The sequence below is a fragment of the Primulina tabacum genome, chromosome 7 (assembly GCF_025594145.1).
Source record: "Primulina tabacum isolate GXHZ01 chromosome 7, ASM2559414v2, whole genome shotgun sequence".
In the NCBI taxonomy this organism is placed as follows: domain Eukaryota; kingdom Viridiplantae; phylum Streptophyta; class Magnoliopsida; order Lamiales; family Gesneriaceae; genus Primulina; species Primulina tabacum.
In genome coordinates, this window is record NC_134556.1 from 26726319 (window position 1) to 26798407 (window position 72089).

Sequence of the window (72089 nt, forward strand, 5' to 3'; positions counted from 1 at the left end):
GCTTTACTAAATCTAAGGATTCCTTGCATTGATGAGACCTTTATATAAGCATTTTCACTCAATGTGAATTACATTGGTCTTTTTTTAAGACCAGACTAACTCTTTTGTTGGTCTTATGCAGCCTTGAGTCTGTCTCTGATGATGGCCACTTTTCCATTGTCTCTTGGATTAGTTCTAGCCCGGTTATGAATGTCTTCTCTATTTTGTCCTAGTACAATGGTGATCGATACTTTCATCCGTAAAAGGCTTCAAATGGAGTCATTCCAATATTGTTGTGATAACTGTTATTGTAAGCGAACTCTATCAGTGGTATATGTTCACTTCAATTACTACTGAAGTCTATGACACATGCCCTTATCAAACCCTCTAGGATTTGAATCATTCTCTCTGTTTGACCATCATTTTAAGGGCGATAAGCCGTATTAAGAGTGACTTTTGTTCTCATGGCTTCTTGAAAGCTCTACCACAAACGTGACACAAATCTTGGATATCTATCCGACATTATGATTGTTGGCACTCCATGTAGCCGCATAATGCTATCCAAGTATAGAGTAGTCAACTTGTCAATATTATAATTCCTTCGGACGAGTAGATAGTATGCTAATTTTATGAGTCTATCTACGATTATACGTACCATGTCGTGACTCTGTATTAACTTTGACAATTCTACAACGAAATCCATGGAAATATGTTCTCATTTCCATTCTAGGATTTTAACGGTTGCAGTAGTCCTTCCAGTCGTTGATGCTCGACTTTCACTGGTTGGCATACTTATCATTTAGATATAAACTCGGCGACATCTATTTCCTTTTGCTTCGCCAGAAACTTTCTTTCAAGTCCCTATACATCTTTGTACTTATGAGTCTCTTACATCACTTCTTATCGAAGATTGTTGATGTCTGGCACACATAATCGTCCTCTCATTCCAAGGATTCTGTCTGGGTCAAAATGAAAATCTGACAACTTTATTTCCATGACTTGTTCTTTGAACTTTTCTAGTGTCGTGTCTCTATTCTATTTTAACTTGACTGCTTTCTAAAGGCATGGTTGCACGGACAATGAGCGGCTCCTGGCAGGCTTCTAGGTGGAGGGAACATGAATGAACCGATCCCACACCGGAATGAGAGGGATTCCGAGACTGTTCAATGTAATGGACTGTACAGTTGAAGAGGGCTTAAAAGATTTGATATGTACTACTCATATCATGAAGGTGCATCTTCTTTTCGGTAGCTCGCCACATAAGAACTCTAAAGTTAAGCGTGCTTGACTTGGGGCAATTTTGGGATGGGTGACCCCCTGAGAAGTTTCCTAGGGTGCGTGTGAGTGAGGACATAAGCACGCTGGAAAGACTCGTCTTGATACAGTGAGGACAGTCGTCAAATCTGGGGCGTTACAATTGGTATCAGAGCCGACCTCTCTTAGTACGGTATGGTTCGGGGACGAACCAAGCGGAAGTTGGTGGGCATGTGAGGCCCGGGGCCGAAGAGGACGGGGGGTGATCGCCGGTGCCATGAGGTTGCACGGACAATGAGCGGCTCCTGGCAGGCTTCGAGGTGGAGGGAACATGAATGAACCGATCCCACACCGGAATGAGAGGGATTCCGAGACTGTTCAATGTAATGGACTGTACAGTTGAAGAGGGCTTAAAATATTTGATATGTACTACTCATATCATGAAGGTGCATCTTCTTTTCGGTAGCTCGTCACATAAGAACTCTAAAGTTAAGCGTGCTTGACTTGGGGCAATTTTTGGATGGATGACCCCCTGGGAAGTTTCCTAGGGTGCGTGTGAATGAAGGACATAAGCACGCTGGAAAGACTCGTCTTGATACAGTGAGGACAGTCGTCAAATCTGGGGCGTTACACTAGTTACCTAAACAACTTGGACTCTAAACTAGGAAACTAGGATTTTTCTCGCAGGTCTTCGCGCTGGGGCGGTAAGATGTTACCGCTCGAGCTCCGAGTGTTTTGGAGTTTTGGTGCTCGGGCAATAAGGTTTGGCCGCTCGAGCGCGGGGTGTTCTGGAAATCTTCTTCTTGGACTGTAGCTGTGGCGCTCGGGCGCCGAGGCTTCTGGACTCCTCATCATTTAACACTTGAATATCACTAGTAGAAAATTGGATTTTACTTCGGCATGCTTTACTTCGGCAATAATAAATTACGAAGTAATACATTACCAATAACTTCAGTAATAACACAATGCGAAGTAAAATAATATATTTTACTTCGGATGTTTAAAAACACGGGCTTCACTATATTTTTTTTATTATATTTTACTTAGGTATATCAATGTTGACGAAGTAAAAAAATAAGAAAAATAAGTTCATTTTCAAGAAGGGGAGGATAATTTATGAGTTGAATTATATTAGTGCATTAAGTCATATATTGCGAAGTCTTTTTTTAACAATTACTTCATCAAAATAAAAAAAAATGAAGTGTAATAGGTAAATTACTTCGTTGTTATTTGCAAATTGTGAAGTTACATAATATTAAATACTTCGTCAATAAGAAATCAGACGAAGTGATAGAATTAATTTACTTCAACATTGTTCTGTTAAAGCGAAGTTGTTTTGCGCAATTGCTTCATCAAAATACAAATTACTGAAGTCTTTCGAACCACTTACTTCGTCACTAAATGTAAATTGTGAAGTAACATAATATAAAATACTTCAACAAATAGGATAAATGCTGAAGTTATAGATTATATTTACTTCCACAAATAGGATAAATTGTGAAGTTGTTTGTGTCTATTACCTCATCAAAATACATAACTACGAGGTCTTTCAGATGAATTACTTCGTCGATTATTGTAAATAATGAAGTAAAATATTATAAACTACTTCGCTAAATAATAATTAAGACGAAGTTATATATAATATATTACTTCATTATTTACAATAATCGATGAAGTAAAACACATTTCTTACTTCGGCACCGGTCCAATTCTGGACCGGTTTTCCTTCGAAAACCGGCCAAAGACTTCAGTATTTTCAATCATACAACTTCGGTTATTATGCGAAGTAAAAGGTACATCTATTACTTCACGTCCATGTACTTTGGCAATTAACTACCTTATTACTTCATTGAATACGCGAAGTAAAAAACGATTTTTCTACTAGTGTATCTTTCATATTTCTCCCAAACTTACTACCATACATCACGAACCCTTCGTCACTTTGCACCTTGCTTGTAAGCCCATTATTGCTCATAAATCGATGTAGTTCTTCCTTGAATCTCTTCAATCGTCCCCTCGTGATTGGTCCCTCCGACAGCTCTAAAGGATCCCATGCCTTCCTTGGAGCTCGGCCTATCATGGTCACATCATCCTCCCCTTCTTGAAAATGATTTATCCTTAAATCTTGTTCGTCACCTACATCAAACAACGAAAGATCAGTAACATTAAAAGTAGAACTGACGTTATACTCACATGGCAGATCGAGTTTGTAGGCGTTGTCATTGATCCTTTCAAGGACTTGAAATGGTCCATCACCCCTAGGTAATAGCTTTGAACATCGCTTCTCGGGGAACCTTTCCTTACACAAGTGTAGCCACACCCAATCACCCTTCTCGAACACCACATTTTTACCTCTTGTTGGCTTGCTTTGTGTATTGTTCATTCTTCTTTTCAATATTAGCTTTGTCCTTCTCATGCAAACAAACTCCTAACAAACTAAGCCTTCTTTTTGTCATCCATGTTTAACCTTTCACTCACAGGTAAATACATCAAATCCAATGGAGCTAAAACATTAAACTATACACAATTTCAAATGGCGAATAACTTTTAGTAGAATGCACGCTACGATTATAAATAAACTCAACAAATAGTGAACATTCTTCCCAATTTCTCAAGTTTTTTTAAGTATAGCACGCAATAGTGTTCCTAGAGTTCTGTTAACTACCTAGTTTGTCCATCCATTTAAGGATGAAACGTAGTAGAAACAACAATTTTGTGCCAAGTTTAGCCCACAATGTTTTTCAAAAGTAACTAAAAAATTTAACATCACGATCAGACACAATAGTCTTAGGCATACCATGCGACCTAACAACTTCTCTAAAGAACAAATCTGCAATGTTACATGCATCATCAGTTTTGTGACAAGCAATAAAGTGCGCAATTTTCGAAAATCTATCCACAACAACAAATATGGAATCCCCCCTTCCTAGTTTTAGGTAACCCCAAAACAAAATCCATAGAAATATCTACCCAATGTTCACTAGGGATGGGAAGTGGTGTATACAATCCATGTGGTTGTGATATAGACTTAACTTATCTACAAGTTATGCACTTATCACACACTCGTTCAACATTAGGCTTCATATGTGGCCAATAGAAATTTTCATGTAAATCATTCAAAGGTTTAGCCACACCAAAATGTCCCATCAAACCACCCACATGTGCCTCCCTAACAAGCAACTCACGAATGAATGATTTAAGACTTCACAACCTATCTCCTCTAAACAAGAAACCATTATGAAAATAGAACTTTTCATGTGGACCATGCATACATGTTTAAAACACATCCTTAAAATCCTCATCTAACACATATAACTCCTTGACATACTCAAACCCCAAGATTTTAGATTCCAAGGTAGAGAATATTGTGTACCTTCGTGATAGTGCGTCGGCAACTACGTTTTCCTTACCTGGCTTATATTTGATCATGTAAGGGAATGTCTCCACAAATGCCACCCACTTGGCATGTCTCTTGTTCAACTTCTGCTGCCCCTTAAGATGCTTTAGGGATTCATGATCCATATGAATCACAAACTCTCTAGGCCTCAAGTAGTGTTGCCATGTCTCTAGAGTCCTCACAAGTGCGTACAACTCCTTGTCATATGTCGGATAGTTCAGCGCTGCTCCATTGAGCTTCTCACTAATGTACGCCACCGATCGTCATCCTTGCATCAAAACTCCGCCAATACTGACACCTGAAGCATCACATTCAATTTCAAACGTATTAGCAAAGTCAGGCAAAAAAAGTAAAGGAGCATTAATTAATATTTGCTTAGTAATATTAAAGGACTTCTCTTGCTCCTCGCCCCAATGAAATGGAACGTTCTTATTTATAACCGCAGTCATCGGTAATACCAATGCTAAAATCCTTTACAAACCTCCTATAGAAGCTTGCAAGGCCATGAAAGCTTCGGACTTGACCAACAGTAGTAGGCGTTGGCCAATCTCGAATAACACTTACCTTATCTTCATCCACTTGTATGCCCTGTGAACTTACAACAAAACCAAGGAAAACAATTTTGCTAGTACAAAAATCACATTTCTTTAAGTTAGCATACAAACATGGTACAATAACCTCATAAAGATGTTAGGAGCATTAGTTAAGCCAAAAGGCATTACCATCTACTCATATAACTCGTATTTGGTTTTAAATGGAGTTTTCCACTCATCACCTTCACTCATCCTAATTTTGTGATACCCACTCTTCAAATCAATTTTGTTAAAGATACAAGCACCATGCAATTCATCTAACATATCATCTAGCCTAGGTATGGGATGCCTATACTTGATGGTTATATTATTGATTCCCTTAAAATCTACACACATGCGCCATGAGCCAACTTTCTTAGGAACTAATAAGACAAGTACAACACAAGGAGACATGGGTTCACACAAAAAACCTGTTAGAGTAGGTGCCCGTCGAGCCAAGTGTTGGCCGAGGGTTCAAGTTGAAACTCTATGTATAAACAATCTTTATTTTAATAATATTTGAAATTATTGTTATGGCACATCTTTATATGTATATCCATGTTTGTTGCATAGATAAAGTCCTTGAATATACATATAGTAGAAAGAATATGAGATGCTCATATGATAAGCATCATGAAACTCATATTTGCAATACTGTATATTATAAACAGTTCCTAGTCGATTCAGCCACCGTTAAGAAGGATATAGGCCGCTCGAGTTTGAGACTAGTATCTGTGATGTGAGTACCATGTTTCATTGGTAGGAGACATTATGATGTCTGAGCATGCAGATAGGTGCTCATTGTAGAGTGCACTGAACAACCCTCCATAAAGGACTTTCCATGTGGTTTTCACTTATCGAGTGGAAACGTCCTAGTTTATGGTTGTACACCATTAGTCCTTATGACCCGGGACAACATTGAGACTCTATATGCTAGCATTGCACTTTGACTTGTTTACCGACTCTCATGGGGTCATCAGGTGGCAAGATTGGGTGTTCTGTCGAAACATATATGAGTTGATGCATTGTAGTCGGGGATTCACCGCTTACCTTCAGGTATGGATATCCTATGTGTATGTAGTTTGAAATCTCTGATTAGAGTGTTGATGGTAATTATGAAAGGGGTTTCATAGATTACACCATCGATGCAACTACGACATGACACATAGTATCGATTCTTTAACAGCTCTCGATATACCAATAGTTGTCGAATCGGTCGGGATATATGAGACGAAAGGACCGTACTGTACGCTAACCATAATAGATTGGTTCTTTCATGCACTATCATATTGATACCTAGGGAATCATGTAAGCGATGCTGCTAGGCATTTAACATGATTGGTTGGGTACTATTAGACTTGAGTTCCGACGTTCTTATTATCAAGTAGTTGATAAGTAAGAATGGAGCAACTGGGGTATGCTTATATAAGGACATGTTTAGTCTCGAATCACATTGAGATGTGAACCCACGGCTAGTTGTATTATTAAACCATTGAAAGTCACACAAGTGCTAACTTTTTAGATCTCGTTGAGAAGTAAAATTAGTTCAATGTGTTGAACGGCTTATAAAAGAGTTTATAGGCACAAAAAAAATTATAAGTATGACTTCTATTAGGGGAACGTGTCTTTTAATTTGTGTAAATGTTCCTAAATTAAAAGTTGACCAAATAAATGATGTATTCGAAAATTGTGATTTTCATAAACATTATTATGGACTAAATTAAATTAATTCAAGTGTTGAATTGATTAAACACTAGTTGGCCTAGTAGAGTCCAGATAATTAAATTAATTCAAGTATTGAATTAATTAAATAACATTGGGTCTTGTAGAGCCCAATAAGAAATAATTATTCAACTAATGGGCTTGAGTAAAATCAAGTAAAGTTTAAATGATCTCAAATGTGTTTAAGATATTTAAATAAAAGTTCATGGATCTTGTAATTGCTACAAGCCCAAACAAATTGCATGCTTGGAAGGTGAATGGTTGGAGACAACTTTTGAGTTAATGACATGACATACACATGCAACTTTACACTTTAACTTTTTACACAACCAAGAAAAGTTTTTCTCCTTCTCTCCTCCACATACAATGGCCGAAATTCTTGTCCTCATTTTCTATCCATTTTTTGCTTCTTCAATTGTTGAAGATTGCATACTCTTCTCAAAGAAAAATGCTCTAATTTTTCTAATGCAAAATTAGAGTTGATATACCTTGTTAGTGGTAGATCTAATTTGAAGGAAAGAAAGAACTTGAGCAAGGAGTGCTCAAGGAAGCTTGTAGATTGGGTCAATCATTAAAGAGCTTAGTTGTTTGACAACTAAGTTGGAGCCATCATCAATCCTTTTTGATTGATAGGTAAAAATTTCTAAAACACCCTATGAATGTCATTTTAGTATTTTATGTTATTTGCTACACATTATAGTGAGGTGATCGAATTTTCGCTTGTAAAATTTGATTTTTAAAACTTCCGCTGCGCATCCGGGCACCGTAACCAATCTCCTTTCAAAACCCCTATCTAACAACTCACTTACATGTCTTTGAAGCTCCTTAGTCTCCTCCGGATTGCTCCTTTAAGCCGGACTATTTGGCAATGCACTCACATGCACGAAATTGATTTGGTGCTTGATTCTCGTCAATGGTGGTAATCCATGAGGTAACTCATCCAGAAATATATCTTCAAATTCCCGCAAAAATGAAACAACAATACTCGTAAGAGACTCGGCTATATCACTTGTGTTAAGGAGAATCTGCTTGTAAAGAATTAACACAAGTGGATCATGTGTGTGCAACAATTACTTCAATTCACTCTTTTGGGTCATATATATTTTCTTTTTGGCATCTTTTCTCTCATTTTTTTCCTCTCCTTTTTCTTTCGTATGGCCGTCTCACTCTTTTGATCACTCTTTTTTTCAGAAATTTCATTTTTGCTCTCGAAAGCGATCTCACTTTTTTGTTCACACTTTTTTTCGGCCTCATCTCTCCTTTTTTTTCAATTGGTCCTCCAACACTTGTTTTGGGACAATGGAAGTAAAACAACAGATTCTTTCTTGAGAACAAAAAATACATATTCTTAAACCCATCATGCGTCACTCACCTATCATATTGAGACGGCCTCCTCAACAAGATATGACAAGCATACATTGGCACCACATCACAGAAGACCTCATCAATATACTTCCCAATCGAAAAAGAAACCAACAATTGTTTGTTCACCTTCACTTCCGCACAATCATTCAACCATTGAAGCCTATATGGTTGAGGGTGCTTTAACGGAGGCAAACCTAATTTTTCTACCATATTACTACTAGCTACATTAGTGCAACTCCCCCCATCTATGATAAGATTGAAAACCTTTTCATTTGCAAAACACCTAGTGTGGAATAAATTCTATCTTTGGTTCGTCTCCTCCTCCTTAATTAAGTTGAGACAAATTGAACTTGGAGATTTAGAATTCCATGTTTCGAACTTTATACTGTGTAGGAAGGGGATTTCGAACTTGATAGTTATGGGTTGAATTTTTAGGAATCGTGAACTTGGGGACTGAATTAGAATAAGTCGAGGGACTTAATTGCAAGTTTTCGGAAATGATGATGGCGAATTTTGCTATAATTCAAAAATCTAGAGGTCATAGAGTATGAATCCGAAAACTTGGAGGGATAAAATGCGAAAATTTTGGGGCTAAATTGGAGAATTCGAGAATTTTTGGGTCTTGATTGCAAACTTTAGGAGAATTATGGGGTTATTTTAGTAATTTTTGAAATCTATGGGAGTTGTTTTTCATTAAAATCGATAGTTTGAGGAGCTAAGAAGGTGATAATTTAGGCTTAATCAAATAATTCGAGAGCTTTGGGATTTAGGTTGCAACTTTCTGAAAAATAAAAATGGTATATTTGAATGTAGTCAGCAAGTAAATTTCCAATTAAAGGTTACATAAGGAATTGCGATTGATGAAATTAGACATATATGTAAATATGAGGATGTCCTAGGAGGAATGAAAAATATTGGTATTATCAATTTTGATAAGAAAGTAAGATTCGTCAAATTAATAATTTTTGGGCATCATTGTGGATTACAGAGAATTACAACTGTATTATATGTGTTATAAGTGTTTGTCGTGAAATAGAAAAGATATAAATATTAAAAATAAGATTTAATCAACAATGGTTATTGTAACCTACCGCACTTTTAAAATTCTTCAAATTTGCGGAAAATAAAATTGTTTCTTAAACTAAGAAATTCTCATTCAAAATGCCAATAATTAAAATGCTTGAACAAATATTTGAAATTGTAAACAACTTGCAACAAGTACCTGTTTAAAACATCATAAAGTAATTCGTTAAAAAAATCAGAGTAAACAATTTTATCATGCATAAAAATAAAATCCTTGAAAACTAAGGCGGTCCTCGTGTTAGTCCACTGCACAGTCCGAGTCAGCTCACTGATCCCCTCTTCTCGTCTCCTCATACTCGTCCTCACTTACATCGATCAAGTTTAGTGAGTCTAAAAACTCAACATGTATAAACTAGGAATAGCAAGTAACATATGATAAAACCACATGCATTTTAAAGTAGCACATACGTAACTTAACTTTGAACATACTTGCATAACATAGACGTGCCATCATTTCATAAATATTTTCATAAACGTACTTGCATCATATATACTTAAACATGTATATCATCATCATTTTACGTAGATATATGTTTCAACGCAAGTGACCCATAACATAATGCGTCTGATCAGACTAAAGCACAGTACTGGGCTGACAGAGATGTCCACTACCACATACATAAGATCCTCGGTCATACTTTACCGGGTGGATTGGTCCCTGGTCATACATTACCGCTTTCCAATTCTGATCACAACCTGATCATACTTTACCGAGGTGGAGAGGTCCCAGGACATGTTCTCTGGCTTTCAAACCCGTTCATATTTGGTCACAAGACAATTAGCTTACCTCAAAAAAATAAAATATTTTCTTTTGCACGTCGAACACACTTACATAGCGTTGAGGGATTTGTTAGATCTCGCTTGAGCTATTGTCGAACATGCTAACACGTATTTCAAGCAACTCAAATTTCATAACTTAATCACACCCATCAACTCACCACCGAAGTAAATAAATAACTTATGAATTTCTAGATCACTCGGGACTTGACCATGTTAAACATCATATTAAACCATGACATCGAACCCCGAACCAAATCCGGATGTGAAGTATGAACATTTCCCAATCAATGAAAAACCCGAACCCGTTTAAACCGCGACTCAAAGATTCCCATTCATGACTTGTAACACCTAGTCTAACGATGAAACTTAAAATTAATAATTTATTATATGTTAAAACCTATATTTTAAAATTTAAACTTCATAAAAATTATAAAATTATGTTATGTTAGTATTGTTTGTTTATATTTAATTGTCTTATTAAATATGTTTTATTTTCAGATTTTCTATGTGTTGATAAAATAATGATAACTCAAGCTATAAAATTCAAATGGAGGTGATTCAAACATGTTTGGAATCTTTGAGAAATTATCTACAACTTTGCACAAGACATGAATGCCTAAAAAGTTCATTAAGATGATCAAATTGTGCAATATCAAAAGAAAGACATATTTAGTTTACTATGACCAGGTATAGTAAAAAAATCATAATTATTCCAATATATAACCAAATGAGGTGAACCAAAAGGCCAAATTCATCTACAGACAATTCCCCACATGTTTGTTGTTTTGAGCAAAGTCCAATTCGGAGATTAAAGTCGTGGAATATAGCATTCAAAGAAGGGCCAAGGAATTGATCGGGACGACTTGTGGCCTGATTTTTGCTCGAAAAAACAACGAAATCTTCAGATATTTTGCAAGGGGAAAGGGGTGGCAAGTGCTGAGAATTTAGAACCTAGCTCTCCTCCAAAATTTTGAAACGTGAGTGTGTGTGTAGTGTGTGCTGAAACGTGTGTGTGTGTGCGCGTGAGTGTGTGTGTGGAGAAATAATCAGGGCTAAGCATACTTAGGTAAATAATTAGTAATAAAAATAATACTAATCTAAGTACTTAACCCCACTAAAAGATTTAATAAACTAAGTTACAAGGTTTAAAACCTCCATTACTCAACTTAGCAATTTTTTTGGAAAAGCTTAAAAATCTCAAAATCACCTAATAAATTAAAGTAGGTTTTAAAATGCTTATATTCCAAAAATCATTTAAAAATAACAATTTTCTTGACTTGAAATAAAATACCACATTTTCATAAATCGCTTAAATCGTCACCGGTCTCTTTTCCCGATCTCGCATCGAATATTCATCTGAAACACAAAACTCATAAAAAAATTTTAACGTGCATCACAATAAACATGTAACGATTTAAAATAATGCGAATCTTAAATCATGCATGGTTAAAAAGTAATTTAAAAAATTAAATAAATAATTTTAACCATTTAATAAATGCAAGGGTTTACATTTACTGATTTTGGGCTCTACAATTCCTCTCCACTAAAATAAATTTCGTCCTCGAAATTAAATCTTACCAAAAAAATCCGAGTAGCGACTTCAGCCTCCCAAGTGGCCTCCTCCACTGATTGATTCAGCCACTGAACTTTGACCACTTGGTCACTTTGTTCCCAAGTCTCGCTCCTGTCTGTCTAGAACTCAGACAGGTCTTTCTTCATATGCCAGATCTGGAGCAAGTTGCAATGGCTCAAATCTCAGAACGTACGAAAGATTTGTCATATCTTCCTCAGCATCGAAACGTGGAACACATTGTGCACTCCGGTAAGATTCGGCGGTAGAGCTACACGATAAGCAAGTGTCCCAACCTTGTCAAGAATTTTGAATGGTCCGATAAATCTCGAACTCAGCTTGCCTCTCTTCCCAAACCTCATAACACCCTTCATAGGTTATATCTTCACGAAAACATGATCTCCTACAGCGAATTCGAGATCCCTTCTCCTTTTGTCAGCATAAATTTTTTGGCGACTTTGAACGATCTTCATCCTGTCTCGGATCTTGATCACCACGTCTGCAGTCTGCTGAACAATCTCTGGGCCAAGTTCTGATCTCTCACCGACTTCATCCCAATGAATCGGCGATCAGCACTTCCTTCCATACAGTGCTTCGTAGGGAGCCATACCTATGAATATTTGAAAACAGTTGTTGTAGATAAAATCCACTAGAGGTAGTTTCGATTCCCGATTCCCATGGAAATCGATCACAAAAGCTCGCAACAAATCTTCCAATAGCTTAATAACCCTCTTAGACTGGCCATCTGTCTGAGGATGAAATGCCGTACTGAATAGCAACTTCGTCCCCATAGCTAAATGCAAACTCTTCCAAAAGGACGATGTGAACCTTGGGTCTCTGTCGGACACAATAGAAATTGGGATCCTGTGCAATCGGAGTATCTCCCGGATATAGAGCTCTGCATACTAAGTCATAGAGAAAGTCGTCTTCATCGGTAAGAAGTGTGCCGATTTAGTAAGTCGATCAACTATACCCAAATAGCATTAGATCCCTTGACTGATCTCGGCAAAACCCACAACGAAATCCATGGCGATATTCTCCCATTTCCAATCGGGAATAGAGAGCGGCTTAAGAATTCTTTCTGGCCTCTGATTCTCTGCTTTCACTTGCTGACAAGTGAAAGACTCAGATACGAATCGACGAATGTCCCGCTTCATCCCTGGCCACCAATACAGCACCTGTAAATCCTTGTACATCTTGGTACCTCCTAGATGGATGAAATACGGAGATGTATGTGCCTCTATCAAAATATCCTCTCTGATCGAATCAACACTAGGCACCCACATCATTCCTCTGTACTTCACAATGCCATCAGACGCTGTGTAGAGTACATTGCCCTTGGCTTCATCATTTAGTCTCCATTTCTGTAACTCTTCATCTGAAGGTTGACCTCACTGATTCGATCTAGCAATGAAGACTGGACTGTCAAATTAGAAAACTTGGGAGCTCTGCCCTTAGGATAAAATTCTAAGCCAAACCCCTGAATCTCTTACCGAAGAGATATGTGTGCTGACAGCTGTGCTACGACTTCTACTTTCCTACTCAAAGCATCTGCCACAACATTAGCTTTCCCCGGATGGTAGCTAATTTCACTATCATAGTCTTTTACTAACTCCAACCACCGTCTTTGTCTCATATTCAGTTCTTTCTACGTGATGAAATACTTGAGACTCTTGTGATTAGTTAATATTTGGCATTTTTCGCCGTATAAATAGCGTCTCCATATCTTCAACGCGATAACGGTAGCTAACTCGTGATCATGAGTCGGGTAGTTCTTCTCATGCACCTTCAAGTGTCTGGAGGCATATGCTATAACCCGACCATGCTGCATCAATATTGCGCATAAACCGAGCTTAAAATCATCGGTGTATAACAAAAATTGCCTTGCCCTGATGGGATGGCCAAAACTGGTGCTATAACTAGATCTTGTTTCAAAGTATCGAAACTCTTTTGACAATCTTAACTCCTTAAAATTTAGCATTTTTATTCGTCACTCCACTGCAATCGAGGAAAACCCCTGAATAAATTTCCTGTAGTAGCCTGCCAAGTCTAGGAAACTACGGATCTCTGATGCGTTCTTCGGCTCAACCCATTCTTTTACTGCTGCCACTTTAGCTGGATCCACCTCAATGCCACTGCTTGAAATGATATGGCCCAAAAATGCTACCTTCTCCAACCAGAATTCACACTTACTGAATTTTGCATACAACTTGCGGCTCTGCAAGACTTGCAAAACTGTACCCAAATGCTGACTGTACTCTTCATGGCTCTTTGGGTATATAAGAATGTCTTCAATGAATACTACGACGAAATGATCTAGGTAGGGCTGAAATACTCTATTCATTAGGTCCATAAAAATTACTGGAGCATTCGTTAGTCCAAAAGGCATCACTAAGAACTCATAATGCCTATATCTAATTCTGAAGGCTGTTTTATGAACATCTGCATCCTTTAGCTTCAGTTGATGATACCCATAACGCAGATCTATCTTAAAGAACACTGTAGCTCCCTGCAACTGATCAAATAAGTCCTCGATCCTTGGTAAAGGGTATTTGTTTTTGATCGTTATTTTGTTCAATTCTCAGTAATAAATATACAACATCATGCTCCCATCTTTATTCTTTACGAAGAGAACTGGTGCGCCCCATGGTGAGAAACTAGGGCGGATGAATTCTTTGTCTAGGAGCTCCTAAATTTGCTGCTTGAGCTCTAACATCTATGCTAGATCCAAATGGTACGGTGCATTATAGATTGGCATAGTTCCTGGCACAAATTCAATGGCGAACTCCACTTCTCTCTCTGGTGGAAGGCCTGTGACATCGTCTGGGAAAACATCAAGAAAATCTCTGACAATTGGTACCTCAGATATCGATGGGGTGGGTGTGTCAGGTGTTCAAATAATACTGGACAAGAATGTCTGACACCCCTTATGTATAAGTTTTCGTGCCTGCGTGCAAGAGACCATGCGAGGGAAACTTCTCCACCTCTTTGCCTCGAAAAGAAAATTCTCAATGCCCAACGGTCTTACCAACACTGATATTTTCTGAAAATCAATTAGGACTCTATTCTTCTCAGCCAATCCATACCCAAAATGACATCAAATTCTGGCATGAGCAACACAATCAGGTCAGAATATACTAGGTGGGCCTGTAGTTCAAGATCGATATCTCTGACCACGCTAGTAGCTGGTAACTCTTCCCCTGAAGGGACTGTTACGGAGTAGTTTACGTCGAGTTCAATGGATTTGACACTCAATAAATTAGCGAACGTCTCCAAGATAAAAGAGTGAGTGGCCCTGAAATCTAACAAAGTCTTTGTGGCCACTTTCTTTATGAAAATGTTTCCTGAAGGACGTTAGCCCAACACATAACTTATACCTCAAAATACTATCTTAACCTCATGCATAGTTGAAAATTTCTATCCAAAGTTTCCAAAATACAAAAAAAAAATACTAATATCCCAGGCAAAAATTTGCCTTCTCGGCATGCATGGCGAACACTCTTCCCTGGGTTGGCTGCCTCCACTGCGGGCAGTCCCTCAACATATGATCACTGGCTCCGCACTTGAAGCATTTTCCAGAACCCCATAAACACTGGCCCATGTGCTGACAGTCGCACTTCGGGCACACTGGGTACTCCGGATTCTAAAGAGCTTTCTTTTGAGGAATAGGACCTTTGCCTTTTGCCGGTCCTTGAAACGGCCCCTGGAAAGGCCTCTTAAACTGTTGCTGTTGTGAGGGTTGCTGCTGGGGCGCCTGATAGGGCCTCTTGCCCTGCGTGTCATTCTCAATATCCATCTGGTCCTCCTCTGCTGCCAAGGCTCTTGACACGGCAACATCATAAGTGGTAGGACCAGCAACTCTAACGTCACGGTGTAAGATTGGCCGTAAACCATCAATGAAATGCCTCAGCTTCTCCTGGGCATCATTCGCAATTAGGGGCACGAAGTAACACCCCTCTCAAACTCCCTTACAAACTCCGCTACGCTGCTATCTCCCAATCGCAACGTCATAAATTCCCTGGTCAAACGGGAGCGTAATTCCTCAATGAAGTACTTGGAGTAAAAGACCTCCTTAAAACCATCCCGAGACAGAGTCTGCAAGTTCACTGACACAGACTTGCTCTCCCACCATAATCTAGCATCCCCTGTCAACAGAAAGGTGACACATCTAACTCTGTCTACATCATGCAGCTCTATAAAAGCGAAAATTACATCGATTTACTTAATCTATCTCTCAGCTATCATCGGGTTAGTAGTCCCCCAGAACTCTTTTGGGTCCATCCTCCTGAACCTCTCATACACTGCCTCTGGCCTGAGCCTCATCCCTGTATCTGCTCCAGCATTGTTCCCCGAAAATTGTGCGAAGAACTGAGTCATCCCTACAAGAATCTGTGCCTGCATATCTGGCGGTGGACGAGGAGGAGTGACCCTCTCCTCATCCTGAGCCTCTCTATTCTCTTCACCTTTTCCTCGAGCAATCATACGTCTAGGTGGCATACTGTTCCAAAATTTACCCAACACGTAAACCAACATGCATGAACATAGTATCTATATCATAAGATGCACATAAATCAAATTTACACATGTACATACTGAAATCATGACTTTGATGCTTACTACATGAAAGAATTTTAAAACTTTAAAACTTACAGACTTGAGGCGCGAGTTCGTGATCTTCTCGCAACCGGCAGTAGGCATAACCCTTTAAAAGAATACCGCTCTTATACGAACTGCAACATACCGTACTTTTAAAATGCTTAAAATTTGCGGAAAATAAAAAATTTTGCTTAAATAAGAAATTTTGATTCAAAATGCCAAATAATTAAAATGCTTGAAAAAATATTTGAAATTGTAGACAACTTGCAATAAGTACTTGTTTAAAACATCATAAAGTAATTCGTTAAAAAAAATCAGAGTAAACAATTTTATCATGCATAAAAATAAAATCCTTGAAAACTAAGGCGGTCCTCGGGTTAGTCCACCACACAGTCCGAGCCAGCTCACTGATTCCCACCTCTCGTCTCCTCATACTCGTTCTCACCTGCATCGATCAAGTCTAGTGAGTCTAAAGACTCAACATGTATAAACTGAGAATAGCAAGTAACATATAATAAAATCACATGCATTTTAAAGTAGCACATACGAAACTTAACTTTGAACATACTTGCATAACATAGATGTTCCCTCATTTCATAAACTTACTTGCATCATACATATTTAAACATTCATATCATCATCATTTAACGTAGAGATATGTTTCAAAGCAAGTGACTCATAACAGTGCGCCTGATCATACTAAACCACAGTACTGGGCTGACAGGGATGTCCACTACCACATACATAAGATCCTCAGTCATACTTTACCCAGTGGATTGGTTCACTGGTAATACTTTACCGCTTTCCAATCCTGATCAAAACTGCGATCAGACTTTATCGAGGTGAGAGGTCCCCGGACACGTTCTCCGGCTTCCAAACCTATTCATATTTGGTCACAAGACAATTAGCATACCTTAAAAACATAAAAATATTTTCTTTTGCACGTTGAACATACTTACATAGCGTTGAGGGATTTGTTGGATCTCGTTTGGCCTACTGTTGCACATGCTAACATGTATTTCAAGCAACTCAAATTTCAGAACTTAATCATATCCATCAACTCACCACCGAAGTTAATAAATAACTTATGAATTTCTGGACCACTCGGGACTTGACCATGTTAAACATCATACTAAACCATGACATCGAACCCTGAACCAAATCCTGATGTGAAGTATGAACATTTCCCAAGCAATGGAAAACCCAAACCCCGTTTAAACTGCGACTCAAAGATTCTCATTCAAGATTCATAACACTTAGGCTAACCCTCATCAAGCTTGGACATAACGACATATTAATACCCAAATGAATCAATAGCACTTGAAGCTCGAAGGCCCCTGAACCAGTGCTTAGGCGCTGAGGAGTAGCGCTGCAGTGTCTATCAAGCACCTAGGCACGCCGCTGCACAATGCGAAGCTGCAGCGCTTCAGCGCTCGTAGTGCTGCACTGCGGCGCTAACCCTGCGCGAACCAACCTCAAAATGTCATCTTCTACCCATTCACTTCCCTATGCCTTCTAATGCAACCAAACCCATCCCGACTTGAAACAAAACATCGAAAGATGACTCATTCCAGCACATGACACAACCTATGCAACAATGACCACTCGACGATTCCAACAAAGCATGCAACTAGACAAACTCAAGGAACATGAAGAACATATTTTTAGAACGTCACAGTTTGAGCAGTCACACGATAATGATCATAACTCACTCGTTTCTTGTCCAAAAATTACGAATTTATTATCAAATCAAATGTATCAAAAATTACTATGTTTTATATGTTGAAAGTTTTTCCAGAAAGTCGACCGAAAATTCAGAGTACTCGAAGAGACATCAGACTCATTTTTGAGACCTAAAATTTTGATCCAAAATCGTTTCAAAACATTTTTGCTCAAACTTTTGCACAATAAACATGGATTTTTCATAAAATACGCATCAAAATACTTACTACGACAAGATCGATGTAAAAATAAAAGAATATACACGCCTTTGATGATTAAACTCACGAAACGACGGATAACGACGCGAAGGAATGCGAGGCTTGATCTGGGATGACTTGTGGCACGATTTTTGCTCGAAAACCAATGAAATCTTCAAAAATTTTGCAAAGGGAGAGGTGTGGCTGCTGCTGAGAATTTAGAACCCTAGCTCAACTCCAAAATTTTGAAACGTGAGCGTGTGTGTAGTGTGTGCTGAAACGTTTGCGTGTGTATATGTGTGTGTGCGCGAGTGTGTGTGGAAATAATTAGGGGATAAACATACTTAGGTAAATAACTAGCTGTAATAAAAATAATTGTAACGCCCCGAAAATTTAAAGGGCCACACGAACCATATGTATTTGAATTATTAAATTCTCTTGTGTTTTAATTAAATGTTTTAATTACATTAATTAATTATGTTGTGCATAATTGCATGTTTAAAATATATTTTTCTACATGATTGCATTAAAATATATTTTTAAAGGTTATTCGAGTCGCGATCGAGGAACGGAGACCGATGGCTGAAAAATAGAAAATGTTTTTATTAAATAATTATTTTTAATTATATAAAATAAGGGTGATGCTTTTTTATATTTTTGAAAATAAGGGGTTTTAAAGTGATTTTATACGCCGGGACGTAAATTTTATCGGTGTTGGTATTTTATTAAAAATGCGAGCTTTTTGGCAACCCGGCTAATAAATTCAGAAACGCATTTAAACAAAATTATTTTATTAAGTTAATTAAGCACTAATGGGCCTAATTTACCTACTTGGTGGGCTTAAGCCTAATTAGTAAATATGCAAAGGCACGCGATCGAGAAATCATATTATAGTTTTAAAAATAGTTTGTATGAAAACATGAAGCCTAGAACTTGCTGTTTTTGTTTTCTGTCATGCATTCGATTTTTACGCAAATTGTTGAGGCCATGTTTCATGTTTTTTTCTGAAGGGGCTGCCATGACGTCTAGTTATGGTTAAGTAAAGCTTTTGTATGATTTGAAGTCCCACACACCACACAATACTCGGCTGAATCAAAGAAAGAAGGAAACAAGAACAACCAGAACCGTAACCTTGCTGTCAAGGGTATAGGGGATCGGGTTCCTTATTCCAGGGGTTGGCTTGGTCTTGGCTTGGGCCAGGGCTCGGCTAGAGTCTGTCATGGGTCAGGGGGAGAGTCCTAGCCAAGCTAGGACTCACGGTAAAGGCTGGGGAAGAGTCTTAGCCATGCTAGGACTCTACCCGAGGAGCACCAGCAGGACGTGCAGGGTGCGCGGCTTGCAGGGGAGGGAAGGCAGGTTCCAGGGCTCGTGGGTTAGGCTAGGGTGACTCATTAGGGTCCTAGGAAGGTGCACTGGGGGTTAGGGTCAGGTGGGCTGGGTGGTGGCTCAGCTGGAAGTGTCCTAGTTGGGTTAGGAGTCCTAGAAGTGCAAGGAATCTCACCCACACACACTCACAGATTTGGGGTCGGTTTCCAGCAGGGTTTGGGCGAGCCTGGGCTAGGTTTAGGGGCTTGGGCTTGGTCAATAGAGTCCCTAGGCGGGTTGGCTAGGGTTTGGCTCGAGGTGGCTCGGGCATGGCTCGAGTAAATTGGGAGTTGGCTCGGGTGGTTCGTTAGGGTGTCAATTTCGAAAATTAAAGAACAAAAATTGAATCCATGGGTCCATGGGTGTGGCTCATGACTTGGAAGGGTAGAATAAATATTAAAAATGCTATGTTTAAAATTTGGGATCAAAATATTGAGTTTTGTATTTATTCGTGATTTAATCGCCGCACGAAACGCTCATTAGCGAGTTAATTGAAAAGCCTAGTTTTAAGTTTCATAAAATTATGAAAAATTATATTTAAGCTTAAATAATTATTATAAGTCTAAGTTTTTAATTTGGGAATTTTATATTGAAGTTTGGTTTCATTCGGGATCAAAACGCAATAATACGTCTTATTTAAAGATTAATTTAAAAGTTCCTCGATTTAACCTAAATTAAAATATGAGAAAATTTATGTAAGCTTAAATAATTATTTGAGACATTTTAGATTCAATGAAATTAAGAAAAAGTCAAAAAAAGGGAAATTTTACGTCCATGGGTAAAACGGTATTTTTACACTAAAAATTAGTAAACGTCATGGCAGTGTCCTAAATGCTATTTTGTGATATTATGACTATTTTTAATGTTTATGAGATGTTCATGATTAAATTATGATTTTTAAATGTCCATGAGATTTTTATGAATTAAGGAAGACATTTAAAAGACATGTTGCATGGCTTGGTTTAAAAAAAAATGTTATGTTGTGCATGATTTTATAAAGTGATGAGAATGTAAACGTCGAAGGAAGTGAAGTAATTGTGACTAATTGATAATATTGGAGATATCGTGAGGGTGATTGTAAGGTCCAGAAATTTAATTCGCGTAACCTAAGTGCATGCAATCTAGGATTTTTATTTTTATTATGTGCTTAATTATTTTTATGCATTTTATGCATAATTCATGCATGATAGAATTTAATTCATGAAATTTTTTGAAGCTCATGCATTAGGGTTTCTAGGTGCATTTCACGTTCGAACGAAGACCGGAGACCGAAGAATTTTCAAGAAAATTATTTTATTACACGATTTATTTTTATAAATTAAGTTAAAGCAATTTTAAGAGTATTTTTCAAAAATGAGAATTTTTGGGTATTTCTACCCGCATGATTTTTATTTTTATCGGTACGCAAATTTTATCGAATCGGGTGACTTTTTAATGGTTCGGCTATTATTTTCAAAATCTTTCAACTCGAAATATTTTTCGTGAGTGAGTTTGGGCTTAATGGGCCTACTTTTGAGTTTATAGGGCTTAATTATTTTTTTAACTTTTAAATTAAACAATTTAGGCCCATTAACTAATAATTTATCTATATAATTAACCCTTAAACATATTTTAACCTAAACCTAAACTCTTGTACCAGCCGACACCCACCATCTCCCTCTCGTTTTCAGCAGTTACCACTATAGGCCCCATCGGTTTCTCTTGACTTGTAAAGAAGGAATTCTCCCGGGTCCATTGTCTCGTTGTAGCGCTCCCAAATCATTCAAGGCACGCATTGCACCCTCATTTCTGCATCATTCACGTGTCTTTATGCTGATATGTGTGCTGTACATGCATATTTTTGTTCGGTAATACTGGATCTAGCCTACCGGAGTCTTTTTGTTTGGTTTTTGCATGTATAACTTCCTAGCATCTCACGTTTTCCTTCGGTTTGTGCAAGGGGCTGCGGTTATGTTGGTTTAGGGACTGAACGTGGTGGACAGAGGCTGTCTTGAGGGGTAGGTCAGTGGCTTGGGCTGTAGGTGGATAAGCCGTGAGAAGCTGCTACGTCGGGTGAGTGGGTTGAAGGAGATCCTGTGGTTGGGGTTGGGATCAGCGGTGCAAGGGCGAACCAAGGCTTGAGCCAGGCCTGTGAGGGGTCTGTGTAAAAGCCGAGGGTGACTCGATCCTGCTGGAACCATCTCTGCACTCGATCGAGCGGGCCTAGGAGGATAGTCGCGTTTGGAGTCTGAAGGGCGAGCGGTCGATTGCCTTCTCCAGCGTGCATGGAGGCGGATTTGTGAGTCTGGTAGGTACCTTAGGGTCTGGTCTAGGTCCATGATAGGCTGGTTCAGGGCTGGTGCAGTCAAGGTAGGTAGAGACGCGAGTTTCTTTGAGAAGATAAGGAAATGGAGTGCAAATGAGAAGGGGCAAAATATTTTGTTAGGATCTGAAATTTTCTAGCCGTGGGTCAGGGGACTAAAGGCATTGATTTAGGAGCTTTATAGTGTTAAGATATGACCATAAGTTGGGAAAATTTTGGTTGAGTTTCGAGTCGATTCGGATTAAAACCGGGACCCCGATCCAAGTTTTAAAACGAATCAGTTAAGTTATGATTTTGGCTCGAGTTTACGTCTAGGAGCACTTTTAAAAATGTTTTGGGACATTTTAGGCAGTTTGGTAAGCTTCGGGTCAATTTTAGATGTCCAGGGGTGAAATGATAATTTTCGGGTTTTCAGGGGCAAAATGGTCATTTTGCACCCGGGGTGAGATTTTGGTCCTGGCAGCGCCCTGAGCACAAATTCATGTTATTTTAAATTTTTATGCATCATGTTTAAAATTTTTACGCAATTATGATAAATACGGTGCATGCTTGGTTTAAATGAAAAATTATGTATATGCATGCTTTTATTTAAGTGATGAATATGATGACACGTTTTGAAGGAAGTGATTTAGTTGTGACTAACACGATGACACGATGACATGTAAGGCCCGGGCTCAGTGGGCGGGTAATGCCGTCGCTGATGACCCTCGCCGCCGGGTACCGCAGTTACACGTAGATGGATCCATCGACTGACATGATGACATGATGATACGAAAGTTACAGCTAATGAACGGAATTCAAATTAAGATTTTAACATGTATATGCTGATACGATGATACATGCTATTACCATGTTTTGGACAGGTTACAGTTACGCATATGATATGATAACATGATGAGACATGTTTTGACACGTTACCATTTTACACGACACGCTTATGTTCATGTTTTTAAGCTCATGAAATGTATGTTGATTATGCTATTTTTCACTGCTGTGTGCTACGTATATGTACTTGTTATTACTGGTACAGGTGTGTTGAATCTTTAGACTCACTAGGCGTGTGTGATGTAGGTGAGCATTTTGAGCAGGAGACAGGAGGTGCTAAACTCTGAGTAGGCAGTCTTGGTGAGGTGACATAACCCGAGTACCGCGCGTTTTTCCGCATTTTGAGTGATGGTTTTTGGAGAGGAGTTAAACATTTTATTTACGTAAGGATTTTCATGATTTTTACTCATTTACATTTACGTCGATGTTGGTTATTTTTAACTGTGATATTTTCATTGATAAATAAATATGATCATTTTAAATGTTAATTTTTAAAATGAGAGCTCAAAAAAAAAAAAAAATAGTTCTGCATTTTAAAACGAGTAGACGTTTCAGTTGGTATCAGAGCAAAAGGTTCCTGTATAGGGTTATGCCACCGCCAGCTTCTGCCGCTCAGTCTTCAAAGCCTCAAGTCTGTGAGCTTTACGATTTTACTGTTTGAAATGATTTATTGTTATCACCTGCATGATTTCATGATTTATGCATTATGATGAGTTACTGCTTATGTTTAACTGTTTTACGATTTAAAGTTCTTTAATTTATAAACTAGATTATTTGCATGATGGGTTACGTGTTGATTGGACTGTATTCAGATATGCCTCCCAGACGTGAGCCTAGGATGGTGAGGGTGGACGATATTCCAGAGGGTGGCAGGGGTCCTCCACCACCACCGCCAGGGGACCCAGCTACCCGAGTCTTAGAGGGTATGGCTAGACTTTTGGAGCAGCTGCAACAGGCTCCTAGACAGCAGACTAACATCTTTGAGCAGTTCCGTAGGCTCAACCCGAAGGAGTTCGGGGGTACTACTGATCCGTTTGTTGCAGAGGGATGGATCATGTAATAGCCAAGCCTGGTGAACGGTATGGTTTAAGTTTTCGTATGTTTATGGATTATTTGGTTTAGATGTTAAGAGTTGTGATTATGGGTCATAGTATTGTTGGTTATTATTGTTTTGTGGCATTGTTGATATTAGTTGATGGTAGTTGTATTGTATCAACGTTGCGATTCGATTTTAGTTGCATAAGAGTTTGTTTTGGCCGAGACCAGACCGCACACGCGGTAATTTGAGCAGCGCCCCCGCTGTCTTTATTGCAGCATTTTTGGTGGATTGCCGAACAGACACCGCACCCGCGGTGTGATAGTTACCGCACCCGCGGTGGAGGCACCGTACCCGCGGTAAGTTTTGTACCGCACCCACGATCGTCAGTTTCAGAATTTTGGCTGTATTGCCGTAGGCACACCGCACCCGCGGTGCATGTTGGAGCGCACCTGCGGTCGATGAATAGTGAAAGCGTGTTTTCGAGATTTTAATGATATAAGGCATGATTTGGTTCATTTTTTCTCATTGTTTTCCCTTCATTCTCGATTTATGCTCTTGGGGAGACTAGGGTTTCTTCATTTCTTACTTCCCTTTCTTTGATTCAAGCTTGTTGTTGGTTATTTGTGTTGAGAGCAAGATTATTTTGGGTTCAAGGAGCTAAGGTAAGCTTTTGGTTTAGTTTATTCTTGGTTTTGGTGTTGGGAGAAATCATGGGTTTGGTGATTGTGTTGGTTTTATGGATTAATTGTTATGGATTTATGATTATTGAGATGTTGATGGTGTATTTCATGATTTATTGTTGTAGGTTGTGTACCAAGAGATATATTCTAGGTTCCAAGTGGTTGTAAGTGGAATTCATTTCCTTGTGCTCACATGATAATATATGTATTGTGTTACAATGTTTTAACATGTTATTCCCTTACATTTGATTCATATTATGTATAGATATACCTTGTTGTATATTAGAGGCAATTGAATGTCTCAATTGTGTAAAAAGGAATACAAGAGATAGAGTATGCAAAGTGTTTGTTAAAATGTCCTAAGAGAGAGTTCAAATGTTTTATAGATTGATTGATACATAGTCAGAGATTGCATGCAATTAGTTGATCAACGACCATAGGCTCATATCCCTCAGAGTTATCGATTTATGTCGATGGGATATAGGTACAGAGACAGAGATACTATATAGATATCAATCCAACAGAGAAAAGAGAAATACCATCTTATTGTTATATTATGCTATGTTATTCATGTTTCAAGAGTTGATGGTATTTAATGATTTCAAAGCCATGTTTTATAGAGTATGATATATGTATCCATTGCTATGTAAGAGTTCCACTTGCTGAGTTTTATACTCATTTTAGTTATTTCATGTGATGTAGATAAGAGCGACGGGCCGGGACGTTGATTGTGGGCCGGGGTCATATGCATATAGAGAAGGAAGGAAGAAAACTATTTTGATAGCATTTTTGACATGATCACAAAAATGATATTTTGTATTTTTGTTGTATCATTTGATTGATCATGTATATACTTTTGATTATACATTGACATGTATTTTAAATCCTTCTTTCTTTTTAGAAAATTTTAAATTCCGCTGTTATTTTATTAAAACCGGTCGAGGGTGTCACATTTAGTGGTATCAGAGCACCGTTCTTCGGACCAATGCATATGACTTCGTCTATTTTCAACAGTCCGGGTATGTCTTCTTCTACATCTATTCATTGTTATCTATTGATATGTATTGTGTGAGCACATTGTAGGAGTAGATGCCTCCTAAGAGGAAAGCTGCAGAGGGTGAGGATAGTTCTTCCTCTAGAGTTGTCGATTAGTTTGGCAAGTTATTGAAAGAGCAAGCCAAGGTCCATAGTGAGCAGATCCAACAGTTACTACGTTTGCAAGGTACAGGTCAAGGTAGAGGTCAAGTGAGAGGCCAAGTGCCACAATCAGTTGGTACTGATGGGATCTTTACTGCTTTCAAGAGGATGGATCCGCCTGAATTTGCAGGAAGCACTGATCCGTTAGTGGCCGTAGAGTGGATCAAGGCACTTGAAGCTATTTTTGATCATCTCAAGTATGAAGACAAGGACAGAATTGGATGTGCAGTGTTCATGTTAGTCAAAGCTGCACGCATTTGGTGGAATGCTACCAAGGTTAGTGTGGATGTTCCGGCATTGAAGTGGTCAGAGTTCACTGATCTTTTCTATGACAAGTACTTCCCAGACGCACTTCGAGCTAGGAAGGTGACTGAGTTCTTGGAGCTTCGACAGGGAGGTAGAAATGTTGATGAGTACATTCCGAAATTCGAGGAGGGCTGTCTGTTTGCCCCGTATATTGCTTCCAATGGCAAAGACAAAGGTGCTCATTTCATTAGAGGCCTTAGAGCAGAAATCAGAAGGGACATTAATATGTCGAAGGCTGTGACATTCAAAGAGATTGTGGCTAAGGCTCTGTTGGCCGAACAAGATGAGAAGGACATTGCAAGAGAGAGACAAGCGAGGCAGCATGCCATTGCTCAGAGAGGCCAGGGTTTGAATCAAAGAGGAAATGATCGTTTCAAAGGGAAAGGCAAGTTAGAGCCGAGTCCTAAACCACCGGCAGTTCCATTTGATCCCGAGAAGCCATTGTGTCCCAAGTGCGGTAGGCATCATCGGGGAGAGTGCAGATTTGGTACTCATACTTGCTACAGATGTGGCACTACAGGCCATATTGCCAAGGACTGTCCAAGAGGAGCGAGTAAAGAGAAGGTGCAGGGTCGCATCTTCACCATGAAAAAGGAAGGTATAAACCATGATTCTTCTGTGATCTTTAGCACTATTTTAATTTCAGGCAGAGTAGCTACGACATTGATTGATACAGGTGCTACTCATTCTTTTATGTCTGAACTATTTTTGAGATCTTTGGGTATAGTTCCTTCTGTTATTCCCCTCCAATTTAATGTTGTATTGCCTTCGGGAGATGTGTTGTGCCCGACGTCTATTGTGTATTCATGTTCTGTTCAAATCGATGAGCGGGTGGTTTATGCTGATTTGATTGTTATTCCGATGGTTGCGTTTGATATTGTACTTGGCATGGATTGGCTATCAACTTACCGTGCAGTGATTGATTGCGTTGCCAAGACGGTAAAATTTGCAGATGATGCAAATAAGGAAGGTATGCTTGCCAGTGCAGGTACTTCGCTGGTCCTTCCTTTTATTTCATGTCTTGAGGCTAAGAAGTTGTTGTTTAGAGGTTGTGATGGGTTTTTGGCTTTGATTGTGGATGTGGATAGAATTGTGAAATTGAATATTGATGATATTGATGTGGTGAGAGAGTTCCCTGATGTTTTTGAGGATGATGTGCCGGGTTTGCCGCCGGACAGAGATGTGGAGTTTGTGATTGATCTAGTTCCAGGTACGGTTCCTATTTCTAAGGCTCCGTATAGAATGGCTCCAACAGAAATGAAAGAGTTGAAGACGCACTTACAGGATCTATTGGATAAAGGTTTTATTCGGCCGAGTTTTTCGCCTTGGGGAGCTCCGGTTCTTTTTGTTAAAAAGAAAGATGGGTCTTTGCGGATTTGCATTGATTACAGAGATATCAACAAAGTGACTATCAAGAATAAATATCCGTTGCCACGGATAGATGATCTTTTTGACCAACTGCAAGGGGCTACCGTGTTTTCGAAGATTGATCTGCGATCTGGCTATTATCAGTTGAAGGTTAGGGAGTCTGATATCCCTAAGACGGCGTTTCGAACCAGGTATGGTCATTATGAATTCCTTGTGATGTCTTTTGGTCTGACTAATGCTCCTTCAGTCTTCATGGATCTTATGAACCGGGTGTTCAAGCCGTATTTGGATAGCTTTGTCATTGTTTTCATTGATGACATATTGATTTAGTCCAAGACCAGAGAGCTTCATTCAGAACACCTCAGAGTTGTTCTTCAATTGTTGAGAGAGAAGAGGTTGTATGCTAAGTTGAAGAAATGTGAGTTCTGGTTGGAGCAGATTTCTTTCTTAGGCCATGTTGTCTCGAAGGATGGTATAGCGGTTGATCCAGTGAAAATCGAGGCGATTCAGAAATGGCCTATCCCTACCACTGTATCAGAGGTACGCAGTTTTCTTGGTTTGGCGGGTTATTATCGTCGTTTTATTTCAGATTTCTCCAAGATTGCCCTGCCGTTAATCAATCTGACGAGGAAGACTGTGAAGTTTGAGTGGTCCAATGATTGCCAAAGTGGATTTCAAGAGTTGAAAGATAAGTTGACGTCAGCTCCGGTACTTGCATTGCCCAGTGGTACAGAGGATTTTGTTGTTTATACTGATGCGTCGAAGAAGGGTCTTGGTGCAGTGCTGATGCAACATGGAAAGGTTATAGCTTATGCTTCTCGTCAATTGTGTCTGATCGTGACCCTAGATTTACTTCAGAGTTTTGGAAGAGTTTACACAGAGCTATGGGTACACGGTTAGCATTTAGTACAGCATATCATCCCCAGAGCGACGGTCAATCAGAGAGAGTTATTCAGATTTTAGAGGATATGCTCAGAGCATGTACTATAGATTATCCAGGTAGTTGGGATTCCAAATTGCCTTTAGTTGAGTTCACGTACAATAACAGTTACCAAGCAACGATCGACATTGCACCATACGAAGCGCTTTATGGCCGAAAGTGTAGATCTCCCTTGTATAGGGATGAGATTGGTGAGAGAAAGATGTTGGATCCAGAGTTGTTCCAACAGACAGCTGATGTTGTTGCTGTTATTCGAGAGAGGATGAAGACGGCACAGTCGAGACAGAAGAGTTATGTTGATGTGCGTCGCAGGCCGTTGCAGTTTGAGGTTGGCGACCATGTGTTCTTGAAGATAGCACCTCTTAAAGGTGTAATGCGGTTTGGCTAAAAGGGAAAGTTGACTCCTAGATTTATTGGTCCTATTTGAGATATTGGACAGAGTTGGTGATCGAGCTTACAGGTTAGCCTTGCCGCCAGATCTTGATAGAGTTCATAATGTTTTTCATGTATCCATGCTCAAGAAGTATATTGCGAATCCTTCCCATGTTCTTCACCACGAGCCATTGGATTTGACGCCGAATTTAACGTACCAAGAGATTCCAGTTCAGATTCTGGATCGCAGAGTTAGAGTTTTGAGAAACAAAGAGATCGGCATTGTTAAAGTCCTTTGGAGGAATCATTTGATTGAAGAAGCCACGTGGGAACCAGAGGATGAGATGATAGAGAAGTATCCTAAGTTGTTTGCGCAGTGACGTCAATTTCGAGGACGAAATTCCCTTAAGGAGGGGAGATTGTAATAGCCAAGCCTGGTGAATGGTATGGTTTAAGTTTTCGTATGTTTATGGATTATTTGGTTTAGATGTTAAGAGTTGTGATTATGGGTCATAGTATTGTTGGTTATTATTGTTTTGTGGCATTGTTGATATTAGTTGATGGTAGTTGTATTGTATCAGCGTTGCGATTCAATTTTAGTTGCATAAGAGTTTGTTTTGGCCGAGACCAGACCGCACCCGCGGTAATTTGAGCAGCGCCCCCGCGGTCTTTATTGCAGCATTTTTGGTGGATTGCCGAACAGACACCGCACCCGCGGTCGTCAGTTTCATAATTTTGGTTGTATTGCCGTAGGCACATCGCACCCGCGGTGCATGTTGGAGCGCACCTGCGGTCGATGAATAGTGAAAGCGTGTTTTCAAGATTTTAATGATATAAGGCATGAGTTGGTTCACTTTTTCTCATTCTTTTCCCTTCATTCTCGATTTATGCTCTTGGGGAGACTAGGGTTTCTTCATTTCTTTCTTCCCTTTCTTTGATTCAAGATTGTTGTTGGTTATTTGGGTTGAGAGCAAGATTATTTTGGGTTCAAGGAGCTAAGGAAAGCTTTTGGTTTAGTTTATTCTTGGTTTTGGTGTTGGGAGAAATCATGGGTTTGGTGATTGTGTTGGTTTTATGGATTAATTGTTATGGGTTTATGATTATTGAGATGTTGATGGTGTATTTCATGATTTATTGTTGTGGGTTGTGTACCAAGAGATATATTCTAGGTTCCAAGTGGTTGTTAGTGGAATTCATTTCCTTGTGCTCACATGATAATATATGTATTGTGTTACAATGTTTTAACATGTTATTCCCTTCCATTTGATTCATATTATGTATAGATATACCTTGTTGTATATTAGAGGCAATTGAATGTCTCAATTGTGTAAAAGGGAATACAAGAGATAGAGTATGCAAAGTGTTTGTTAAAATGCCCAAGAGAGAGTTCAAATGTTTTATGGATTGATAGATACATAGTCAGAGATTGCATGCAATTAGTTGATCAACGACCATAGGCTCATATCCCTCAGAGTTATCGATATATGTCGATTGGATATAGGTACAGAGACAGAGATACTATATAGATATCAATCCAACAGAGAAAAGAGAAATACCATCTTATTGTTATATTATGCTATGTTATTCATGTTTCAAGAGTTGATGGTATTTAATGATTTCAAAGCCATGTTTTACAGAGTATGATATATGTATCCATTGCTATGTAAGAGTTCCACTTGCTGAGTTTTATACTCATTTCAGTTATTTCATGTGATGCAGATAAGAGTGACGTACTAGGACGTTGATTGGAGCCGGGGTCATATGCATAAGAGAGGAAAGGTGGGGATGCCGCCCAGAAGCTGAGGCATTTCCTGGATGGACTGAGACCCACACTCCACCGTGACGTCATGCTGATGAGGCCGGCGAGTTATGATGAGGCCACTGCTTGCGCTTTTTAGGCAGAGCAGGCATTGCGAGACATAGATTTGGAGATGCAGCGGAAGCGGCATCAGACTCAGTCCAGTACACAGCCACATAAGAAGCAGTTTTCAGGGCCATCTAGACAGCAGGGGCAGCAGAAGCCCCAGGGACAGCAGAGACCACCCCAGGCACCAGGGGTTCCAAGACAGGAGGGGGGACCACCATGCCCACAGTGCGGCAAATATCATTACGGCAAATGCATGCGAGGCACCTACAGGTGCTTCATATGCAAACAAGAGGGGCATAAGGCTGCAGATTGCCCTCGGAACAAGGGTCCCACCATCGGCAGGGCATTTGTGATGCACGCTGAGGAGGCTGAGGCGGAGCCCGACTCTACGCTGATCACTGGTAACTTTTACGATTAAGTCTAATTGTTTATAATTTTGATTGCCTGTAATTGTTTGATCATTATGCGATTTGACTATTGGGATCGTTAACATAGAAAGAATTAGGATGCATGTTCTACCTAGTTTGAGATCATTTTCGAACTTATGCAATTTTGAGGAGTAATTTGATGTTAATTTTCGAGATTTCGTTGATTTTGGGGTTAAATTCGAATAAGAGATTAGGGTCTTGTTGCAGTTTTCGAAAATTTGAAGGGGCATGGTACAATTTTCGAACTTTAAGGGGGTTAATTTGCAATTTTTGACTTTTCTGAGGGTGAATTTCGAATTTTTGAGAATTTTGGGTTAACTGCCGATAAGGAATCCTTATTGTTCAACAATATTAGACTTGATGGTATGATTTGTCGCAGGGAGGATATATATTGCAGGTGTAGCCACGCATGCATTGCTAGACTCAGAGGCTACGCATTCGTTTATATCTGAATCTTTCGTGAAGCGACTAGGGATCATGCCAGTAGCGATGGATTCAGGATTCAGGGTATCGATTCCATCCGGGGATCAGATGTTCACATCCCGAATAGTGCGAGGATTGGAGCTCAGATTACAGCAGAAAGCAGTACGGGCAGATCTGATAGTACTACCGCTGCCAGAGTTTGATATCATACTGGGCATGGACTGGCTCTCTTCTCATGGAGCAGTCATAGATTTCCGCCAGAGGTCAGTGTCTGTTAGACCTCCAAGTGGGATGCCGTTTGTATTTGAGGCAGCTAGGCATCAGCAGTTCCCGCACGTCATTTCCTGCATGTGTGCGAGGAAGCTTATTAAGAGAGGATGCCAGGCATTCTTAGCCAGCATATTATCAGTGCCGGATCCAGTCAGTCAGAGGCTGGAGGATGTAGATGTGGTCAGCGAGTTCTCCAGCGTGTTCCCTGACGACGTTTCTGGCATTCCACCAGACCGAGAGGTGGAATTCTCTATTGAGCTTATGCCAGGGACAGTGCCGATATCTAAGGCGCCCTACCGATTAGCACCTGCAGAGATGAAAGAGCTCAAGGATCAGATTCAGGATCTTCTGGATAAGGGTTTTGTTCGCCCTAGTTTTTCTCCATGGGGCGCACCAGTGCTATTTGTTAAGAAGAAGGATGGCAGCATGCGTCTGTGCATTGACTACCGAGAGCTGAACAGAGTTACAGTGAAGAATAAATATCCATTACCTAGGATCGAAGAGTTATTTGATTAGCTTCAGGGAGCCTCAGTGTTCTCCAAGATAGACCTTCGATCCGGATACCACCAGCTGAAGGTGAGAGAGTCAGATGTGCATAAGACAGCTTTCCGGACGCGTTATGGGCACTATGAGTTCTTGGTGATGCCCTTCGGTTTGACGAACGCGCCAGCGATCTTCATGGATCTCATGAATCGCGTATTCCAGCCATTCTTGGATCAGTTTTTCATAGTGTTCATTGATGATATCCTGATCTATTCGAAGAGCAGGGAGGAGCACAGTCATCATCTGAGGACAGTATTGCAGACTCTACAGGATAGACGACTGTATGCCAAGTTCAGCAAGTGTGAGTTCTAGGCTCGATAGAGTGGCATTTTTGGGCTACATCGTATCTCAGGATGGCATAGAGGTCGACCCCAGCAAAGTAGAGGCAGTCAGAGATTGGCCAGTTCCGAAGAGCGTAACAGAGATCCGCAGTTTCTTGGGATTGGCAGGTTATTACAGGAAGTTCCTCCAGGGCTTCTCTTCTATTGCGGTGCCTATGACCGCTTTGACGAAGAAGAACGCCAAGTTTGTTTGGAAACCAGAGTGCAAGGAGAGCTTTGACAGACTGAAGCAGGCCTTGACCACAGCGCCAGTGCTAGCTATGCCATCAGGGCAGGGAGAGTTTGTAGTATATATAGGTGCATCGAAGCTTGGTTTGGGCGCAGTTCTGATGCAGCAGGACAGAGTGATAGCCTATGCGTCCAGAAAGCTGAAGGTTCATGAGAAGAATTATCCGACTCATGACCTCGAGCTAGCAGCAGTGGTATTTGCCCTGAAGATCTGGAGACACTATCTGTATGGGGAGAAGTGCAGGATTTTCACAGATCATAAAAGCCTGAAGTACTTCTTCACTCAGAAGGAACTGAATATGCGACAGAGGAGGTGGCTTGAGCTGGTTAAGGATTATGATTATGACATTAGCTACCATCCAGGTAAGGCTAATGTGGTCGCAGATGCTCTGAGCAGGAAGCACGCAGTGATTGCCCATCTGTCAGTGTAGAGACCGCTTCAGGCTGAGAATCAGAGGTTTGAGCTTGCAGTTTATGCCAGGGGCGAGGCCCCGAATCTTGCTACTCTGACAGTACAGCCGACTCTGAGGGACAGAATCCAAGCAGGGCAGACTTCTGATGAGCAGCTACAGAAGTGGAGACAGAGAGACGAGACTAAAGGCCAGAGACTGTACGCAGTTGTGAATGGCATAGTCAGATATAGGGACCGCCTATGGGTTCCTGACAGTGATTCTCTTCGAGCAGATATCCTGAGTGAGGCCCACAGCACTCCGTATTCCATCCATCGAAGGAGTACGAAGATGTAATAAGGATCTGCAGTCACTATACTGGTGGCCGGGTATGAAGAGAGATATCCTGCGGTTTGTCTCCGAGTGTTTGACATGTCAGCAGGTCAAGGCAGAGCATCAGAGACCTGCAGGGAAGCTGAGACCACTCCCTATTTTCGAGTGGAAATGGGAGAATATTACTATGGATTTCGTGACAGGCCTTCCGAGGACTACTGGAGGATACAATGTCATCTGGGTGATTGTTGATCGGCTCACCAAGTCTGCTCATTTCTTACCGATCAGGAAGACATTCACCATGACTCAGTACGCAGAGCTGTACATCAGAGAGATAGTCAAGCTGCATGGGATCCCGGTGTCTATTGTGTCAGACAGGGATCCGAGATTTATGTCTGCATTCTGGAAGAGTCTTCACCAGGCATTGGGTACGAAGCTACTGTTCAGTACCGCTTTTCATCCTCAGACAGACGGTCAGTCAGAGAGGGTGATACAGATTCTTGAGGATCTACTCCGAGCTTGCATGATCGACTTCCAGGGCAGCTGGGAACCGAAGTTACCACTTGTGGAGTTCACGTACAACAACAGTTATCAGGCATCGATAGGTATGGCTCCATACGAGGCACTGTACGGGAGGAAGTGTAGGTTGCCAGTATATTGGGATAAAGTAGGCGAGCGAGCAGAGTTGGGCCCAGATATTGTCAGACAGACGACAGATCTAGTGGCCAAGATTATAGACAGGATGAGGACTGCGCAGAGCCGTCAGAAGAGTTATGCTGATCAGAGACGGCGAGACCTGGAGTTCGCAGTAGGGGATCATGTTTTTTGAAGGTCGCACCTATGAAGGGTGTGATGAGGTTCGGGAAGAAGGGGAAGCTCAGCCCTAGATTCATCGGACCATTTGAGATCCTAGAAAGGGTGGGAGACACTCGCTTACAGAGTTGCTTTACCGCCGAATCTGGCGGGAGTTCATAACGTGTTTCACGTCTCCATGCTGCGGAAGTACATGTCGAATCCTTCACATGTGCTTAATTATGAGCCACTTAAGCTGACACCGCACTTATCTTTCGAGGAGAGGCCGACCCAGATCTTGGACAGGCAGGAGAAGAGACTCCGGAATAAAGTGATCCAGATGGTCAAAGTCAAGTGGCTGAATCATTCCGAGGAGGAGGCCACGTGGGAGACAGAGACCGAGATGAGTAGTCGCTACCCGGAGTTATTCGGTACGTTCTAATTTTGAGGATGAAATTTCGTTTAAAGGGGGAGAGTTGTAAGGTCCAGAAATTTAATTCGCGTAACCTAAGTGCATGCAATCTAGGATTTTTATTTTTATTATGTGCTTAATTATTTTTATGCATTTTATGCATAATTCATGCATGATAGAATTTAATTCATGAAATTTTTTAAAGCTCACACCGGAGACCGAAGAATTTTCAAGAAAATTATTTTATTACACGATTTATTTTTATAAATTAAGTTAAAGATATTTTAAGAGTATTTTTCAAAAATGGGAATTTTTGGGTATTTCTACCCGCATGATTTTTATTTTTATCGGTACGCAAATTTTATCGAATCGGGTGACTTTTTAATGGTTCGGCTATTATTTTCAAAATCTTTCCAACTCGAAATATTTTTCGTGAGTGAGTTTGGGCTTAATAGGGCCTACTTTTGAGTTTATAGGGCTTAATTATCTTTTTAACTTTTAAATTAAACAATTTAGGCCGGCCCATTAACTAATAATTTATCTATATAATTAACCCTTAAACATATTTTAACCTAAACCTAAACTCTTGTACCAGCCGACACCCACCATCTCCCTCTCGTTTTCAGCAGGTTACCACTATAGGCCCCATCGGTTTCTCTTGACTTGCAAAGAAGGAATTCTCCCGGGTCCATTGTCTCGTTGTATCACTCCCAAATCATTCAAGGCACGCATTGCACCCTCATTTCTGCATCATTCACGTGTCTTTATGCTGATATGTGTGCTGTACATGCATATTTTTGTTCGGTAATACTGGATCTAGCCTACCGGAGTTTTTTTGTTTGGTTTTTGCATGTATAACTTCCTAGCATCTCACGTTTTCCTTCGGTTTGTGCAAGGGGCTGCGGTTATGTTGGTTTAGGGACTGAACGTGGTGGACAGAGGCTGTCTTGAGGGGTAGGTCAGTGGCTTGGGCTGTGGGTGGATAAGCCGTGAGAAGCTGCTACGTCGGGTGAGTGGGTTGAAGGAGATCCTGTGGTTGGGGTTGGGATAAGCGGTGCAAGGGCGAACCGAGGCTTGAGCCAGGCCGTGAGGGGTCTGTGTAAAAGCCGAGGGTGACTCGATCCTGCTGGAACCATCTCTGCACTCGATCGAGCGGGCCTAGGAGGATAGTCGCGTTTGGAGTCTGAAGGGCGAGCGGTCGATTGCCTTCTCCAGCGTGCATGGAGGCGGATTTGTGAGTCTGGTAGGTACCTTAGGGTCTGGTCTAGGTCCATGATAGGCTGGTTCAGGGCTGGTGCAGTCAAGGTAGGTAGAGACGCGAGTTTCTTTGAGAAAATAAGGAAATGGAGTGCAAATGAGAAGGGGCAAAATATTTTGTTAGGATCTGAAATTTTCCAGCCGTGGGTCAGGGGACTAAAGGCATTGATTTAGGAGCTTTATAGTGTTTTAAGATATGACCATAAGTTGGGAAAATTTTGGTTGAGTTTCGAGTCGATTCAACTTAAAACCGGGACTTCGGTCCAAGTTTTAAAACGAATCAGTTAAGTTATGATTTTGGCTCGAGTTTATGTCTAGGAGCACTTTTAAAAATGTTTTGGGACATTTTAGGGAGTTTGGTAAGCTTCGGGTCAATTTTAGATGTCCAGTGGTGAAATGATAATTTTCGGGTTTTCAGGGGCAAAATGGTCATTTTGCACCCGGGGTGAGATTTTGGTCCTGGCAGCGCCCTGAGCACAAATTCATGTTATTTTAAATGTTTATGCATCATGTTTAAAATTTTTACGCAATTATGATAAATACGGTGCATGCTTGGTTTAAATGAAAAATTATGTATATGCATGCTTTTATTTAAGTGATGAATATGATGACACGTTTTGAAGGAAGTGATTTAGTTGTGACTAACACGATGACACGATGACATGTAAGGCCCGTGCTCAGTGGGGGGGTAATGCCGTCGCTGATGACCCTCGCCGCCGGGTACCGTGGTTACACGTAGATGGATCCATCGACTGCACATGATGACATGATGATACGAAATTCACAGCTAATGAACGGAATTCAAATTAAGATTTTAACATGTATATGCTGATACGATGATACATGCTATTATCCATGTTTTGGACAGGTTACAGTTACGCATATGAGATGATAACATGATGAGACATGTTTTGACACGTTATCATTTTACACGACACGCTTATGTTCATGTTTTTAAGCTCATGAAATGTATGTTGATTATACTATTTTTCACTGCTGTGTGCTACGTATATGTACTTGTTATTACTGGTACAGGTGTGTTGAGTCTTTAGAGTCACTAGGCGGTGTGATGCAGGTGAGCATTTTGAGCAGGAGACAGGAGGTGCTGAACTCTGAGTAGGCAGTCTTGGTGAGGTGACATAACCCGAGGACCGCGCGTTTTTCCGCATTTTGAGTGATGGTGTTTGGAGAGGAGTTAAACATTTTATTTACGTAGAGGATTTTCATGATTTTTACTCATTTACGTTTACGTCGATGTTGGTTATTTTTAACTGTGCTATTTTCATTGATAAATAAATATGATCATTTTAAATGTTAATTTTTAAAATGAGAGCTCAAAAAAAAAAAAAAATAGTTCCGCATTTTAAAACGAGTAGACGTTTCAGTGATGGTCCCAGTGGAAGCCCGACGTTCGTGTTTCCATCATTGCGAATATGTGGTAACGGTTTTGTGGTAACGGTAAGAATGAGAATATCGTGAGGGGAAAAGGCCCCAAAAGGAGCACATTTATGGGAAAATGCCCCAGAGGGAACCCCGACGATCGTATTTCTATTCGAAAAATGATAGGCCAGTGCCCAGTTGACCGGTGAGAGTGTTGCTGGTGTCCCCCGCCGCCCAGTACTGTGGTTACATGTAGATGGATCCATCGACTCTTGAGGTTATCTCATGATCAGGAAAGTTACAATTAACGATCTGAATTCAACAAAGAAAAAAGGAAAAGGAAAAGGAAAAGGAAAAGGAAAATGTTTATGATCATGTTAAAATGTTTTTATGTCATGATAAGGAGAAAATAAAGAAAAAATATTAAGGGTTATTTATGCATGTCATGAAATGTTATTTTTACCTAAAAATATTTTCACTGTTGCTTGCGATTTTATACGTATTATTTGTTATAAAGATTATGATGTGTTGAGTCTTTATACTCACTAGGTGTGATGGATGCAGGTGAGGTTGAGGGAGGTCTTGATGGGTGATTGACTGGACTGATGGCGCACACAACCCGAGGACCAGCGCTTCTATCTTTCCGCATTTACGATTATGACTCATGATTTATGTTAGAGATTTTAAGACTATTTATTTATGTTTCAATAGATTTTTGAGAGATTTAATATGAGCTATACTTTTCAAACTTATTGCTTTTTAGGGTTGGTAAAACGGTTGACGATTTCTTTTTATGACTATTGCACTTATTTTTAAAATGCTAGATGGTTGGTATTTTATTTTAAAAGGGTAAAATATTTTATAAAAAAATTTTCATGTGAAAAATGTACATAGCCAAAAATTGAGTGTTAAAAAAATTTTTTTTTAGTACTTTTAAACAAATAAAAAGGGCAGGGCGTTTCATTATACTAATCTAATTACTTAACCCCACTAAAATATTTAATAAAATAATTAACAAGGTTTAAAATCTCCATTACTCAACTTAGCAATTTTTTTGGAAAAACTTAAAAATCTAAAAATATCTAATAAATTAAATTAGGTTTTAAAATGCTTAAATTCCAAACATCATTTAAAAAAAAAATTTCTTAACTTGAAATAAAATACCACATTTTCATAAATCGCCTAAATCGTCACCGGTCTCTTTTTCCGATCCCGCATCGAATATTCACCTGAAACACAAAACTCATAAAACATTTTTTTAACGTGCGTCACAATAAACATATAAAAATTTAAAATAAAGCGAATCGTAAATCATGCATGGTTTAAAAATCATTTTCAAAATTAAATAAATAATTAACCATTTAATAAATACAAGGGTTTATGCGTACTGATTTTGGGCTCTACAGTTATTGTATCAGGAAGTTTGGGAATTTTGTACTGTAGATTCCAGAATTTAAGTAAGATAATTGAGGGGACAAAGGACCGAAGAAGAAAATCAGTAAATGAATTTGTGTAATTTTTGTAAGCTTCAGTTTATATGATTTGAGAAATATTATTTGGGGACTATACGAGGTATTGTAAAATTTTGGGAATCAAGTTTAAAGAAATAATTTCATTTTGGGTTGATAATGCGATAACTATGATTTCTAATGAAGCGTCTATAACTTAAAATACTACTATTTTTTTGTAAGCTAATTTTCGAAAATTACATTTTTATGCATGCATGTAATAACAGCTGAAAATTTTACTTTTTAAAATAAAAGTATTCACTAACAGTAAAAACACTGTAGTTAAAAAAATGAGACAGCCGTCAAAACCTTAACCTGTCGTTTGAAAATAATTCACAAATGAAACCTGCGCAAATCCTAACAACCATCAACATATAAAAGAAAGAGTATGAAAATGTCCAATATCAATACTAACTCATAAACGTAATGTGCGGAAAAAGTATGGTCCTCGGGTTAGCGTGCGCACATTCAACTCCGCCTACTCAATCTTCGACGCCTCCAGTTTCCTCAACAATATGCTTACCTGCATCATTCACATCTAGTGAGTCTATAGACTCAACACACCATAATCGTTATAACAAGTACATGTACATAACATGCAATAGTGAAAAGTACTGTGATAAACATATGTTTCATGATATTAAAAGCATAGCTTAAATATATCGTGTCAAAGCGTAACGTGTCCAAAACATGATTTAACATATAAACATATGCGTATTCATTTTCTTTAGTTGAATTCCATTAATTATTTGTGACTTTCGTGTCAACTCCATTCGATGGATCCATCTACGTATAAACGTGGTACCCGACGACGGGGACATAAGCGACAGTAATACCCATCCACTGAGGCTTCGCCTTACATGTCATCGTATTATCGTATTTGTATTATTCACAACCAACTCCAATCCTTCAAAACTTGTCATCATATTCATCACTTATAAAATCATGCATATAAATAAATTTTCTTAAAATCAAGCATGCAACGTATTTTTCATAATTCAATAAAATGCAATCTTATTGATGGAATATGGAATAAAAACATGTAAATTTTTTTATCAGGGCACTACCAGGAATGCTAACTCGACTCGGTGCAAAATGACCATTTTGCCCCTGGAAACCCTAATTGACCATTTTACTCCTGAACCTCAAAATTTCAACCCGAAGCCAACCAAACTCATAAAAACACCTCAAAACCTATTTATAATCATTTCCTAGACATAAAATCGAGCCCATACAGAAACATTTATGATTCTTTTTAAAACTTGGACATGGGTCCCGGTTTTAACCCGAATCAACCCGAAAATTAACCAAACTTTCCCAAATTTTAACCACCACTTATACACACCCTACCAGCACCTAAAAACCCTAAATAGGACCACCTAAGACCCTCCAAAATGACCAGACAGCTGCTGGACAATTTCTACACAAGGAGAGCCGAACCCTAATTCACATTAGGTTTCCATTTTTCGATCCTAGGCCTAACCAACTCGAAACCAGACTTGAACCAAAACCAAATAGTACCAATATCAGACTATGGACACCCTAATGGGCCAGCCCTAGCCACGCTTACAGCGCCAAGCTTGCACAAGGCTCGGTCTTGACAAGGAGTGCAACGCATAGCCCTTAAACCTTCACTGTCCTTTCTATCCTCACCTCCAGCTGCTCATGGCCCTTTCCCAGCCCTGTCATGTACTCAATAGGGTCTATCCACGGCTGGAATAATGCCATGCATGGCTTCCCCAAATGATAGGATCAGTTAACTGGTGAAAGAGTGTTTAGAAGTGGGGTTGAATAAACACTAACGATTTTCACAGTCCTTTCGAATATTGAGCCAGTGTAGTAACAAACTGAAACTCAGAATCTTGTCAGTCGATATCAATCAGTTAACAATAAAGTGCGGAAATAAACTGACTGATACATAGTGTAAATGCCCTAGAACTTCTTGTTTGAAAATTTGCGGAAAATTAAAAATTTTCTTTTTAAAAGAACTTAAGTGGCCTCATTCATAAAATCACTGGTGAAACAAGTTCAATATTTCAAAATATTGCAGCGGAAGAAAATAAAGTTTGCCAAAAATCACAATTTAAAAATATCCAACGACTGATAAAATGTTTGCGGAATAAAATAACAACTGCTGCTCTGAGGTCCTCGGGTGCCACTACTGCCGACCCAAGCTGGCTCACTGGTCCCCGCCCTCGGCCCTGGCCTCATCAGTACCTACAACAATCAAGTCTAGTGAGCCTAAAGACTCAACATGCATATATCGCAGGTAACGAGTAAAAATCTGAATTAAAATATGCATGAGTTAACATATCCTGTCCTGAGGCATGCTGACAATAATCTGTACTGAGCAATTATAATACGTGCATAACTGAACTGATAATCACAGAAAAAAATGTTTGCTCCTTGGAGCCTGTACTGAAATAACTGATAAAATTTTCTGTTGAGATTATGTTTTACGCCTGTGGCCACTGCACTAAGCTGAACTGATCGGTAACTGGCTACCGGGGAGGCTGAAACTGAACTGAGCTGGCCGGTCACTGGCGACCGGGTGGTACCATACTGAACTGATCGGTCACTGGCGACCGTATAAAATAACACTCCCACATAGTGAATGAACCACAAGCCATATCGCATAAATCTCAAAAATAATCATTTTCTATTTAATGCACGTAAAATAATTAACTGGCATAATGAAAATGTACCGTAATTTTACCAACTGGATTGGATTGGATCGTCCCCAGGCTCCCTGCAACCTAACTGTGCTATGAAAAATATGGAATAGCTTAAACATGACCAACTACGTAATTTACGTTCAAAAGATGCGACTATGATGCCTAATGACTTCGCATTTAATCATGACTCCGAGCCAACCTGAACCGACACCAAACCGACGTATAGTCATGATTAAAATACGCTGAAAAATCATAAAATAATGCTCCTAAAATGATAGGGTCGAAATCTAGGTGGAATGGAGGCCAAAACACGAAACGCTCTTTCGAGAGTCAATTTGGCACATCGCACCGTAAATTCTCGTACGACCTCAAAAATGATCCAAATGACAAAAGGTCGAAAACATGACCTTCCTAACTCAATGAGGCACTGTCCAGTCCAAGGCCATGGGCTAAAAGCCAACCAAGAACTCGAACGAGCCACCGAACCGACACAACAACTTGCTGTAATTTTCCAGCAGCTGCAACCTTGCTTGCATCGCGTCGTTTGCGAGACTTTTGGCCATTGGGGCTTGAACCACCGACCAAATCCTCTCCACAACGTCCCAAGGAGTGATTTGAACCATGTCTAAGGGCCCTAGGCCAGCCACAATCCGCGTCACACCAAAACTTAACCGAAACTCCAACCGAGAACCAACGTGCATGCGTGTGTAGTGTTTTGCTTAGATCGATGTCTTGCGTCGTTCTAGTGGCCATTTGATTGACCATGTCATGATCTAGAAATATAGGGGCATGGTATGAACCGTGGCTATGGGCCATAGGCCAACCAAGATCCATACCAAGCAACCAAAAACCGAAACCATATGCTGAACCAATGAAGAAGCCGAATGGGGAAAGGGGCTGTTCTTGTTGATTTGATTAAAACCGATGCACCATGGACCAAGCCACCAAAAGGGCGACTTAGTCACGTCTTAGACATGCTAGGGGAGTGATCTAACCATGGCTAAGAGCCCTTAGGGCAGCCAAGATCAGATCAAACCCTCATGACAGGAAACTGAAATTTTCGAACACCATTTTCTGCACCTATGGGGCTTGCTGTCATTTCGGTTTTTCCAGCAAGCATGGGACTGAAATAAATGTTCTAACATGGCCGTAACATGTCCTAGTACATGTCCATATGCAGCCTCGAGCCCCTGGAACGATCCATTCCTGAAATCGAAACAAAACATACCAATCGTGAAGCATGGAAGTCGATAAAAAAAACCTGTGCAGAATTTTCGTTTCTTGTCTACTGAAAATTTCGGTTTTTGAAATGATAAATCTTGATCATGTACTGAAAAATAAATGATAATATGACTTGATTGAGGTTTTGAAAGAATCTAGACATGCCTGGTTATCGTTTGAAATGAAAACGAAAAGAAGAGACGAGACGGCGCGGAGGAGACAGAGTTGCTTGCTTTTCTTCCTTCCTAAGCTCTCGATTTTTCTCTCTATTATTTCTAGCTATGTCTCACTGTATTTTACACTGAAAAGAGGTCTGATTTTCGGTGGTGATGGAGGGGGAGTGATGGTTATGAAGGTGAGGAGAAGGGTGCACAATAATAGGATCATATCAAGACTAAGTCTTCTCATTTTGAATTTTGAATTATGGTTTGATATCAAATGAGTTGGTGGATGCTTCTAGGAGGTAGTGGCCGATTTTCTCCCTTGATATCTAGACTAGGATGTGCCCATTAATTAATTAAATTGTGCTCCCAAAAATCCTAGAATTATCCTACTAATTACATGCAAAGAATTGATCAAAGTTGATGAGTTGGAAATGTGTGGTCTAGGCAAGGGGTGGCCGAAACATGCATGATAAATGGTAGGGGGAAATTGATTATCTAGTAATTTAATAACCCTTAAAAGACTTACTAATCCTTTAATTAATTTAGTGAGCTAACCCCTTAATTAAGTAACTTAAATGAGCTCATTTCTAATCACCTCAAATAATTAAATTAAATCCTCAAACCTCCCTTTCTAACTTAAATGAACTTACTTGCTAGCTAAATTAACTTCTGAAAATATTTTCTGGATCTTAAATTCTATCTCAAAACTCCAACTCCAGTCCGGCCTCACTGAAATAACTGAAATGCTAAAAATCAAACTACTGAACTGAAATAATAAATAATTAACTTCAAATAAATGCATTTAAAATAATCATGCAATGAAGTCAATTAAATTTAAAAATCTAGAATTATGCATGGCTTAAACGTAGACTGATTTACGGGTTCTACACATATAATGAAAACTGAGATAAGAACACACAAGATTATATGGATGTTTGGAGATTTCAATCACTCCTACGTCACCCCTTCTATCACAAGGATATGATATTCAATAAAAGATTTTGATCGATACAAACACTTGTACATACCCACTTCAGCTTGGACTTAACAATGCCAAACTGAAACTCTTAGTTGTAACATGATTTACAGTGTTCAATCTGAACTGAAATCACTCAACACAATTGACAATAACAACAGTCTGTGCTGATAAGCTCGAGATATAGCCTTGAATGCTATAAGTGTATATAATGAGCATGAGCTTTGAATAATAGAACGCTTTGTAAAGATCTCAGCTGAGTAACAACTTAGTTAATGGAATTGTGTCATTCTTAGCTGCTCTTCTCCGCTTCTTATAGGCTTCGCTTTCAACGGTAACATTCAATGTGATTTGAATATTTCTATCCGTTGTTTGCCATGTCAACATTCTTTTGATAGTCGTACACTGTAGCATTTTTGAAATACGGCGTTACTGCAGTTAGTTGCAGTCTGCTTTGTACTGTTGTCGGTCGAACGTCCTTTTCTTGACGTTTACAGCTGAAAGATCAGCTGTTAAGCAATAGCTGATAAGCTCACAACTGATTATAGCAACTGATCAATTTCCAACTGATCAGTCAGTTGTCTGCGTAAGTTCAGTTTAGTTGGTTCAGTTTCCTTTGATAATCTCCGCTTTAATCTTCAGTTATAGGCGACTGTCAGTTTGCATAATTTAGATCAATTTGTTCAATCTTTAAGCATTCAGTTTGTCAAACATACGAAATTTAGTTTCCAACAATTTCCTCCTTTTTGGTGTTTGACAAACTTGGAGTATAAGAACTGATCAGCTGAACTTTTTGTAGATAAAATGATTATTCCAATGTACAGATTCGTAAAAAAAAAACTTCTAATAATCTTCAAAATTATGCCATATGCTTCAACCACTAACTGATCACATAGTTGGTTACTACTATTTATCTTTATCTTTTCCATCTTCCCCCTTTTTGTCAAACGAATCTACCTTTTTGGATAATATGCGAACATCCGAGGCGACGTTTGAGACAGCATTTAGCAAAATTTCCTGCAATAAATACATTCTTTTGGAGAGAGTGTTTTCCAGAAAGTCAAGGCGTCTTCCGAATAAGGCTTGAGTCTGAAAATGAGCTTCAGCCAACATTCTGTCCTTTTCAATTGCATCCATATGAAGAAATAGAGATGTCACTTCTTTCTAAATTTTCTGTAGTTTTTTCGTGGTAAACTTATTTGAAGAGTTGAGTTTCAAATTAAGCGCAAATTGGGATGAATAGATGTTAGAAATGGCATTCATCATATTGGTAAGGTGGGTCTGAATTGATTGGATTTCTTTGAACAAGGGTTCAGTATCCATAGATATACTAGGAGACTTGGCTCCAGAAGTTTCTGATATCTCCTCTCTGTTTCCTTGATTGAATAAGACCAGAGCCCTGTCAAATGTTTCAATTTCAAAGGTCACCATTTCTGAGACATCTTCTGGTATGGCTTCTTGTTGAAGCCGTGGAGGAGAGAAAAGATTCAGGTCATCAGTCATACTATTTGGCTCTTCAGTTTGCGGATTAGCTGAAACAATAGATGGTTGTTCAGTTTGTAGTGCAGCTGATTCAGAAACTAAGTTTTAGGTAGGTTGACCAGCTGAGACTCCGACTGTTTCTTCAGCTGGCACTTCTTCAATTTGTACTGAGTGCGACTGAGCATCTTTGATTTATTCAAAAACTGCCTGTTCAGTCATGGCAGGTGACTGAACTGGCTCTTCAGTTTCAAAAATAACCTGTTTGGCTGGTTCTTCTGTAGCAAGAGTTTCTTCAACTGCTCTTGTAGTTTCTAGCTGGATATTAGTGGCTACTGATTTAATAACCTCATCAATATTTTTCAGTGATAGTTCAACATCAGAATAAAGCGTAAGTTCGGCAGTTGAGGATGGAGGAGCAGAAGATGATGGTTGCACATTCGTTGAAGAAGGAACAGTTGCTTGCTGAGAAGATTCAGCAACTGGGTCCTTGGATGGTTTTTGTTGATCTGATTTGTCAGTTGGCTCATCTGATGAAAGATCTAGGGAACCTGCTTGAGTGATCAGTTCTTGATCCATTTCCCATTGTTTAATCACCCTCTGCAACGAGATAAGATCCATTTCCATCTGGGTATAAACACCTCTATCATTGTAGGCAGTTGGGCTGATAGGATCATAATTCAAGCGTAATTGATCAAGCATTTTTGATAACTTCTTGGCTCGTAGTTTATAAAAAAAATACTTCTCGCGCTAAAAAGCTTGTACAACCGAATCAGCTTTGACCAATTTCAGAACAACATTCTCCAGGTCAACAAATTTCTTCAGAAATGATTTCTTCTGAAGTTGCTTGGAAAAAAATTCAGTTCTGAATCTGACCCATTCCTTGTCAACTTTTAGCTTAGTCGTAGAGAATTCATTGATCTCTTTCCAGATAAGATCAATGTGAGTCTGTACTGTGTTTGTTGGCCAGGGCTCTTCTTGTATCTTGCCCTTGCCTTTGGGATCAGTCAAGACATGATGGATACTCAGTCCTGATGTGGTTGCATCAATTATTTCTGTGATCACTATCCCTTTGAGTCTGGCAATAGGTAGAGTGGTGAAGCCAGAAATAGTGATCAATCGAGCCTTGACTCCAGTCAATTTCTTCTTATCACCCAGATTTGGTGATCATCTTCTTCTTATTCTTTGGCTGATCAGCAAAAAGAGGTAACTGAACCTCGGTTGATGGTTCATTTAGTACGACTCTTAGAGGAGTAGCCTGAATAGGCTGTTGAGCTTCTGACTGCATTAATCGTTCAGTTGGAATGGTGCCAACTATAGCAGCAGGTTTGTTCTTCAGTGTCCTGGGCTTCTTTCTGAGTTTGGGAGAAGGAGTCTTTTCAGAATTAGACTCGCTGACAATCAGTTTTTGCTTGATCGTCTTCTTCTGAAGTGTCTTCTTGGTTTTCTGCGCTGATTTGGGAGCTTCCTGCGTCCCAATCTCTTTCTTGAATTTCGAAAATTGCTCAGGAGAGATGTCCAGTTTGAGCTTTGACATCTGGACACTCTTGGCATTAAAGATTTTAAACTTGGATGATTTATCAGAAACGTCATTCACCATGCCCTCGGTTTCAGCAGATAGCTGAGCTGAACGACATATCTTTTTGATTGTTTTGAAGATTGAAACATGTTCCTCAGAATTTTGAATATGAGACTCTTCCAGTTTAATCTTTTGTCAGCCATGATAGCAGTCATGGCTTGAAATTTCTCCAATGTAAGGGTGAAAAATGATCCTGCCTCGGCCAGTAGTCCTTTGGCCACAATATCAGCTTGCAACTGTATTTCCGGCTTCAATTCTTTCTTTGGATCAGAAAATTTGATTTTCCGTCCATCAACAAAAAGGGTAGTTTGAATCTCCTCAACATCAGCAATTTTAATTTCAGAGATGTTAGCTGGCCCATCAGTAGGCAACTGAAATAGATTGCTGAAGGAGTCTTCGTCAATGATCAGCAGTTGACCATTGATAGTAGTTGTGATGTTGCCATCAGCAGAGACAAAACCATTGGTATAGATATCATGAATCACTTTAGGATAGATTTCTTGGGAAGAAAGTCCCAGAAATGTCTTTAGTCCAACAGCTTCTATTTTGATAAACACACTTTTGATGGCTTTGTCCTGAATAGACAGGACTGGATCAAAATCAATAGCAATGACGTTCAACATATATGCTGGAATTTGGTTTGTCATTTCTGAAGAATTGATTATATGCGAGAATGAAATCTTCGTTTGTGGGTTTTCTCTGTAAATTGAAATGCTCCTAAAGAATAATTGCAATGAAGCGGGTTAATGTACTTTTGTATGTGACTGTTCAAAATTTTTGGACACGTGTCAGTCCAAGATAATTTGAGTAAGAGAAATGTGTGTACGTGTGTATGTGTGATGAAATTGTGTATAGAATTTTAAGTGGACTACGTGGGTCCACATTTCAAAACACTATTTATTTAAATACAGTAATTAAATGCGTAAACATCAATCACATAACTTAAATTGGAATATTATTCAAATAAGCAGTTAACTTATTGGATAAGATCAGTTCGATCAGTGATTGATTGATCAGTTGGAAACTAAACCAGTTCAGTCGTAGATCAACTGACTATTGTCTTATCAGTTAACTGTTTAAATCGTCATTCACCCTCAATTAAGGCATGTTTTAATCTTGAAATTAAAATGACGGTTAAAATAATTATGCGAAAAATAAAAGAAATCTTATTCTCAGAAGATGAATGTCCGGAATAATGATTATGTCTCTTCAACTACTTCGATTCTCAGCTATAAATAAGAGTGGAAGAGTTAAGTAACAAGTTTCGGCAGGTAAAGTTGGATAGTTAAATAGCTATGGACAAAGTAGGGAGTTTCCCACAGCGAGACTTTGCGGAGGAATTTATGACATCCATTGTTGCTGCTAGGAAGCCTACGATGGAAGATAGTATCTTTGAGAAGATACTGAAGCTCTGGATAAAAATCCAGGAGTTACAAAGCTCTTTTGAGGTAGGAGAGGTTGCTACCCCAAAAAGGGTGGCAACACTGAGGAAGTATCGGCGGCGCCTTTGCGTCGCTGATAATGTGGACATCTTTATTGATGAAGGTGTCTACCTTCTGCTCCTCCTCAAGGAGCGAAGGTCTCTGAGAAGGATTGCTATCTTAGAGGACTTCCTAAGGACCTCTATTGGAGGATTAGCCTCGTGGTTGTCCTCCTGGAGGTCTGCAGTTAAAAAAGAAATAATCCATGTACGCTGGTTTTTTGTTAAATAAAATTTTATATTAGTTAAATGTTGTCTTACTCTCACTTTGTTTTTATTTTCTGCGAGCTGACTGGTGACAACTGATCAAACATATTAACATAAAGCGAATTAAGACAAATATATTAAGCCAAGAATATTGCGAAAGTGAGAAAACTTAGTCTCGGATAATGGCTTTTTGAAGAGATCCGCTACTTGTTGTTCAGTTGGTATGTATTCAGTCTGATTGCTTTCTTCAGAGCATGATCTATAATGAAGTGATGCCTGACATCAATATGCTTAGTCCTTGAGTGAAGAACCGGGTTGTATGTGATTGCAATCGTGCTGGTGTTATCACAAAAGATTGGTGATTCTTTTGCAATGCCCCCATAGTCTTTCATTTGTTGCTGAATCCATAGCAGTTGAGCACAGCACAGCAGCTTCCAACAGCAAGATATTCTTCTTAATTTGTGGAAGTAGCTATGGATGTTTGCATTTTGTTGAACATGTGATCAGCCTGTCTCCTAGAAACTGACAAGATCCACTGGTGCTTTTACGATCTAGCTTACATCCTGCGTATTCTGCATTTGAATATCCAACTAAATTGAAAGAAGAATCTTTAGCATACCATATACCCATATTTTGTGTGCCTTTAAGATATTTTAAAATTTGTTTGGCAGCTGAAAAATGCGATTGCTTAGGATCTGCTTGAAATATACCACACATGCAAACATCAAATACTATATCAGGGCAACTAGCAGTTAGGTACAATAATGAACCTATTAATCCTCTGTCGAGTGTCGTCGCAACTGATATTCCCCCTTGATCACCATCTAATTTAATCGATGGACTCATGGGAGTACTTGCAGGTGAACGCGTTTCCATGCCAAATTTCTTGAGCAATTCCTTTGTGTATTTAGTTTGACTAATAAAAATACCAGTTTCCAGTTGCTTCACTTGCAGACCGAGGAAAAATGTCAGTTCACCTATCATACTCATCTCGAATTTTTCTTGCATTAACTTGGCAAATTTCTCACATAATTTGAGGTTAGTTGACCCAAAAATAATATCATTAACATATATTTGCGCAAGTAAAATATGATAATTTTTTGAAAATTTGAACAATGTCATATAAAATGATCCAACAATAAAATTATGATCAGTTAGAAATTTTAAAAGAGTTTCGTACCAAGCTCTTGGATCTTGTTTAAGACCATATTAGGCTTTGTTCAAATGATAAACATGATCAGGTAGACAATGATTGAGAAACCTGGTGGTTGTTTAACATATACTTCTTCCTGTAACCGAAAATTCAGGAATGCACTCTTTACGTCCATCTGGTAGACTTTGAAATTCTTGAAAGATGAATAGGCAAGGAACATTCTGATTTCCTTCAGTCTTGCAACTGATGCATAAGTTTCATCGTAATCTATTCCTTTTTCTTGCCTGTACCCTTGTGCTACAAGTCTTGCTTTGTTGCGCACAACTAAACCATATTCGTCCAGTTTGTTTCTGTATACCCACTTTGTATCTATAACAGTTTTAGAAACTGGTCTTCGAACTAAGTTCCAGACATTGTTATGGGTAAACTAATTTAGCTCTTCTTGCATTGCATTTATCTAGTTAGGATCAGCAAGAGCTTCATCAGTTTTCTTCGGTTCTAATTAGGAAACGAAAGCTGAGTGAATAAATAAATTAAACATTTGATTTCGAGTTCTTATCGGATCAGATGGATTACCTATCACCAATTCTGGAAGATGTGATTTCTTTCATTTGTAATCAGTAATTGTTGCATTTATATCAACAACTGTTCAGTTGGCAACTGAGCGTTTTCTTCAGTTTATGTTGGAGCTGTATCACTTGGTAACTGAATATTCTCATTATGCTCCACCAACTGGTTATCAGTAACAATTTCTTGTTCAACTGATTGATCCAGTACTTCTGGTTCTGGTTTTTTAAGGATTTTTCGATTAATATGATATCATCTTCATTATCATCCTCTTAACTTATATCTATAAGGCGATCAACTAGCTCAATCGGATCAGTTGGCTTATTTTTAGCACAAATTCATCAACTACAACATGAATTGATTCTTCAACATTTAAAGTGCTTTTATTAAAAACTCTATACGCTTTACTAACTGATGAATATCCAAGAAATATTCCATCTGTAGATTTAGCATCAAAAGCTTTTAAATGATTTTTATCATTATCGAGAATAAAACATTTGCAGCCGAATATCTTGAAATAAGAAACCACACTTTTTCGTCCATTCCAGATCTCATATGGTGTTTTCAAATGATTTTTATTAATAATTGATCTGTTCTGAGTGTAACATGCAGTGTTTACTGCTTCTGTCCAAAACCTTTGAGAAATACCAGAATCAGCAGGCATTGTTCTAGCATCTTTTTAAGGGTCCGATTTCTTCTCTCAGCTACACCATTTTGCTGAGGAGTTCTTGGTGCTGAGAGCTCATGCTTGATTCCAGCATTATTCTATCAATCCCAACTGATTTTTCATTTACAAGTCGTTTAAAAAAGCTTGAATCAGTTGTACAGCAGTTTGGTCTTTGGATTTGAGAAAAATAACCCAAGTAAATCTTGAAAAATCATCAACAACCACCAAGGAGTATTTAATTCCTCCTAAACTCATGACTGTATTGGACCAAAGAGATCCATATGTAGCAGTTCTAAGCATCAGAAAGATGATTTACAACCCCTGTTTTTAAATGAAGATCTTACTTGTTTACCAGACTGACATGCTGAACAAAATTTCTCTTTTGAAAAATCTATTTTGGGCAAACCAGTTACTAGATCGTGGTTACTCAGATAAGCAACATATTTAAAGTTTAAGAGGTTCAACCTCTTACGCTTCAACTAGTTTTTAAAATATATGGAAGCAATGAAAGAAACTGGTGCATAAGGTTGATCAGTCCAACTGACTTTGTAAGTATTTCCACAATGATTGCCAGTTAGGATGACTTCATCAGTTGAGTCTCTAACTGAACAAGTGTGTTTGTCGAACTGAACTGAGAAATTATTGTCGTATAACTGACTGATGGTAATCATGTTATACTTCAAATTCTCAACTAGTAAAACGTCTTTGATTGTAAAGTTTTCATGGATAAATTTACCCTTATCCACAGTTTTACCTTTGGAGTTGTCTCGAAAATTGATGTTTGGTCCAGTGTATTTGATCAACTGGGATAGCGAATTTGCATCCCCTGTCATATGCCGTGAGCATCCACTGTCTAGATACCAGGTATATGATCTTTGTACCTGTCACCTGCAATCACACACAATATATGATCTTGGTACCCATATTCACCTTGGGTCCTAAACTGATTAGTCGTTTAGGAACCCCGACTTGGACCAGTTTAACTGACTTTCCAGTTGTTGTGTTCCAAATAGTTTTTCTCGACTTTTGGGTATTAGATGTGTGATGTGAGGAAGAAACAGTATGATTTGTACCCTTTTTCCATTGACTGTTATTTTGATATTGTTTATGAACTGGCTTACAATTGTAGTAATTGTAATAGTCATTCCTTGAGTATTGATTTTTGTAATTGAATCGTTTAGGTGACCATTTTCTTGAATCAGTTGAACTATCAGAGCTATATCCAATTCCATACCGTATGACTCTGTTCTTACTTTCAGTCAATTGAACAGTTGGTTTACTTGGTTCTGAGAATTCATTTACCATAGTTGATTTTACAAAGGTAATGTACTTTCTTTCGTTTTCATTCAACCTTGGCTGTGTATCACTTGCAGAATTTTCAACATGACTGTTAAAGCCTAAACCAGTTTTATCATCAACCAATTTTTTTGATTTATGTATTTCAGTCAATGCAACCGAAGACTTGTTCCAAGCTTGAATCAGTTCAGTATGTTTTGAAATTTCAGTTTTTAAATGATATATCAAAGCTTGGTTCTCAATAATTTCAGTTTTTTGCTTTGCAATATCCCTTTTTAGACTCAACAATTCAACTGACTCATCAGTTTCAGTTTTGTTATCATTTGGATCAGTTTGCTCAGCTCTTACCTTCTCAAATGATCGAGCAAGTTTGTGATACTCATTTACCATGTCATGCAATGTGGTAATGAGTTCCTCATGAGTGAAATCAGTAGAGCTGAAGTAAAATACCTTTTCACTTGTTGACTCCAGTCCAGCATCATCTGCCATTAAGCACTTGACTTCTTCTTCATCATCACTTGAACTTCTTGGGCCTTCAGGTTCTGACTCCTCACTTTAAGTTTCTGCCCACTTTTACTTACTCTCCTCAGCTAGAAGCACTTCATGTTTCTTTCTGAGTGATTTCTTGTCATCTTTGGTTCTTTTTCTGTGCTCATAGGGCTTCTTTCCCTTTTCCGTTGAGCCTCGACTTTCCTTCTTTGGATTGGGACAGTCAGCAATGAAATAACAAGTTTTGCCACAGTTGTAGCAAGTATAAGGTTCTTCTTTGGTGTGATTTTTCTGATATTGTTTCTGGAAGTTTCCTTGATTTCTCCTCATAAATCTTCCAACTTTTTTGACAAACAATGACATTGCATCATTGCTCAGCTGATCAACATATTTTTCAACTGAACCAGTTGGTTCCGTTTTAACAGTAGTTAAGATAGTTGTGGCAGCTGGTGTAGAAGGTTCCCCTTCTCTGGTTTGTAGTTCAAACTCGTAGGCCTTTAGATCAACAAAAAAATCATGAAGTTCGACCTTATTCAGGTCCTTTGATTCACGCATTGTCATGGTCTTGACGTCCCATTCTTTGGGAAGACCTCTGACCACCTTCAGTGCTACTTCTTTGTTAGAATATACTTTTTCAAGTGCATTCAACTCGTTTATAATACCACTGATCCTCTCATCATATTCATGCATGGAATCTCCAACCTTCAACTTGATATTGTCGAATTTCTGAACAGAAACTGATAGCTTATTCTCCTTGGTTTGCTCGTTTCCTTCACAAAGATGGATCAGTTTCTCCCATATCTCTTTAGCAGTTTTGCACATTTTGATTTTGCTGAAAGTGACTTTATCCATCGTTTTATATAAGATGTCCTTAGCCACATTGTCCAGGTTGGCTTTCCTATTGTCTTCAGTTGTCTATTCCTCTCTAGGCTTCTCAATGCGATGAGGTGCCCCATCAGTTATGGCAACTGCTGTATTTGATTTTAAGATTTTCATGGGTCCGTCAGTAATAACGTACCACATGTCATCGTTTTGTGCAGCTAAATGAGCCTGCATTCTGATTTACCAGTCATCAAAATTTTCTCTGGAAAACATTGGAATTTTATTGAATGGAGACATGGTAATCAGTTTTGTGGATAAAAATATTCTGGGACAAGATTCAACTGTTCTGATATAACTTGATAGGGTCGGTTAACACGTGAAAGAGTGTTTAGAAGGGGGTTGAATAAACACTAACGATTTTCACAGTATTTTTGAATATCGAGCCAGTTTAGTAACAAACTGAAACTCGAAATCTTGTCGGTCGATATTAATCAGTTAACAATATAGTGCGGAAATAAACCGACTGATAGATAGAATGAAAACTGTGATAAGAACACACAAGATTTTATGGAAGTTCGAAGATTTCAATCACTCCTACGTCACCCCTTCTATCACAAGGATAGGATATTCACTAAAATACTTTGATCGATACAAACACTTGTACAGACCCACTTCAGTTTGGACTTAACAATGCCAAACTGAAACTCTTAGTTACAACACAATTTACAGTGTTCAAACTAAATTGAAATCACTCAAAACAACTGGCAATAACAACAGTCTGTGCTGATAAGCTCGAGATATAGATTTGAATGCTACAAGTGTATATAATGAGCGTGAGATTTGAATAACAGAACGCTTTGTAAAGATCTCAGCAGAGTAACAACTTAGTTAATGGAATAGTGTCATTATTAGCTGCTCTTCCCCGCTTCTTATAGGCTTCGCTTCCAACGGCAACATTCAATGTGATTTGAATATTTCTATCCATTGTTTGCCATGTCAACATCCTTCTGACAGTCGAACACTGTAGCATTTTTGAAATGCGGCGTTCCTACTATTAGTTGCAGTTTGCTTTGTACTGTTGTCGGTTGAACGTCTTGTTCTTGACGTTTACAGCTGAATGATCAGCTGTTAAGCAATAGCTGATAAGCTCACAACTGATTATAGCAACTGATCACTTTTCAACTGATCAGTGAGTTGTTTGCGTAAGTTTAGTTTTGTTGGTTCAGTTGCTTTTGATATTCTGTGCTTTAATCTTCAGTTATAGGCGACTGTCAATTTGCATAATTTAGATTAGTTAGTTCAATTATTTAAGCATTCAGTTTGTGAAACATCCGAAATTTAGTTTCCAACACCAAATCTTTCCCTTGGTCTAGCCATGGAAAACCTATACATCGCAAAAACCAAAACCGATCAGCCCTCAACCAAACCGACCAAGACTCGACTCTAGCACCGTGTCCCCTTTACTCTCAACCTAAGCAGTCCCTAACACCACATTTCCACAGCCCCTTACGCAAGTAGCAACAAAATAGTGAGTTACAAGCAAGAATGTGCATATTTCATGACAACCCATACATAAACGATACAAAAAAATATATTTAAACACTCCTCATGCAAACAACACATATCAGCATCAATTAGCGTGAATGATAACAAAAAAGGATTTATGTCGTGGTTTTGCGAATAAACGCTCGAAACCTTGGATATCAACGCGTAGAACGAGCACCGGAGAGACGAGGAAGGGGTTTTCTTGAAAACCTTGAGAGAATTGAAGTGGTTGCTAATGAAACTTTCGAAATGGTGCTGCAGCAAGGGAAGGGGCGGCCAAGAGCTTGGGAGTAGGGTTAGGGTTTAGTTTTTGAGTTTAAGTCAATAATATATTACACTAATGGGCCCTCAATATAATTAAAGAAGTGAAAAAGATTTTTATGCCCATTAAGCAATAAAATAAACCCGTCAAGCCTAAGAACAATACCGAAAAATATTTCGTTCAGGTATGTTTTTGAAAATATTGTCTGAACTCTCAAAAAGTCCCCCGATGCGTTAAAATTTGCGTACCGGTTAAAAATATGACCCGCGAGTAAAAATACCCAACCAAGGCCCATTTTCAAAAATCACACTTAATTACACCATATATTAAATAATTAAAAATAATTACTTAATAAAAATTTTTTTCATGATTATTCACGGTCTCCAGTTCCTCGTTCGAGCGCGAAATACAACTTAAAGCCATAATACATGAAACTTTAAATAAATCATGAACCAAGCCACATATTATGCAATAATCATGAAATAAAATAATTAAACACATATTTTAGTAAAACCCTAGATTGCATTCAGTCAGGTTACGTAGTACGAATTTCCAATACCTTACAATTCTCACCCCTTTAACCATAATTTCATCCTCAAAATTTAAGACGTACTGAATAACCCCGAGTAGTGACTCTTTGTCTCGGTCTCAGTCTCCAAGTAGCCTCCTCCTCGGAATGATTCAGCCACTTGACTTTGACCATGTGGATCACCTTGTTCCGGAGCCTTCTCTCCTGCCTATCCAATATCTGAGTGGGTCTTTGCTAGAAGATAGGTTCGGTGTCAACTGCTGTTGTGAGGCCTGGGACGAAGAGGGCGGCGGAGATCGCCGGTGCCATGGCGTTGCACGGACAATGAGCGGCTCCTGGCAGGCTTTTAGACGGGGGGAACACGGATGAACCGATCTTACACCAAAAGGAGAGGGATTCCAAAACTGTTCAGGTATAAGACTGTGAAGTTGAAGAGAGCTTAAAAGATTTGATATGTGCTACTCATATCAAGAAGGTGCATCTTCTTTTTGGTAGCTCATCAAATAAGAACTCCAAAGTTAAGCGTACTTGATTTGATGCAATTTTTGGATGGGTGACCCCCTGGAGAAGTTTCCAGGGTGTATGCGAGTGAGGACATAAGCACGTTCGAAATACTCATTTTGATATAGTGAGGACACTCGTTGAATCTGGGGCGTTGCAGCAGTGGCTCATAATTCAGTATGGAACACATTATGAACTCCCGCCAGATTCGGTGGTAATGCAACTCTGTATGCGAGTGTCCCCACTCTCTCTAGGATCTGGAACAGTCCTATGAATCTAGGACAGAGCATGGCCTTCTTCCAAATCTCATCACACCCTTCATCGGTGTGACTTTCACAAATACATGATCCCCTACTGCGAATTCAAGATTCATGCGATCTTGGCCACTAACTCTGTAGTTTGACTTACAATATCTGGCCCCAACTCTGCCCTCTCTCCTACCTCGTCCTAATAAACTGGTGACCTACACTTCCTCATGTACAGTGCCTCATATGGAGCCATACCGATAGATGCCTGATAGCTGTTGTTGTATGTGAACACCACGAGAGGTAACTTTGGCTCCCAGCTGTCCTGGAAGTCAATCATGCAAGCTCTGAGTAGGTCTACCAAAATTTGAATCACCCACTATAACTAACCGTCGGTCTGAGGATATAAGGCAGTACTGAATAGCAGCTTATTACCCAAGGCCTGATGCAGACTCTTCTAGAATGTAGTCCTGAAACTCGAATCCCTGTCTGACACGATGGACAATGGAATCCCATGCAGTCTGACTATCTCTTTGATATACAGCTCTGCGTACTGAGTCATGATGAAAGTCTTCCTGATCGGGCGAAAATGTGCTGACTTAGTGAGCCGATCAACTATGACTCAAATGACATTATATCCTCCAGTTATCCTCGGAAGCCCTGTCACGAAATCCATGGTAATGTTCTCCAATTTTCACTAGGGAATAGGGAGTGATCTAAACTTCCCTGCAGGTCTCTGATGCTCTTCCTTGACATGTCAAACACTCAGAGACAAAATACAGAATATCTCGCTTCATGCCCGACCACCAATAAAGAGTCTGTAGATCCTTATACATCTTTGTACTCCCTAGATGAATGGAGTACGGGGTGTTGTGGGCCTCACTCGTGATATCTGCTCTCAGGGAATCACAACTAGGAACCCACAGTCAGCCACGATATCTGACTACGCCATCCTCAACTGTATACAACCTCAGGCCCATAAACTCATCCCTATGTCCTCACTTCTGTAACTTCTCGTCAAAAGTATGCCCTGCTCGAATCTTGTCCCTCAGTGTCGACTATACTGTTAGGGTAGAAACGCTAGGGGCTTCGTCCCTGGAATAGACTGCAAGCTCAAACCTCTGAATCCCTCCCTGATGCGGTCTATGTACTGACAACTGAGTGATCACTGCATTCTTCCTGTTCAGGGCATCCACAACCACATTAGCCTTACCCAGATGGTAGCTAATGTCATAGTTATAATCCTTCACTAGTTCCAGCCATCTCCGCTGTCTAATATTCTGCTCTTTCTATGTGAAGAATTACTTCAGGCTCTTGTGATCAGTAAAAATCTTGCACTTCTCCCCATACAAATAGTGCCTACATATCCTCATGGCGAATACCACTGCTGCTAGCTTGAGGTCATGAGTCAGATAATTTTTCTCATGGACCTTCAACTGTATGGATGTGTAGGCTATAACTCTATCATGCTGCATCAGAACCGCACCCAAACCGAGCATTGAAGCATCCGTGTAAAGCACAAACTCTCCTTGCCCTGATATCATAGTTAGAACTGGCGCTGAAGTCAATTCCTGCTTCAGCCTGTCAAAACTCTCTTGGCACTCTGATCCCCAAATGAATTTGGAATTATTCTTCGTCATGGCGGTTAATGTCACCACGATGGAAGAAAAACCATACATGAACTTCCCGTAGTACCCATCTAGACCCAAGAAACTGCGGATCTCTATCATGCTCTTCGGCACTAGCCAATCTCTGGCTGCCTCCACTTTGTTGGGATCGACCTCCACTCCATATCGGGATATGATGTGATCCAATAATGCCACTCTGTCAAGCCAAAACTCACACTTACTGAACTTGGCATATAGTCGACGCCCCTGCAAAACCTGTAGCACCGTCCTCAGATGCTGATTGTACTTGTCTCTGCTCTTCGAATAGATCAGGATGTCGTCTATGAAAACTATGACGAAATAATCCAAATACGACTGAAACACGAGATTTATTAGATCCATGAAGATCGCTGGCGCGTTCGTCAATCCGTAGGGCATCACCATAAACTCATAGTGCCCATAACGCGCCCTGAAGGCTGTCTTATGCACATCAGACTCTCTCACCTTCAGCTGGTAGTAACCTGACTGGAGATCTATCTTCGAGAATACTGATACTCCCTTGAAACTGATCAAATAGATCATCAATCCTGCGCAGTGGATATTTTTCTTAACTGTGACCCGGTTCAGGTCCCTGTAATCATTGCAAAGCTGTATGGACCGTCCTTCTTTTTAACAAACAGTACCGGTGCGCCCTATGGAGAAATGCTCGGGCGAATGAAACCCTTATCTAGAAAATCATGTATCAGATCCTTCAGCTCTTTCATCTCTGTAGGTGCTAGATGATAGAGTGCCTTAGATATCGGTACTGTACCTGGCATCAGGTCGATAGAAAAGTACACCTCTCTGTCTGGTAGAATACCTGAACATCGTCCAGGAAAAAACTGGGGAAATTCCTGACCACCTTGACGTCCTCTAGCCTCTGACTGACTGGCTCAATCGCTGTCAAAATACTCGCAAAAAATGCCTGACAGCCTCTCCTCATGAACTACCTTGAACATATGCAAGAAATGATGTGCCGCATCTGCTGGTGTCTGGCTGCCTCAAAAATAAATGGCTGACCACCGAACGGCTGGACAGATATTGGCTTCCATCGAAAATCTACAAAAAATACGGTGCAGGCAGACCTGATTGTGTTACCGTTACTGGAGTTCGACATTATTTTGGGTATGGACTAGCTTTCTTCGAACGGAGCCGCTATCCTTATTGCGACAAAACTTACCATCAAATCTGATCGTGTTGAAACTTAAGAGATTTTCTATTAGTAATTAACCCAAAATCCTCGAACAATCACTGATTTACTTCTAGTGTTCCCTCAAAAATTTTTGGAAATTGCAAATTTGCCCTAAAGTTTCGAATTTCTTACCATTAGACCTAATTTTCGAAAATTGCATCTCAGTCCCCATAGAATTTTTAATTTAGCCAATTCAAACCTTAAAATTCTCGAAAATCACGAATTTTGTTCCATAATTTTTGAAAAAGCGAAAACAGTCCCTAAATTTTGATTTTTACAATAAGGTCCCTGAGGATTTCAGTTATTGCATTTATGGTCCTTAAAGCTCTTAATTACCACAATTTAACCCTTAAGTCCACCTATTAGAACATGCAACCTAATTTATTCTAGGTTTTCTATACCAAATGTAATTTTCACAACCAACACAATAATCCATGCAATCGAGGCGGTAAAGAAAAATCTTTAAGCATAAAGCTTACCGGTTATCTGTGTAGAGTCTGGTTCCGCCTCCGCCTCCTCTGCGTGCATCACATAGGCTCTGCCAGTAGCGGGGCCCTTGCTTCCTTGGGGAATTAGCTGTCTTGTGGTCCTCTCATTTGAATATAAAGCATTTGAAGGTCCCCCACATACACTTGCCGAAGTGGCACCGGTTGCACTGCTTGCATGGTTGCCTCTCCTCAAGTTTAGGAGCCCCTGGTGCCTGTGGTGTCCTCTGCCATCCGTGTCTTTGAAACTGACCCTGGGGCTTCTAGCTGCCCCTGAAACCTCGATGACCCGGTGAACTGCCTCTTCTGTGGCTGTGAGCTAGACTGAGCCTGATGCCTCTTCCGCTGCATCTCGGCGTCGATATACCGGAGAGACTATTCCGTCTGAAAATCGCAAGCAATGGACTCATCATAAGTCGCCGGCCTCATCAGAATCACATCCCAGCGCAAATTGGGTCTGAGGGCTTCCATGAAGTGCCTTAGCTTCTGAGCGGCATCTCTCGCAATAAGGGGCACAAAGTGACAGCCCCTTTCAAACTTCCGGATAAACTCTGCCGCAGACAAGACCCCTTTGGGAGACTCATAAACTCCCTCATTTGGCATCCCATGACCTCCGCTGGAAAGTATTTGCTGTAGAATACCTCCTTGAATTGATCCCATGTGAGAGTAGCCTAGTTCACCCCCGTGCACTGCTCCCTTCCACCGAAGGGATGCATCGTCCCTCAACATATGCGCGGCGCATCTGACCCGATCTCTGTCTCTCATGTCTAGATACTGAAAGTGCAGCTCTAGAGAACAGATCCAAACCTCCGCAACGGATCAGTAGTACCCAGAACTCCTTCGGGTTGAGCTGTCTGAACTGCTCATAGATGTTTGTCTGGGGACCCAAATCCTGCTGTGCCTGCTCCAACAATCTAGCAATGCCCTCAAGGACTCGGCTAGCTGCATCTCCTAGCGGTGGTGGTGGTGGAGGACCTCTACCACCTCCAGAAGTATCATCATGTCAGTCAGTACTAGGGGCGTGTCTGGGAAGCATGATATATTAATATGGTCCAGATTCTAAAAGTAATTCATCATGCAATTTAATCTAATTTTCAAAACATTTAATCCTTTAATCGTGTAAACAGCTAAATATGTACTGTAAATCGCTGAAAAACATGTATCATGTAAACAAGAAGGTTATATCATTAAAAACATTTAAAAAATTCAAACTTACAGACTTGATACTTGAAGATTGAGCTGCTGAAGCTGGTGGTAGCACAACCCTATACAGGACCCTTGCTCTGATACCAACTGAAACGTCTACGATTTAAAATACTACAAGATTTTTTTTTGCAAGCTAATTTTTGAAAATTACATTTTTATGCATGCATGCAATAACAACTGAAAATTATACCTTTTCAAATAAAAGTATTCATTAACAGTAAAAACACTGAAGTTAAAAAAAATGAGACAACCATCAAACACTAACCAGTCATTTAAAATAATTTACAAATAAAACCTACAAAAATTCTGACAATCATCAACATATAAAAGAAAGTGTGTGAAAATTTCCAATATTACTCCTAAGTCATAAACCTAATGTGCGGAAAAAGTATGGTTCTTGTGTTAGCATGCGCACATCCAACTCCGCCTACTCAGTCTTCGGCGCCTTTAGTTTTCTCAACAAGATGCTCACCTGCATCATTCACACCTAGTGAGTATAAAGAATCAACACACCATAATCATTATAACAAGTACATATACATAACATGCAGCAGTGAAAAGTACTGTAATCAACATATGTTTTGAACGATCATGGGCCATGAGGCTGAACCAACATGGGCCTCGGTCAATACCCATGCACCACTACTGGTCATGGGTCGTTAGTGTAACGTACCGTACTTTTTACTACTTAAAATTTGCGGAAAAAATTAAAAATTTTCTTTAATAAAAGGCGAACCTTCAAATTTTGATAAAATAAACTGTTCATCTCAACATAGTTGCAACCAAAGATCTCAAAAATAAAGTTTGCCAAAAGTACTTGTGTAAAATCTCATAATCAGTAACATAAATCAGAGTATTTGAAACTTTTATAAATTCTCAAAAACATGGCGGTCCTCGGGTTTAGCCTCCCGCTCAGTCCAAGCCAGCTCACTCGTCCTCACCCTTCGTCTCCTCAAATGTATCCTCACCTGCATCGATCAAGCCTAGTGAGTCTGAAGACTCAACATGTATAAACTGGAAGTAACGAGTAATACGTAATAAAATCACATGTAACTTTAAAATAGAGCGTAAGTACTTGATACTTGAACTTGCATACTTAAAAGCTTGAACGTAACATACTTGAAACTTGTACATACATACTTAAGTATAGACGTGCCATCATCATAAGACTTTTCTTAAACATGCTTGCATACTTGTACATACTTGAACATTCATAAACTTCATCTTTTTACGTAGAGATATGTTTCAAAGCAAGTGAACCATACATAAATTTGCCTGATCAGACAAAACCACAGTACTGGACTGACATGGAAAATCCACTGCCACATACATGAGATCCCCGTTTATGATTTAACGGGTGGATTGGTCCCCGATCATGCTTTACCGCTTTCCAATCCTGATCTAAATCCGTTCTTGCTTTAACGGGGTGGAGAGGTTCCTCGGCCACGTTCACCGACTTCCAATCCCATTCATAAATTGGTCACATGACATTTAGCATACCTCAAAAATAGAACATTTTCTCATTTTCACGTCGGACAAACTTACTTGGCGTTGAGGGATTTGTTGGATCTCGCTTGGGGCTGCTGCTGCACCTACTAACATGAATTCGAATAACTTAACCGGTGTAACTTAGACGTAATAATCATGTTTACACCCAATCTCATTCATTTCCTGAGGACATTCTAAAGTTCCCGCGACTCAACCTCGTTAATCATTGCACTAAACTAAGACATCGTACCTCAAAGCATTCAATAAAATTTTTTCCCAAAAAGTAAAGTACACGGACCTCGTGCCCAGGTCCGGCTACAGGTCCGTGTAGGTACTAAAGGTGTCGTGAAGAAAAGTGAGGGCACGGACCCCGTGCCTAGGTCCGTGTAGGGGTCCGTGTAGACACGCAAAAGAATTACTCAAAGAGAGATAAGGACACGGACCCCGTGCTAGGGTCCATCGAGGGGTCCGTTTAGGCTCAAAATTTTTGACAAGTTGAAAGTAACAAGGGCACGGACTCCGTGTAAGGGACCGTGTGGGGGTCCGTGTACCTGCGAGAGGGGAAAACCAACAAAATTTCTGTACATGTGCTGCTTAACATTCTAAACTCGATTGTACGGACTATGAACCAACATCACGAGACCCATCCTAAGATGCTACTACATTGACACAACCTGTGCAAATTTCTCATAACAACGACATCCAGCCTTACGACACAATACAACTTAAAAACACGGAGTTTGACACCAAATCGTTTCCTACGACTTCTAATGAATTCAAGTGCCTATCGACACTAACCGACATACCAAATACCAACCCAACATCATACTAAACATACCTAAATGCAGCAACGATCTCCCGTCGATCCCCAACGAAGCCTGCAACAATAAAACTTCATGAACGCATCAATACATAATTTTTCAGAAAACGCAGTTTGAGCAGTCCCACGATATTGATCATATCTCACACAATTTTTATCTAAATATTTCAAATTTTATATCAAATCGAATGTATCAAAAAGTTTTACATTTCTCACGTTGAAAGTTTTCCAAAAATCTCGACAGAAAAATCGCAGTTTTTAAAAGATCAGTAAATACGAGATTTGAGATCCCAAAAATGGTTTTAAAAGTGATCCAAACATGATTGCTCAAACTTCTACACATCACACATGTATTTTCTCACATAAAAACATCGCAACACATAATATGACTAGATCGATGCAGGAAAAACAGAATATACATGCATTTTCATATTTAAAACTCACGATACGGCGATATCGAAGCGGAGACGGAGCGAAGCTTGATCCGGGACGAACGTGGCACTATTTTCTTGCAATAAAATTCACCGAAAACTTGCTGGAAATTCAAAAGGGAGGGGCGGCTGCTCTAAGGTGGAGGAACCCTAGGTTTTGTCTCTCAAAAAAAAATCTGAAATAGTTTGTTTGTTTGTGTGTCGTGTATATGTGTGTGTAATAGAGTGTGTGTGTGCGCGTGTGTTTTAATATACTTAAGGGAAAAGATTGCTTAATTAGAAGTTAATAAGGCTAATCAAAATACAAATAAAAATGCTAATAAAAATGTTAATCAAACACTAACTTTACTAAAATCCCTTAATTAAAATAAAGTGCACAAGTGCTAGATTTTAAAAGTTTTAAAATTCTAAAATCACGAAAATCAATAAATTGGACTTTTAAAATGCTAGAAATTAATAGATTATTTAAAATACTCCAAACTCAACTTAAAGTTAAATACCACATTTTAAAATTGTCAAAATCGTCACCGACTTCTATTCCTCGGTCCCGCATCGAGTAATCGCCTGAAACATGAAACTCGAAAAAAAAGATCATTTTAACGTGCATCACATAAACATAAACAATTTAAAAAATGCAAAGAATAAATCGTGCACCACTAAAAATCATTTTAAAATTAAATAAATGCTTTAATAATTAAATAAATGCATAGATTTTACGTGTACTGATTTTTGGGCTCTATAGTTAGGATGGTCCAGTATGAGCCGTAGCCCACGCCCATGTACCGCCACTCATAGAGTATCCCACCCCTGAAAAGTGGTTTCTTTCGTCTGGTACCAACAATTTAAGAATCTAGATACTTATGTCTGGAGGTCCTAGGTTTAAGTGTCGGAATTCCAAGGGTGGGATATTCTACGAGTGGTGGTGCATGGGCATGAACTAGGGCTCATTCTGAACCATCCTAAAGACCCATGACCAGTAGTGGTGCATGGGTATGGGCCGAGACCTATGTTGGTTCAACTTAATGGTCCATGACTGTTACAAAAATTGTAGTTCCCGAAAACCAGAACACGTAAACCCCATGCATGATTTAATTTGTTAACTTATTTAATTAATTTAAAATGATTTAAATGGTGCATGTTACATGATTTAATTGATGCTAAACGTTTAAATATTTATTTTTATGCAAATTAAAATGTTTTCTCGAGTTTTAAATTTTCAAGAGAATATACGATGCGGGATCGGGTAAAGGAGACCGAAAACGATGTAGGTGATTTAATAAAATGTTATCTTTTTATTTATTTTAAATGATTTATGAATTTTAACATTTTAAAGTTTACTTTAAATTATTAGACGATTTAGAAGATTATAAAATGTAAATTTTGAAAATTTGTGGATTTAATCTTTAAATTGTGTGTAAAATATTTTATAATGAATTTAATGCCTTAATTAATGTATTTATTTAGTATTTAAGTTAAAAATGAATTTTTAAGCACTGCTTTTAACTATTTTCAAAATTTGAAAATTTTAATCTTGAAACTTTTGTACTAAATTATTTTAATAAATCTTTGAGTTAGATTAAATATTTAGATTAGTAATATTTTACCTCCAAATATTTAACTAAGAATTTGTTTAACCTTAATTGACCCTCTAACTCACGCACACAAACATTAAAATTGGAGGTAGAAAACTAGGGTTCTAAGCAATTCTTTCACCATCCACCATCTCAGCCACTTTCTTGCAAATTTCTGAAGATTCCCGTTCTTTCTCTAGCAAGAAAACGTGCAGCAAGCATCTTCCGGTCATCCCCCATAAACCACCGCGTCGGTATTCGTTTCTTCGTGTGTTTTAACGCAAAGGCATGCATAAAATTTTCTTTTATGCATCGATCTCGTCATAGTATATATTTAGATGTATATTGTGCATGAAAATTCATTCTTTATGTGAAAAGTTTGATGGGCTATGATTTAAATGATTTCTAAAAATATTGAGTCACAAAACCCGCCATTTGATGTTATTTCGATTCCTATGGTTTAAAGGTCCGTTTTTTGGAAACGACTTCAAACTATGATTTGTAGTACTCTGTAATACTTTTGATTTGATAGAAAATTCGTAATTTTCTGATACGCAACGAGGGAGATATGATTTTTATCGTAAAACTGCACAGGCTGTGAAATTTCCGTGTCACAAAACCCATCACCCTCTGTGTTTTCGAATTATGCGAATTATAGGTTGGTTTTATGGAAATTGTTTCAACATATGATTTGTAGAACTTCGTGTTATCTTCGATTTTATAGTAAATACGTACTTTTCTAATACAAAACAAGGGAGATATGATTTTTATCGTACAACCGCACAAGCTGTGAAATTTATATGTCACAAAACCCATCACCCACTATATTTCGAATTCCGTGACTTATAGGTTGGTTTTCTGGAAATGTTTTCAACATATGATTTATAATACTTTGTGTTATCTTTGATTTGATAGCAAAATTCGTAAATTTATGATAAGAAATGCGAGAGATATGATTTTTATCGTAAAACCACTGAAACTGTGAAACTTTGTGCATGTTCTTCACGTTTTCTCAAGTTTTGGGTTGCAAGCTTCGTTGGGATCTCTTGGATCTTTGTTGTTGTGGTTGGGGCTGTACGTCCAGAGCGTTCCAACGAAACCCTCGACATTTTTAAGTATGATCGACGTGCAAAAATATTTTATTTTGAAGGTATGTGATTTGTCTTGTTGCCACCCGGTAAACCATGACTGGGGATTAATGATTTTGGGATTGGAAAGCGGTAAAACATGACCAGGGACCTCTTCACCAGGTAATGTATGACCGTGGATTTATTTATGTGGGAATGGACGTCCGATCGAAAGGCTGTGGTGATCCCTGCTAGCCCACTTGCTTTGAACATATTTCTACGAAAAATTAAGTATGATTATGTATGTTATGATTAAGGCACTTTTATGAAATTGTTTATGCAGTTATGCCACGTCTATGTTTATGTATGTTCAGCTGTTATTTCGTACTCGTTACTTTCAAATGCATGTGATTTTATTAAGTATTATTTTCTATTCATGGTTTATGCTTGTTGAGTTTTTAGGCTCATTAGACTTGATCGATGCTGTTGATGCTTTTGTGGAGACAGGAGCTGTTGACCAGTGAGCTTGCTCAGACTGCGTGCAGTGAAAACCCGAGGACCGCTATTGTTATGAAAAGATTTTATGGACGTTAAACTTTTTACTCTAATTTTTATATAATCAAAATTTTGTTGGCAAATAAGTATTTTCAAATTCTCGTTTTGGATAACGCTTTTATAATAGTGATGAATGATATTTTTTTATGCCATGGAAATATTTTGTAATTGGATTATTTTCAAGAATATAGTCGATCGTTTTATTTAAATTCATAAGACTAGGGTTTAATAATTAAATAATAAAAAATTTTATTTTCCGCAAATTTTAAATTAGTATTATTTATTTTATTATGGGATGTTACAATTGATATCAGAGGGTTGTGCCTACTGCCGGTTCCGAGAAGCTCATGAAGTCACGGCTCAAGTTTGTAAGTTTTAAAATTTTCTTACGTTGGTAGCATCAAAAATATGATTTCATTATATGCATCTTTAAGTTTTGATTCACGTTTAGTCTACAAAATAAATATTATTTTCATGCATGTTGGTTACGTGTTGGGTTTAATTTTGGAACATTATGCCTCCTAGACGTTTAGTTGCTCGTGAGATTTGAGAGGAAGGCCGCGAGGCTCGTGGCGAGGAGAGGGTTACTCCTCCACATCCACCACCGGATTTACAGGCGCAGATGCTTGCTGGAATGACTCAATTTTTCACACAGTTGCGAGGAATAATGCTGGTATAGACACGAGTATGAGGACTATGCCAGAAGCAGTGTATGAGCGCTTCCGGAGGATGGACCCCAAGGACTTTTCAGGGACGACTGACCCGTTGGTAGCTAAGGGATGAATTAAGTCCATTGAGGTGATATTTACCTTCATGGAAGTAGAGGATGCAGATAGGGTCAGGTGTGATACTTACTTGTTATCAATAGATGCCAGACTGTGGTGGGAGAGTGCATATGTGGCAGTGAATTTGCAGACCCTTACTTGGGAGGGTTTCAAGGAGGTGTTTTACTCCAAGTACTTCACTGAGGAGATTCTCTCCTATTTGACTATGGAGTTCATGACTTTGAGACAGGGAGACCGCAGCGTTGCAGAGTTTGTGAGGAAGTTCGAGCAGGGGTGTCACTATATGCCCTTGATATCTAACGATGCCAGAGAAAAGTTGAAGTACTTCCTTGATGGTTTACGGCCGATCTTACGTCGAGATGTTCAAGTGGCTGATCCTACTACCTATGATGTTTTTGTATCTGGAGTCTTGGCGGTTGAACAAGACCAAAAAGATATTTATAATGACAGGCAAGGCAAGAGGCCCTATCAGGCGTCCCAGCAGCACCATTGTGGGGACCCGGACGCTAATTCATTTCTTAATCGTCTGTGGGAATAATTAAATCAATTATAATACACAGGTTCTAAATTTTTTGTTTAAAATACAAGTGTCGAATGCGGAACGTACTGGAATTCATTCGAATATATACATCGAAAACAAAGTACTAGTCTTGTACCATATACAGTCATTTAAACTAAGGTTTAGCGACTGCATATCAAGTGTTCAAACCCTATCTAAAATCCAAGTCGTAGTCTCCACTCTAATCACGATCTCTCTTCATCTCCTCGACCCTGATCCTGTCCCACCTGTTGTCATGCACACATACAAACACGACAACAGCCGGATAACTCCGATGAGAAATACATCCAAGTATAAATCAACGATACATGCAATCATATAATCAATATAAAGCATGAAACATATATCAGTATTATATATCAAAATCTGAAAACATAATTCAATATAAATCTGTTAATAAACACATGACTCTATATCTCAGACTAGACTCATTCCTAGTCTAGGAATCCTGGATTCCAGACGTTGGCATACTATATCGAATCTCAGTAATAGAAGTAATTCCACTTCTAATCAAACATCGATATAAACCAAACATCCAGTGTCTTGACCTATCCGTCAAAGACTTTGGCACCTCCACCAATAACTACTCTGTGACAATGTTCAATGTGCCAGTGACGATTCTATCACCCTCTGTCACCTCTGTCTGATGATCAATCCTCTAATACATGCTTTCTATAAATCAATAGAACAAGCATATCAAATCAAATCAATGCACACAATAACAATAAGTATGTGGTTTATGAAAACTCAAGTATATCACACTCGAGTCATTCTCCCGGTTCGACATTGACTTATACCTTTCTTTAGTTGCAATTCTGACAACGTTCAAGTCTGGAATTCGAAGTCTGTCAATATTCAATCTGAAAATGACAATATCAAGAAGTACAAAATCAATATACTGCTCAAATTAATACCAAATCTGATCAATCTGAATCTAACTCAAGATCAACGGCATAACGGAACAATCCCGATATCCTCATCAATACAATATCAACCGATATCAATTACTGCAATTCACAATCGATAACAACACAAATCTGATATCAATCTCAATCATATCTAATCTGAAAATCATAACAATTTCATACGATAACTGTTCTTCAATCCGGTTCCAATTATACGATGTTTACCATATCAGAAACACCATATATGAATCATATCATATTCTGGCAGTATCATAATTTCAAATCATAACAAAACGTAACAAAACTTACGTCCTGTCGAAGCCTGTAACGAGAGGATCACTGTACTGCAGTCGGATTGAAATTCGGACGAGCGGATCGTTTGTAAATCAAAATCTAGTATCAAGAACTTAATTCTTTCCCGGGAGCTTCTCTCGATCTTTTCCTTGCCAAAGCTGGAGAAATGAAATGATTAACATATTATATGTGATTGCCAAGGCTAGGTGGCTTCCTCTTGGTGCAACACGTCTCGCGCATATGCGCGACCTCAACCGACGCATATGCGCGAGACGTACTGGTCTCGGCAATGATCTTCTCGGCAGCTCGCGCATATGCGCGCACTTACTCGGCGCATATGCGCGAGGTCCTTCACAACTCTCGGGTACCCTCGCGCACATGCGCGAATCCATGTCGCGCATATGCGCGAGGTTCTCTGCCTGCCTCGCGTATATGCACCCTGTCCGGTCGCGCATATGCGCGAGGTGTTCAGTCCTCGCACATAATTCGGTCTTCTTTTTGGCTCTCTTGGTATGATCCGTTCCATTTATAATCAAATCACAATTCTCAACAAATCATATCAGATTACAGTAATCAAAATCTCGGGCATTACAACCATTCCCACCAGCAATGCAAGAAACCATTTTGGAAGCAGTAGGGTAAGAGACCGTTTCAGGGACAACCAAAAGGCAAGGGTCCATTTCCTCAGAAGAAGGTCTCTCAGAAACCTGCTGATTATCTAGTGTGCCTGAATTGCAGCCGTAGACATGCGGGACAATGTTTATGGAAAACGAGCAAATGCTTCAAATGTGGAGCTAGTGACCACATTCTTAAAGATTGTCCACAATGGAAGCAGCCGGCGCAGGGCATAGTCTTTGCCATGCATGCCAAAGAGGCAAACACAGACACTACATTGTTGACAGGAAATATTTTCATATCAAGAGTTTCCACGAAGGCCTTGTTAGATTCTGGGGCAACTCACTCTTTTATATCTGAAACCTTTGCGTATAATTTGGGTGTCAAGTTCATTGGACTCAACGTAAGTTACTCTGTGATTGTTCCATCTGGGGAAAAATTATCAGCTTCTAGCGTGGTCAGAAACATAGATCTTGAACTACAGGGCCATCTAGTCTACGCTGATCTTATTGTACTGCAGATGCCAGAGTTTGATATTATTCTGGGCAAGGACTGGTTGATGAAGAACATAGTTTTGATCGATTTTCAGCGGAGTTTGATTTTGATTAGGCCGTTGGGCATGGAGCAGTTCCTATTCGAGCCAGATAGATGGAGAAGCTTACCTCGTATGATATCTTGCATTCAGGCAGGGAAGCATATGCATAAGGGGTGTCTTGCATTCTTAGAAATTATTATTTCAGCTCCTGATGCATCCAGTTCATTGATATCAGATGTGCCAGTTGTCAGGGACTTTCTTGATGTATTCCCTGATGACGTAACTGGTATTCCACGAGAGAGAGAGGTGGAGTTCACTATTGATCTCATGTCAGGTACTGTGCCAATCTCCAAGGTACCGTATCTTTTAACTCCAGCAGAGATGTTAGAGCTCAAACAACAGATTCGGGAGCTTCTTGACAAGGAATTTATTCGTCCTAGTTTCTCACCTTGGTGCACCATTGTTTTTTTGAAGAAAAAACATGAGGCTATGTATCGACTACCGAGAGTTGAATAAATTAACAATTAAGAACAAGTACCCATTACCAAGGATCGATGGTTTATTCGATCAATTGCAGGGAGCTACCGTGTTCTCCAAGATAGATCTATGTTTTGGGTAACATCAACTGAGGGTAAAAGACGCAGATGTACATAAGATAGCATTCAGGACTCACTATGGCATTACGAGTTCTTAGTAATGCAGTTTGGGTTGACAAATGATCCAGCGATCTTCATGGATATCATGAATCACGTGTTTCATGCATACTTGAATCATTTCGTCCTAGTATTCATTGACGGTATTCTTATCTACTCAAAGAATCAACAAGAGCATAGTCAGCATTTTCTTAGAGTTTTGCAAGTCTTGTAGAACCATAAGTTGTTTGTGAAGTTCAGTAAGTGTGAATTTTGGTTGGAGAAGGTAGCATTCTTGGTCATATTATTTCTAGAAGTGACATTGAATATGATCCGTCTAAAGTGTCAGCAGTGGATGAATGGATCGAACCGAGGAACGCATATGAGATTCGCAGTTTTCTAGGTCTGGCAGGTTATTACAGGAAATTCATTCAGGGTTTCTATTCGATTGTAATACCACTTACTTCATTGACTAAGAGTGAAGATTGTCAGAAGAGCTTCGATACCTTGAAACAAGCTCTTATCTCAGCGCCGGTTTTAGCCAAGGGCAAGGTAACTTTATATAGTACATTGATGCTTCTAAGCTTGGTTTAGGCGTCGTTCTGATGCAGCATGGTCGAGTTATAACTTATGCCTCGAGACAG

General features: G+C 39.3%; 1 long non-coding RNA gene across 1 annotated transcript; it reads left to right on the top strand.

Annotated features, from left to right (window-relative positions):
* The first annotated feature begins 20698 nt into the window (after positions 1-20698).
* Positions 20699-38046, top strand: LOC142550837 (uncharacterized). Its single transcript, XR_012821423.1, has 3 exons — positions 20699-21369; positions 23542-23808; positions 37859-38046. It is a non-coding gene; the product is annotated as an uncharacterized LOC142550837 (long non-coding RNA).
* The last annotated feature ends 34043 nt before the right edge of the window (positions 38047-72089 follow it).